Source organism: Ranitomeya imitator, chromosome 5 (assembly GCF_032444005.1).
Source record: "Ranitomeya imitator isolate aRanImi1 chromosome 5, aRanImi1.pri, whole genome shotgun sequence".
Lineage (NCBI taxonomy): Eukaryota > Metazoa > Chordata > Amphibia > Anura > Dendrobatidae > Ranitomeya > Ranitomeya imitator.
Window position 1 is genome coordinate 422984561 of NC_091286.1, and position 72089 is coordinate 423056649.

Genomic DNA, 72089 nt, shown 5'->3' on the forward strand with positions numbered 1-72089 from the left:
GTTGAGTCAATTGTAATCCATGTCAACTGGCTGCAGGTGTGATTTAGTTATTGCCAACACCTGTTAGGTGCCACAGGTAAGTTACAGGTGCTGTTAATTACAAAAATTAGAGAAGCATCACATGATTTTTCGAACAGTGCCAATAATTTTGTCCACCCCCTTTTTTATGTTTGGTGTGGAATTATATCCAATTTGGTTTTAGGACAATTATTTTTGTGTTTTTTCATTTAAGATAAATTAAATGAAGATAATAATACCAAATAATTTGTGTTTGCAATCATTTTCAGGAAGAAAATGAGTATTATCTGACAGAATTGCAGGGGTGTCAATACTTTTGGCCATGACTGTATGTATGTATGTGTGCATCTGTGTATATACAGTATGTGTGTGTATCTATGTGTATGTTTCTATCTGTGTGTGTGTATCTGTGTATGTACTGTATGTACGGTATATGTGTGTATGTATGGTATATTTGTATGGCTGTGTGTATGCATGTACAGTATATGTATGTACAGTATATGTGTGTATCTGTGTATGTGCGATAAATTTGTATATATATATATATATAGTATATATGTATGTATGTGCATGTATGTACAGTATATGTCTATGTATATGTGTGTACAGTATGTGTACACTATGTGTATTTAACTGTATGTGTGTATGTCTGGTATGAGTGTGAATGTACAGTATGTGTGTATGTACAGTACGTGAATGTGTATCTGAATGTATGTATGGTATATGTGTGTGTGTATGCATGTGTATATATATGTATATGTATGTACAGTATATGTATGTGTATTTGTGTGTATGTACGGTAAATGTACTGTATGTACGGTATGTGTATACTATATGTGTATATAACTGTCAGGGGTGGGCTGAGCCAGGTGGCAGGGAGGCAAATGCCCCCCAGGCCACTCACCCAGCAGCTGTGCAGGGCCGACCGCCTGATGGCCGCACACAGCAAACTGTGTGCGGCCGTGTCTGCTGTGCTGTTTGTACAGTACTGTGATGTGATGCGGCTGGCAGCATGGTTTCTGTCTAGATCAGAGATGATTTCTTGAGATAAAGATGTCACTGGAAGGGGCCGGGCCTCCTTCAGTCCAGTGAAGATCCAATAGCAGGAAGCTGTATTTTACCTAGGCTGCTGGAGAAGGAAGTGGGAAATGAAGGGCTCCACCATGGAGCCCTGTGAAAGGACTGAGGCGCTGCAAATGGGAATGAGTATGCAGGACTAAGTGTGAGGACTCTGAGGATGGATTTTGGTAAGGGGTTGATGCTACTTGAGTGGGCCTGCAAAGGGAAGATTATGATGAGGTGCTATGTGGGGAATGGGGGGAAGATGAGGGGCTTTGTGGGGAGAAAGGGGAGGGTGATGAGGGGTTGTGTGTGCTGAGAAGGGATGATTAGGGGCTGTGGGTAGAAGGGGGAATGACGAGGGGCTGTGGGGAGAAGGGGAATTGATGATGGGCTGTGGGGAGAAGGGGGAATGATGAGGAGCTGTGTGGGGAATATGGGGCGAGATGGGCTGTGAGGGGAATGGAGGGTGATGAGGGGCTGTGTGGGGAGAAGTTAGGATGATGAGGGGCTGTGTGGGGAATTGGGGGTGATGAGAGGCTGTGTGTGGAATGGGGGGTGATGAGGGGCTGTGTGAGGGGAAGCGATGATTAGGGGATGAGGGTCTGTGTGGGGAATTGGGGGATGATGAGAGGCTGTGTGGGTAATGGGGGGTGATGCGGGGCTGTGTGGGGAGAAGGGATGGTTAGGGGATGAGGGGCTGAGTGGGGAATTCGGGGATGATGAGGGGCTGTGTGTGGAATGGGGGGTGATGAGAGGCTGTGTGGGGAGAAAGGATGATGAACTGATGAATGGGGGATGATGAGGGGCTGTGTGGTGAATTGAGGGGTGATGAGGGGCTGTGGGGAATGGGGGATGATGAGGGGCTGTGTGGGGAATGGGAGGATGATGGGGGAATGGGGCTATTGAGGGGCTTTGGGGAATGGGGGGATGATGAGGGGCTGTGTGTGGAATGGGGGTGATGAGGTGCTGTGTGGGGAGAAAGGATGATGAACTGATGAATGGAGGGGATGATGAGGGGTTGTGTGGGGAATGGGGTGATGAGGGGCTGTGTGGGGAATTTGTGTGGAGAAGGGGGGATGATGAGGGGCTGTGTGAGGAATGGTGGGTGTGAGGACCTTCCTAATGTGTGTGTGTACATATATATATATAATATACACAGTGGGGAAAATAGTATTTAGTCAGCCACCAATTGTGTAAGATCCCCATTTAAAAAGATGAGAGAGCCCTGTAATTGACATCATAGGTAGATGACAACTATGAGAGTCAAAATGAGAAAACAAATCCAGAAAATCACCTTGTCTGATTTGGTAAGATTTATTTTGCAAATTATGGAAAATAAGTATTTGGTCATTTGCAAAAGTTCATCTCAATATTTTGCTATATATCATTTGTTGACAATGAGAGAGGTCAAACGTTTTCTGTTAGTATTCACAAGGTTGCCACACACTTGTTGGTATGTTGGCCCATTCCTCCATGTAGATCTCCTCTAGAGCAGTGATGTTTTGGGCCTGTCGCTGAGCAACAAGGACTTTCAACTCCCTCCAAAGGTTTTCTATGGGGTTTGGATCTGGAGACTGGCTAGGTCACTCCAGGACCTTCATATGCTTCTTATGAAGCCACTCCTTCATTGCCCTGGCGGTGTGCTTGGGATGATTATCATGCTGAAAGACCCATCCACATTTCATCTTCAATGCTCTTACTGATAGAAGGAGGTTTTCACTCAAAATCTCACGATACATGGTCCCATTCATTCTTTCATGTACATTGATCAGTCGTCCTGGTCCCTTTGCAGAGAAACAGCCCCAAAAGCATGATGTTGCCACCCCCAAGCTTCACAGTAGGTATGGTGTTCTTTGGATGCAACACAACATTCTGTCTCCTCCAAACACGACGGGTTTTGCTTCTACCAAACAGTTCTACTTTGTTTCATCAGACCATATGACATTCTGCCAATACTCTTCTGGATAATCCAAATGCTCTCTAGCAAACTTCAGACGGACATGGACATGTATTGGCTTAAGCAGTGGGACACGTCTGGCAATTGCAGGATCTGAGTCCCTGGCAGCGTAGTGTGTTACTGATGGTAGCCTTTGTTACGGTGGCCCCCTGTGTTGTTCAGGGATTTTTGCTCACCATTCTTTTGATTATTTTCACCCCACGGGGTGAGATCTTGCGTAGAGCCCCAGATCGAGGGAGATTATCAGTGGTCTTGTTTGTCTTCTATTTTCTTATTATTGCTCTCACTGTTGATTTCATCACACCATGCTGCTTGCCTATCGCAGATTCAGTCTTCCCAGCCTTTTGCAGGGCTACAATTTTGTTTCTGGTGTCCTTTAACAGCTCTTTGGTCTTCACCATAGTGGAGTTTGGAGTCAGGCTGTTTGAGGGTGTGCACAGGTGTCTTTTTATACTGATAACAAGTTCAAACAGGTGCCATTATTACAGGTAATGAGTGGAGGACAGAGGAGCCTCTCAAAGAAAAAGTTACAGGTCTGTGAGAGCCAGAAATCTTGCATGTATTTAGGTGACCATATACTTATTTTCCACCATAATTTGCTAAATAAATCTTGCCAAATCAGACAAGGTGATTTTCTGGATCTGTTTTCTTATTTTGACTCTCATAGTTGTGGTCTACCTATGATGTCAATTACAGGCCTCTCTCATATTTTTATGTGGCAGAACAGGCACAATTGGTGGCTGACTAAATCCTTTTTTCCCCACTGTATAATACATATAGGACACTGAGGACCTTCATACTATATATATATGGGACAGTGGGGACATCATATTTTATATAGGGGCTATGTAGCCATTTTACTATATAGGGAGCTCTGGGGTCCTCAGTATATTATAAAGAGCTTTGGTGACCATCCTATTGTGTATTGGGGGCTGTAGGACCATCATTCTGTATATACAGAGCTGTGTGGGTACTCAGAGGACATTATTTGTTATAAAAGGGGACATTATTAGTTTTGATAGGGGCACTCATGTTCCATTATTTATTTAATTTTGTTGGGAGGGGGTGCATTATTAATTTTAAATGGACATTCAAGGGTATTTGTTGCTGGAAGGGGGCACTGGGGATATTATATAGAATACAGGCCTTTGCACAGTAGGGGCATTAATACTTTCTATGGAGCACTTTCATTTTTGGGGGAGGGAGTAATCCTAATAATGGCACAATTTTTTAAATGTTTGGGTCAGTGTTCCACACCACAAGTGCACGCAGAGTGGGGAGTTTTTGTAGGTTGAAAATAGCTGGTGACGTCACTGAAAATGTGTTTTTGTTGTAATCTGTGCAGACAAGGTGTGGCTGGAGAAGTGGTAATGGAGGTCTGGGCCAGATGGAAAAGACTGGAAAAGTGAACGACCCGAAACAGAAAGAATGTCATGTGTAAGTTAAACTATACTGTAATCACGTGTATGTTCTGTGAGACTGGTATCTACCAATATAAGGTTACTGTAAGGTGGGAATATTGCTCTTTTCAGTAGTGTATTTATTTTTTTAATTTAGTAACAGCTTAATGTGTTTCGGTCATTATGTAGTAGAAGGTGTATGGTGGTGTCATTGGTCTTTGTATAGAGTGATTTGTTATGTAGAGGTAATGGTCATATTATTATTAGTGATGAGGGAGTATACTCGTTGCTCGAGATTTCCCGAGCACGCTTGTCCTCCGAGTATTTTGTAGTGCTCGGAGATTTAGTTTTCTTCGCCGCAGCTGAATGATTTACATCTGTTAGCCAGCATAAGTACATGTGGGGATTCCCTAGCAACCAGGCAACCCCCACATGTACTTATGCTGGCTAACAGATGTAAATCATTCAGCTGCGGCGAAGAAAACTAAATCTCCAAGCACTAAAAAATGCATGCACTTTGGGGCTTGGACCCCTGATCTTTTAGGACCCTAGCAATGTCCCTACCGTACTGTGTGTTTACATTTCCGTGTTTCTGGAGTTGTATGTTTGAAGGTAAGCTCAGTTATGGTACCATATCTAAGCAGTAAGCTGGGTTCTGGTACTGTACTGATGTAATCTAGATTCTGGTACCATATTTATGCCGTAAGCTTGGAATTGTTCCCATATCTATGTAGTAGACTTAGTAAGCTCTGTTCTGCTCCCTTATCTCTGTAGTATTCTCTGTTTTGCTCCCTTATCTCTGCAATAAGCTGTATTCTGCCCCCATATCTCTGTAGTAAGCTCGGTTCTGCTCCAATATCTCGGTAGTTACCTAGGTTTTGCTCTGTTATCTCTGTAGTAAGCTTGGTTCTGCTCCCTTATTGTTGTAGTAAGTTTGGTTCTGGTCTAATATCTCTGTAGTAAGGTCGGTTCTGATCCAATATCTCTGTAGTAAGGTCGGTTCTGATCCCATATCTCTGTAGTTACCTCGGTTCTGCTCTGATGTCTCTGTAGTAAGCTTAGTTCTGCTCCCTTTTTGCTGTAGTAAGTTTGGTTCTGGTCTGATATCTCTGTAGTAAGCTTGGTTCTGCTCCCATTTCTCTGTAGTAAGCTCGGTTCTGCTCCCATATATCTGTAGTAACCTCGATTCTGCTCCGTTATCTCTGTAGCAAGTTCGGTTCTGCTCCCATATTTTTGTAGTAAGCTCGGTTCTGCTCTCATATCTCTGTGGTAAGCTCAGTTCTGCTCCCTTATCTCTGTAGTATTCTGTGTTCTGCTCCCTTATCTCTGCAATAAGCTGTATTCTGCCCCCATATCTCTGTAGTAAGCTCGGTTCTGCTCCCATATCTCGGTAGTTACCTAGGTTTTGCTCCGTTATCTCTGTAGTAAGCGTGGTTCTGCTCCCTTATTGTTGTAGTAAGTTTTGTTCTTGTCTAATATCTCTGTAGTAAGCTTGGTTCTGCTCCCATATCTCTGTAGTAAGCTCGGTTCTGCTCCCATATCTCTGTAGTAAGGTCGGTTCTGATCCCATATCTCTGTAGTAACCTCGGTTCTGCTCCGATGTCTCTGTAGTAAGCTTAGTTCTGCTCCCTTTTTGTTGTAGTAAGTTTGGTTCTGGTCTGATATCTCTGTAGTAAGCTTGGTTCTGCTCCCATTTCTCTGTAGTAAGCTCGGTTCTGCTCCCATATATCTGTAGTAACCTCGATTCTGCTCCGTTATCTCTGTAGCAAGTTCGGTTCTGCTCCCATATTTTTGTAGTAAGCTCGGTTCTGCTCTCATATCTCTGTGGTAAGCTCAGTTCTGCTCCCATTACTCTGTAGTAAGCTCAGTTCTGCTCCATATCTCTGTAGCAAGCTCCGCTCTGCTCCCATATCTCTGTAGTAAGCTTGGTTCTGCTCCCATATCTCTGTAGTAAGCTCGGTTCTGCTCCCATATCTTTGTAGTAAGCTCGGCTCTGCTCCCATATCTCTGTAGTAAGCTCGGTTCTGCACCCATATCTCTGTAGTAAGCTCTGTTCTGCTTCCCTATCTCTCTAGTAAACTCGGTTCAGCTCCCTTATCTCTGTAGTAAGCTCTGTTCTGCTCTCATATCTTTGTAGTAAGCTGCTTTCAGTTCCTATATTTCTGTACTAAGCTCGGTTCTTCTCCCATATCTCTGTAGTAAGTTCCTTTCAGTTTCCATATCTCTGTAGTAAGCTCAGTTCTGCTCCCATATTTCTGTAGTAAGCTCCTTTCAGTTTCCATATCTCTCTAGTAAGCATGGTTCTGCTCCCATAGCTCTATAGTAAGCTCAGTTCTACTCCCTTATCTCTGTAGTAAGCTCGGTTCAGCTCCCATATCTTTGTAGTAAGCTCGGTCCTGCTCCCTTATCTCTGTAGTAAGCTCTGTTCTGCTCCCTTATCACTGTAGTAATCTTGATTCTGTTCCAACAACTCAGTAGTAAACTCTTTTCAGTTCCCTCATCTACGTAGTAATCTTGGTTTCATTCTTGTGTCTATGTAGTTAGCTCACTTCTGTTACAGTATCTATGTAGTTAGTAAGCTTGGTTCTGCTCCCATATCTATGCAGCAAGCTCTGTTCTGCTCCCATATCTATGTACCAGCCTGTCTTTAAAGCTTGTTAGTGTAAGGGGGTGAAGCACAATGAGAGTCTGGGCGCGGTTACCTTCTCGGCTCTGTGCCTGGAACCATTGAGCTGTGCTGCAGGTTCCCCAGGGGACAGACTTAGAGACTGGTACAGGAAGAAAGCCAGGCAGAGGGCGGGAAAGGCACGCAGGCAAGGGACAGAGCAGCGTGAGCAGAGATCAGAGCAGGGTGCAGCTGCGCTCCTGGAGAGGGAAAAATCGCCCGGTCAGAGAACAGATACAGAGAGATTGCCCAGACAGACTGCATCTTGTGAGTACCTGAAAGCGGATTCTGCTGTGACTGGTGAGGGGCGCTTTGAGACCCATGTAGAGACATCAGCCCATATAGAGACTGCGACCCCCTGATTCCTGGTACAGAGACTTAGCAGTGCAGAGCCCCTGATCTCCTAGTACAGAGACTTAGCAGTGCAGAGCCTCTGATTCCTGCTGTGCTGTAAAGGCTAAAGACTCCGAACTTGTGCATATCACGTTAACTCCCGAATCCCCAAGCAGCAGGCTCCTAGAGACTACTCAGCCCACGGACAACAGAGGAACGACAAGTGCCGTTCTTTCTCGGTGCCTACGTTGGAGAAGACGACCCTTCAAGCAAGTCCTCATCAGACTGATAAGTGTTCTTTTCTCAGGAAAATCCTGCTAAATTCTGTTACGCTGTTTGACTCCAATATTTTTGCATTTTAATACCAGTTATTTTCCATTGCTTCCTCCCTGCGAGGAGAACCTTATTACTGTTATTAAACCCCTCAACTGTTGGTCTGTCTGTTCCGTGGTGACATACTCAGTACCTGCATACTATTACATTCTCTCTGCTGCTTTAATGCAGCGGCCAGAGATAAGCAGGGCAGAGGTGGGCCACCACAATTCGAGGGCCACTGCTTTGTGATTGCCCCCCAGGCTGAAAAGTGCCAGCCAGCCCCTGATAATTGTGTATGTACGGTCTGTGTGTGTATGTATGGTATGTGTGTGTATTTATGTAGGTACGTGTATGTGTATCTGTATGTATGTACGGTATGTCTGTGAATGTACGGTATATACATGTGTGTTTGTACGGTATGTGTATGTATGATGGTATATGTATGTGTATCTGTGTGTATGTATGGTATATGTATGTGTTTGCATATACTGTATTTGCATGCGTATCTGTGTGTATGTACGGTGTATATATGTATGGTATGTGTGTGAATGTATGGTATATGCATTTGTGTGTATGGTATTTGTATGTATGATGGTATATGTATCTGTGTGTGTGTATGTATGGTATATGAGTAATTGCACGCCCACGCAATTTGGTGTAACCATGCAGCAGACTGACTTCGCAATGGGGTGTACCCACGCACCAGACTGGCGTATGTGCAGACTAATAGCAAACATAAATACCTGGTGTACCTCTCCTGCCACTCCTACCTTGTGTATGAAAAAGTTCTGTAGTTCGGGTAGAGCTATCCGATAGCGCTATCCATGAAGAAAGGGAATGGGTAGAGCTATCCCAGAGCCTTATTCCTAAAGGAAATGAACGGATAGAGCTATCCGATAGCGCTATTCCTTAATGTTCCTTAGCGTAAGCTATTTCACATGGTTGAGCACACTTGAGATCTGCCACAAGGCCCTGCCCATGCCCAATGTTTGGTCCGTAGACCGCAGCTAGGAGTTATAGAAAAGCAACAACCAACAGCACTCAGATGACTAGGATGCACGCTCCAAAGTCCATGGATCCAACCGGACCAATACTCACAAATGTAGAAAAGGAAGCAGCATCCATTCCAGGTGAAGGATATATCAAAAGAAGTCTTTATTCTGCCATCACATCATACTACGTTTCGGCCAAACATGGCCTTTGTCAAGTATACAACATAGTTCACATGGCCACCTTAAATAGTGTGGAGCCAAAACAAGCACCAATCACCAACAAGGGGAGGCCTTTATTTAATCATACAGAAAAATAAAAAAATACATAAATAACAACGCTAAATGTTAAAATACATATAATACATAAGTGCCGCATTGCATAAGAACTAGAAAATATATACAGAAACCAGGGAGTATTTAATTTTCAAAGACGTGCTCCAATCGTAGCATAGTTGTTTAGTTGTCATGGTAACTATCCACCAATAAGCCGTTCTGTCATCATTAGCAAACATCTCCTCCAATCCCCAGAGATCTTCTTGTCCATGCTTCAACCGATACCGGCCAATCACCCCAAGCCTAACATCATGTATCAACAACGCCATATCCGCCAGCCCGAGACCGCCAGAGCGAGCGCACAAGGCACATCATGTGCACGCGGTCACATGACCGCAGCACCGACGAGACCCAAAGCGCACGCGCCAGCAGTGCAGAGCCATACGTCACTCACAGCAGCGCTAGGTACACTATGCAACCACGTGAGTGACCGGGAGGAGCCAAGGCGGAACACCGCCCTGACACCACCCCCTGACAACCACAGGATGCAACGAACCCATGCCCGCATGGAGGACCCGGACCCAGCCAACTCCATGGCAACCAGCGTGTGTATAGATATATAAACACATCCTGTGCATAGCGATTTGGCACACAGGGGGAAAGAGAAGAAAAAGGCATATGCCAACACTTATATATATGGAAAAACAACTCCAATGGCTTTCAAATCTCCCTGGATGTCAAATCCCAAGTGCACTAAAAGAAAAAGAAAAACACAAAAAAACAAATATTACCACATAAAATCAACTATACAGAATCAGACGCCTCCTGTACAAAGAAGGATCAGGAAATACAAAGCTGCAGATTATATTCAATATCCAACCCTTTCGGTTGCAAAGTCTCCAATATAGAAATCCAGCTGCGTTCCTTTTGTTTTAATTGCTGTACCCTATTACCTCCCCTTCTCAGTATAGGGACCCCATCGATCACTCTAAATCTAAGTTGATTGACAGAGTGTCTGCATTCATCAAAATGTTTAGGGACTGGTAGTTCAAGTAGCTTGGTCCTAATGGTGCTCTTGTGTTTGCTTATACGAGCTCTGATCTCCATAGTAGTTTCCCCTACATACATAAGTCCACACGGACATACTATCAAATAAATAACGAAACTAGAAGAGCACGTATAGCATTCTTTAATCAAAAAAATTTTTCGGTCTGGGGGTGATAAAAACTGTCACCCTTTAACATATTACCACAACAGGCACAATTGAGACAAGGAAAGGTACCCATCCTAGGTGGACACAAGGTCCTCTGGAGGGCAACCTTCCTTGTACCCACATCCGATCTTACCAGTTTATCTTTCAAGTTCCATCCCCGCCTATAAGAAAGAATAGGACGTGAGCGAAAATCCTGAATTTGCGGCAAACCTCTGTTCAAAAAACCCCAATGCTTGTTCAAAATATTCGCAATTCCACTACTAGCTGGACAATACGTAGAAACAAAAGGGAAACGTTTCTCTTTAACCCTATTTTTTGGAGCTTGTAGCTCCCCATCTGTTAATTTGGTCACTCGGTTTTTTTGACCTATGACCTTCTTCCTAGGGTAACCTCTACAGATAAATTTATTGCACATTTCATCCAACCTAGCATTGCATACATCATCATCAGAAACAATCCGTCGTACTTGTAGAAACTGGCTCCAAGGAAGCAAATCCATCATCCTCCTTGGATGATAACTACCGTATTCCAAAAGACTATTTCTATCGGTCGCTTTTGTGAACAGATCAGTATATCATCAGTATATCATCCTTTTTATATTCCATGGTATCCAGGAATTGTATCCTGTCCATGTAATGTATAACAGTAAGTTTCAGCTGTGGATGTACATCATTCAATTCAGACAGGAAGTCAAAAAGATCAATCTGGGTTCCTTCCCATATACAGAAAATGTAATCGATGTAGCGCCACCAGGCTTGGACATGGCGCCAGTGGCTGGAACTGTACACAAATTGGTCCTCGAGTACCGCCATATAGATGTTAGCATAACACTTCGCAGCTAGGAGTTAGTCCTGCTTTTGTGTACAAAATTTTTTGGCTTTTACAATTGTTAAAAAGATTAATAAAAGACTTCTTTGTACATAAAGTTGACAGTAAACCATTTGTCAATGTTTACCTTGCTTCTGTGTCTCAAATATTTTGACCCTTGTTTGTTGACTTTTACATTCCTTGGAGAAAGCCACATATAACTATCCGTGTGAAAACACTGGGAGAGGCAAATACATTCCTGAAATATCCAAGGACTGTCCATGGGATTTATTGATGGTCATTAAAAAAGCCAACATGACAGGAAACTGACGCCATTGCATCTGGACTGGCAAGTTTTTATCTTTGGAAATCAGGTCAATTCTTGGAATAAGAACTGTCTGATCCTTTGCTTTTCCTCTTAAAGCAATGGCATGATTAATGCTTGCTTTTAAGCTTTTCACATACAGCCTTGTGCCATTACAAAGGCCATGCTTTCTGTTAAGATTACGCAGGAGCATAATTACAGCTCCTGGTTTCAGCTTCAGTTCATGAGGAGGCATCTCAGTGGGATTCAAAGAGTTAAGAAACTCTACAGGGTAATCTGTGAGAATCACACCCTCCTCTTCCTCAATTGTGGCGACAGAGCGATATGTTGAACTTGACTAAGAATTTTGGCGGTCAAGGCGTGAACGTCTTCATTCAATGGCGTAAGAATTGCTTTATTGGCAATTGCTTCTACCGTTGCATCAGCAATCTCAATTGTGTTGCCAAAAATAGCTGTAATTAAATCACCCTCTTCAATAAAAGAATTCAGGATTTCAATTGTGTCTTCTGGTATACATTTGAAAACTCTCCATTGCCAAGTTTCAGTAACCATGAGTTGTACTCAACTTTGTCCTGAGACGTTCTCATATTCTGTTGTAACTGGAACCGTGAATACTGATTCCAGGATTTTGAGTATTTAATGGTGAACTGTACAATTTGGGCTCTTTTTCCACCTTCTACTATTGGTAGGGTTTGACGAAAGTCACCACCGTTTATGAAAACTTTTCCACCAAATGGTCTTTTTTTTCCACATATGTCTTAGAACAAATTATCTACAGCGTTCATATTAAAACAAGGAGTCATTGTTACTTTGTCCCAAATAACGACAGATGACTCCCTAAGCTCCTTTGCTTGAAGTGAGGTTGGCTTAATTTTTGACACTGTGGTCTCATTTGTTGTAATTCCAAGGTCAAACTTGGAATGGTAGGTGCTACTGCTTTGTAGTAATGTAGCCACCAATCCAGTGTAGGCTACTGAGAAAATAGACTTCTTTTCTGCTTGTAGTGCAAGCAGTAGTACAAAAATGTCTTCCCACTGCCTTCTGGGCCGTCCAGAAAAAAACAGTGTAAGCTAGTGTCGTCTGGCTGTGATGCAGCATTGACTGCTTGCATAATTGCATCAAATGCTGATTTCTGAGCTTCATTAAGCATAGCTTTCAATTGCTCAGCCTCCTGCTTTATTACAGCATAATTCAGTTGGTCCAGTATTTCATCTAGAACATTTACTGGAGTAGACAATCTGTAGTCAGCACAGGACATTTTATTGCTTAAGAGCACTTCATTAATATCACAAGAGCCAGTTTCTCAGCAATTTCTGGAGTATACTGCCTGGTGTAATCCTCCATAAATTCGGTTCTACATTTTTGCCATAATGCCAATGGTTGAGCTGGTTCCCCATATACACAAATTATAGCAAATAATCTGCGAAGTTGGTAGGGCATTTGGAAAGTGATTGCATCCCTTATACCATCTTTCCATTGGGAATCGTCTTCCAAAAGATGATTGAAGATCAATGCACGCATTTTTATACGTGCCATGTATGACTCCATTGATAGTCCTAAAGTCAGCATAAGACTTTGCTCCTCTTATGTGATGTAAAAGGAGACATAGGTAATACAGCTCACAATCTGTTAAAGAGACTGTATACATTCGGGCAATTGTTTTCCCAAATTGAGCCCGTTGTTTTTTCCATCCTTCTTGTATAGCTTTTCTATCTCAGACATAGTGTTCAGGGATTTCACTGTTCAAATACTGACAGGCGGAAGCATCATCTCTGTTTACCTCAAAATAAGCCTGCAGAGTAGAGACTTTTGAGTCCAAAATAACCATATCCTCATTACCATCTTCGAAAAACACTTGCTGCATGTTTTCAAGGTGAACAGCATGTATGTGAAACATCATGCATTTTATTTATTCTGATTCTCCACATGCCCTCATAGGCGCTTATATACCGAGAATCTAGGTACATTGCTGGTTCATTCCAGTTTAATGTATCAAACTTTATATTGGCACAGTCATGTCCTTTGTAGACACTACATATTTGAAAATATATTTAACACTTTTTATTGAAGCACATATCTCAACATTGAAATGGCAATTGTACGTGAGTAATAAATAGGGGTTGTATGGAACTACGCATCTATTGTCAATTTCTCGCATTCCTCATCTGGTTTTCCTAGTATTGCGTCAACGGTACTGTGGGTAACCATCAACATTGGGGTTTATCTTTTTATTAAATTCCTTTGGGAATTTTTTGCGCATTGACCATTTGCAATACATATAGCGCCAGGTTGATCTTTGCCACATGGGCCATGAATCATGTGCTTCATCCCTGCCTCATGCAGTTTTGGATTTGCTGTCTGATTTGGGATTTCAGCAATGACCAATTTGTCAATTATTTCTTTGTCCCTCAGCTTATCTTCCTCTCCGAGGATTAAGAGCATGTGAGCATGTGGTAGTCCACGCTTTTGAAATTCTATTACATGCAAATAGGCAACTACACAGCCAAAAATGTGTTTTTCAAAATCTCGTTAAGCACGGCTTGGAGTTTGATTTTAAATACTCGTGCAACCAAATGTGGTCTGAACTCTGGCTTTATGCCATGGTTCTAAGTTTTCAGTAATTTCTTTCCACTTTGGGTTACAGGTCATCGTAACAAAAAGATCTGGCCTTCCAAATTTTTGGACAATTGTCATGACGTCATGGTAATTCTGCTGCATTAGCTCTTGGGTTTACAATGAAAGTGGACGGTAAAATTACTGGTGTCCCAGCTTTTAGCCCTTGGTGTAACGCGTAATATCTTTTGATTTTGTTTTATACATTCGATACTGTTGGATTCAATTTTGACGTAACTGTCAACAATAAATTGTTGCGTCAACTTCCCAGCATTTAAAAGAGGATTGAACTCATCACGAATGGCAAGCCTGTATGCATAGTACTGCAACAGGGTGATTTTTTCTTGTCGATCTTGATCCACTAGTATGGATGGTAGATGAATGTTACCAATTCTTTGATGTTGCACACTTAGGGCAATTGGAGTGGTCAAATTTATTGTCCATACACTGTCCCCATATGCGAATAGAAGTGGATATGTCATTGCATCACACTTTCTGTGAAAAAAGCTGACTTGAACAGTTTGGTTTTCACTTTTGAGGTGAACTCTGATGTTCCTATTAAATGGGGTTCACCCATTGCATTTTGATAAATTATAGCTACTTCATTGCACCTTGGTGCATTGTAGCTTCTCTGGTCATCGTTGTAGTAATTTATAATTGACATTGTTATTTCGAGTGGATCGTGATTTTCTAATTTAGCAATCCTCTCATCCTCTATTTCAAATTCCCTTGTCATTGTGAAGGCTCTTGCAAGTGGGTTGATTGCTTTCATTTTCTTTCCAAGAGATGATATCAGTGCTGAGAGGCACTTTTTATTTGCTTGACTTCTTGTACTTAATGCTTCTTCACTATCCAAGATATAAATCTGGGCAAACTTGGGAGTACTACACATAGCGAGATGCAATTGGGCAGGTCTGCGGTAAATTTGTCCATGAATTCGAAAACAGTATGGACCATGCCCAGGAGGTGGCACTACTTGTGCTCCCATTGATGCCAAAGCAAGTGAGCTATTGTATTGCCTTATATTAGCCATAAAGTTATTGGAGTGCTGATGCTCTCTTTTCATTAACTTAACTAATTGATCATCCATATGAATGGGACTTGATTGGGTGTGCTCTTTCGCAGCAGGAAGGGAATGTTTGGTCCTGTGCCATTTCATCTTTAAAATTGTTGGATTGTCAGAACTGACATCGAAATGTCAGTTCACCAGCATAGTGCTGTTCAATACGTGTCTCATCAATTTGATTGAGAAGTCCTCTAGCAGCAAATGTAATTTGCCGTCGTCGAGTGGCTCTTGCATTTTGGACACGTATTCTATCTTGTTCTCTTTTTTGTGAAATATGTGTATCACTTTGTGCATTGCGTGTTGTTCGCTGTCATGCAGCATTAGATACTCTACGTGATTCAGTTACTTCATTCATTTCCCTTGCTCTGGCCGCCCTCTGTCTGGCTGCATTAGCAGTTCTTCGACAATTTTGTTCGTCTTCTGTTTCATTGCTTCATTAAGATGCAGGTTACGCATCCGTGTGCGATTCGCCTCTCTACCTGCAGCAGCGCGCTCAATTTGATCCATCTTTGCAATGTAACTTCACACTTTTGCCTCAGTGTTGCCTGAGTGTTGCCTCACAATGTTGCCTCACAGTGTTGCCTCACAGGCTAACGTTCAAAAAAAGCTTATGCCTTAACTCGTCACTAGGGAGAGATACTTTCCTTAGCTCCTTAGGTATCCATGGTTACGCCCACGCAGTTAGCTGCTAATGGTAGTAACTATGGATACCTACGTTACTGTTCAGCTGTGAATGACTCATTGTGCACAGACACACGGACACGTCCAAATTAGGTATATTAATGTGTGTTTGCATATACTGCATTTGTATGTGTATCTGTGTGTATGTATCTACGGTATGTGTATGTATGCATGGTATGTGTGTGAATGTACGGTATATGCATGTGTGTATGTACAGTATGTATAACGGTATATGCAGAGGTGTCAAACTGCATTCCTCAAGGGCCGCAAAGAAGTCATGTTTTCAGGATTTCCTTGTACTGCACAGGTGATAATTTAATCACCTACACACATAATGATTACAGCACCTTGTGCAATGCTAAGGAAATCCTGAAAACATGACCTGTTTGCGGCCCTTGAGGAATGCAGTTTGACACCTCTGGTATATGTTTGTGTATCTGTGTGTGTATGGTTTGTGTGTTTGCATATACTGTATTTGTATGTTTATCTGTGTGTATGTATGTACGGTGTGTGTATGTATGTACGGTATGTGTATGTATGTATGGTATGCGTGTGAATGTACGGTATATGCATGTGTGTATGTACGGTATGTGTATGTATGATGGTATATGTATGTGTATGCATGATATACGTGTGCTTGCATATACTGTATTTGTATGTGTATCTGTGCGTCTGTACGGTGTATGTATGTACGGTATGTGTATCTGTGTATGTACAGTATATATATGTACTGTATATGTGTATATGTATGTACTGTATATGTAGAGCAGATACCAGACATATCGTGGTTATATAACATCACATAACCACGAGCAAGCACTTTGCACACTTGCTGTAATGTGCCAACTAGAGTGTCAGCCATGTCTGTAGTGTTCTATTCACTGACACAGTGGACACCAGTTGTCACTTGGCTGCAAGTCTGACTGCGCTGGAACCAGCACACACATGGACACGTCCAAATGAGGTATATTCATGTGCATGCATATACTGTATTTGTATGTGTATCTGTGTGTATGTATGTACAGTATGTGTATGTATGGTGTGTGTGAATGTACGGTATATGCATGTGCGTATGTCTGGTATGTGTATGTATAACGGTATATGTATGTGTATCTATGTGTATGTATGGAATATGTGTGTGTGATGCCGTTCTGTCTGTCTCTGGTTTTCGGCATGACAATGCATATGATTGCTTTAACCCTTTACTCTTTTCCCCCTAATTTGAGCTGGGATACTGCTGACTGTTACCTTAATGGAGCCTTCTCAGTTCCCTGCTCTGCTGCGCAGTCGTACATGGGCATTTAGGTATTTGCCCTGCTGCATACCTTCCTCATGTGCGGTCCCTGGTTGCTGCTGTGAAGCTGTCCGCGGGTTATGGGGTCATTTGCGGCTGGTGCATGACTTTCCACGTGGCTCAGTGCATGCAGTCTCAGCCAGGTGCCCTGAGCCTCAGATCCTGCACTGTGTCCTGTGTGTCTGTGTGTGCTTAGGGCATGCGCGGCCACACCTCCCCTGCTTTTATCAGGGTTAGGGTGTGTACTTCAAATGCTATCCCCAACCAATTGGTGAGGGGCAGCTCATATATAAAGCTCCCCTGCCCTATGGGCGGGGCCTGAGCTACACTCACAAAGCTCCTGAATTTTGCTGTGTGTGTTTATGTTCCTGGACCTCTCCTGTCTATGTTTTGGTACCAAAGTCCTTGCCTTGATTCCTGTTTTGTCCTGTTCTGGCGCCTGTCCTGGAGGCGGTATATTCAGGCCCGAATCCTTGATCCTTTACCTGTCCTGTACCTGAACCTGTCTGAACTGTCTGCTGTGATTATGTTCCTGGAATCCCTCTGCATCTGGAACCTCACTCCCAGTGACTTTGAGTCTCTTGAAATCGGTGTTTCTGCTGAGCATCTACTACTCTGTGCTCTGACTACCATGCGGTGTTAACCCCATCTGGCTCATGTCCAGTACGGCAGTGTCTGCACCATCACGCTTGAGTTCCTTCCTAGGGGCCATGCCCGGAGCCTGACGACCGCAGTCTGGAACCTGATGACCGCTGTCTGGAGTTTGGAGCCTGATGTCTCTGGTGGTGCCTGTAGGTTGTGTCGGATGTCTGGAACCGAATGACTCCTGTCTGATGTCTGCCGGTGACCCTGGGTCCAGATGTCCTGATATCCTGTCTGTTCCCTGGTGTCCTGATGTCCTCCCTGTGTCATATCCTGATGTACCTGATTTCCTGGGCTGCCACGCCAGTGTCCCAGCTGATGACCTGGGCTGCCACGCCAGTTTCCCAGATGTCTGTCCAATACGCCTGTGTCCTGATGCCCTGCCTGTGTCCTGATGTCCTGAGGTCTTTCCTGGGTCCAGATGTCCTGATGTCCTGTTTGTATCCTGATGTCTTGCCTGTACCCTGATGTGCTCATGTACCCTGATGTCCTTCCTGGGTCCTGATGTCCCGCCTATCTGTGTCTCGATGATCCGTTGGTGCCTTGGGGTCCACTGGGTGGTACCCTTCTGAGGTGTGGAATCAGGAGCCTGACATCGTCATGTTTTGTTTATGTACTGTGTGACTTTGCTTTAGTAAACTTTACTTTCTCTATACCTGAAGTATTGGTGAAATCATGTCCTACGTGTCTCTTTCCTTGTCCACATGCTCAGCTGCCACAGAACCCCGGTCGCTGCCCTCCCCTAGTTTGGGTAGGCTGGGTCCCCCTCTGCGGTTTAAAGGGTCCGTATTTTGTCCCTGGGGACGCACGCCCCACGCCTTCTGAGGTTGGTCGGCTTGGGGGCGTCTATGGGCTGGGCCGCATCTGCGGCTGCAGCTGACCGTGACAGTGTGTTTGCATATACTGTATTTGTATGTGTATCTGTGTGTATGTACGGTGTATGTATGTACGGTATGTGTGTGAATGTACGGTATATGCATGTGTGTATGTACGGTATGTGTATGTATGACGGTATATGTATGTGTATGTATGGTATATGTGTGTTTGCATATACTGTATTTGTATGTGTATCTGTGCATCTGTATGGTGTATGTATGTACGGTATGTGTATCTGTATATGTACAGTATATATACATGTACTGTATATGTGTATATTTATATATGGTATATGTAGAGCAGATACCAGACATATCGTGGTTATATAATATCACTTAACTACGAGGAGGCACTTTGCACACTTGCTGGAATGTGCCAACTAGAGTGTCAGCCATATCTGTAGTGTTCTATTCACTGACACAGTGGACACCAGTTGTCACTTGGCTGCACGTCTGACTGCACTGGAACCGAATATGATGCAGAACCGAATGCTAATGGATATATATCGATTTATTTAAAACATACACAGTGTGTGTATATATATATATATAATATAACGCTGGGAGTGTCACTCTGTCCGAAGCCTTTATAGACTGCGCAAGTGCAAGCGCCGGCGCAGTCTGGGCCTCACAGAGTGATGCTCCCAGGAGATCGCGGTATGCGTAAACACTGAACGCACACCGCGATCTCCAACAGAGAAGCAGAGACCGCCAGGAGGGTAAGTATGAGCTATATTCACCTGGCCCCGTTCCACCGCTGCGCGCCGCCATCTTCCCGGTCCTCGGCCTGTGACCTTCAGTTCAGAGGGCGCGATGACGCGCTTAATGCACGCCAGCGCCGCCCTCTGACTGACCAGTCACAGCCAGAGGACCGGGAAGATGGCGGCACGCAGCGGTGTAATGGGGCCAGGTGAATATAGTAAGTGCTGGGGGGCCTGAGCTGGCGGCGATACCGGCACCTGACCCCCACAGCGCGCCGGTGTCCCCGCCTGCTCAGGCCCCCCAGCACTCGGCGCCCAGCGACCATAGGTGAGTAGGGTATTTTTTTTTTTTATATATATATATCGCAGCAGCATACGGGGCATATACAATGGAGCATCTTATGGGGCCATAAACCATAATGGAGCATCTTATGGGGCCATAAACCATAATGGAGCAGTGTACGGGGGCATATAGTATGGAACATCTTATGGGGGCTATAAACCTTTATGGAACAGCGTACGGGGCAAACACTATGGAGCATCTTATGGGGGCCATAAACCATAATGGAGCAGTGTACGGGGGCATATACAATGGAGCATCTTATGGGGTCATAAACCATAATGGAGCAGTGTACGGGGGCATATACCATGGAGCATCTTATGGGTGCCATAAACCTTTATGGAACAGCGTACGGGGTATACATTATGGAGCATCTTATGGGGGCCATAAACCATAATGGAGCAGTGTACGGGGCATATACTATGGAGCATCTTATGGGGGCCATAAACCATAATGGAGCAGTGTACGGGGGCATATACCATGGAGCATCTTATGGGGGCCATAAACCTTTATGGAACAGCATACGGGGCATACACTATGGAGCATCTTATGGGGGCCATAAACCTTTATGGAGCAGTGTATGGGGGCATATACTATGGAGCATCTTATGGGGGTCATAAACCTTTATGGAGCAGTGTACGGAGGCATATACTATGGAGCATCTTATGGGGGCCATCAACCTTTATGGAGCAGTGTATGGGGCATATACTATGGAGCATTTTATGGGGGCCATAAACCTTTATGGAGCAGCGTATGGGGCATATGGATGGGAGCAGCAAATTAAAGAACGGTGGCGCAGGATGGGAGCAGCACATGACAGAACGGGGGCGCAGGATGGGAGCAGCACATGACAGAATAGGGCAGCACATGACAGAACGGGGGCGCAGGATGGGAGCAGCACATGTCAGAATGGGGGCGCAGGATGGGAGCAGCACATGACAGGATGGGGACGCAGGATGGGAGCAGCACATGACAGGATGGAGACCATATACCAATATAAATGCTCGCCACCCGGGCGTAGAACGGGTTCAATAGCTAGTATATATATATATATATACAGTACATATATATATATATATCAGTAAAAAAATATAAATGTGTATATTTTTTAGAGGTGTGGGAGCCCAAATAGAATTGCTATTTACGCCCCTGCGGTAATAATGAGGGCAATCTGACTTGTTTCTCAGAGCCCGAGGCTCCAGGGTCCCATTGCAATCATCATAAGCAGCATACTGGTCAGGGAGGGGGGCCCAGACACATTTCTTGAACAGGGGCCCCAAGCTATTAGTGTCTGCCCCTGCCCCAGCCAATGGCATGTCGCTAATAGCAGCACACCATACAGCTGCTATGGGGCCCATGAGTCAGGGGGGTCTACCCAGTGCCAGTGAAGCAGCAGCGGAGCAGCGGGTGACAGGAGGCAAGAGACGGCTGCTGTGGCTAAAGCCTGTGCCCACTGTTAAAGAGAAATTCATATTCACTGCTCATCACGCCCATAGTTCCTCCCATTCCTATAGGAGAGAGCCACCCGTACTTGCCTGCTAGAGAGCCAGCCGTGCCCGCCTGCCCGTGTCTCTGAAGTACTCGTACCTGCCTGCCAGAGAACCAGCTGTGCCCACCTGCTAGTGTCTCTGTGGTACCCGTCCGCCTGCCTGTGTCCCAGCCATGCCCGCTTGTCTGCCAGAGTGCCAGCCATGCCCGCTTGCCTATCTATGTTCCATTCCCTGGTGGGATCAGCAGCCACAGCCAGACACCACCCTGGAGTGGTACCTGGTAGCTTCCTGCCGCACAAGTCTGACCTCACCATCAGAGGCTCCAGCGAAGACCAAGGAAGCTACTTAGTTACGCCCCTTCCAGGGAAGTCTGATCTGTGGTCCAGTGGGGCCACACCCCCGCACGTCCACGCCAACCAGTCTGGTTGCGAGCGTGACAGTTTGCACAGGCCATGGTCCTTGCTGAGTGCCATGTGCCTTCGCTCTCGGAGCAAGATGAACTCTCTTGTTATCAGTATGGGTCTCCAAGGGAAATGTTTAGCCAGTCTGAAATCCAGTCCTTCACTGCTCCACGCACAATTGTCATCTCTAATGAGCTGTTTAATCGACTTCAAGCCTGCGCTCCTAATGATGAACCCGCCCCAGCAGATCCTCCATGCTACGATGGGGATCCAAAGCAATGTTGTGTGGTCTTGGAGTGGTGTTTGCATTATTTCAAGTGGCATGTTCCTTATTTCCCACAGACCGGGTTAAAGTAGGTTTCTTAATGACCTACCTAACAGTAGATGCTTTGATGGGGTCCCCTGCTTCCCAGAGGGGGTTGAGCCACATCACCTCGAATCTGTCGGCCTTCATGGTGGCCTTCTGTAAAGCCTTCGATAAGTCTAGTATTGCATCTCCTGAAATGTCTTCTCCTCCAAGCTCACAGAGATGGTCCAGATGAAAGAAACCTGTGGGTAAACCGTCACTTCCGTCCATGACCGTCCAAGACTCTCCTGTTCCACAACCTGCCGAAGCAGCCACCCGAGCAAGATCCAAGAGGTCTAATAAAAGGGGGCTGGCAAATCTGCAGCCTGAATCTGGTGCTGAGATTGAAATATAGTATCCCTGTGGTTGTAAAGAACATTCAGATGGACTCTGCCCTGTGAAGCCTGTACTCCAAAACGCTGGGCCAGTAGGAGAGGCTGCCCCTGGCGAGACTACTTCCTCTCCATCAAAGTTAATGACTGTTTCTCTGCCATCTGGGAGCTTTGGTGTGTTTAAGCCACCTGTCATACGGAGTCGGTGTATGGTTTCCATTCTACAGCTCCAGAACCCGGTGTGGGCGTTGTCTGATAATGGCCGAGCCCTGCTAACGAGCAGTCTAGTCCTGCAAGGACAACTACAGCTCCAAGTTGGAGCCTTATACACGAAGAAGTTTGTTTTCCGTATGCTGTCTGTTATGCCCATGGGTCATTCTGAGCCAAGGACTCTACCACCCACTCTGGTCAAGACTTCTAGTAAAGTGCTTTGTTTGAACTTACCCAGTCTTGAGATGTGTCTGGTTCCCATGCATCAAAGACAGTTAGCAGTGTCATCTTCTTCTTCAGCTGGTTTGCTAGTCGTTGAGTCAAGGTGTGCTGACGTCACGGAAGATGGGGAAGCAGTGATGATGTCGCCACACATCTCCAGCGAATATACCAGTAAACAGTTAGTCATCGAGTAAAGGTGTGCTGATGTCACCGAAGATGGGGAAACGGTGACTATGTCTCCACACATCTCCAACGACTATACCTGCAATCCATTCCTAGGAACATCCCCGCCATTTGGACAATTTCTTCTGGATAATGGGCAGAAGATGGTTCCTATGTGGATACCTTCAGCGTCTTTGTGGCCAGCTGGTGAAGATTTCAAAACAGAAGTTTGGTCACCTCAATTTTTCTCTGACCCGGTGAAGGTGTTCTCCACACTCATCTCTAATGACTTTTCCTGTGTTCAGTATCCAAGAACTTCTCTGCTATCTGTTGGGCAAAAGTTGAACCCCGTGGGTGGGTTTCCAGTTTCCAAGTGTCCAGCTGGTGAAGATTTCAAAACAGAAGTTTGTTCACCTCAATTTTTCTATGACCTGGTGGAGGTGTTGTTCTCCACATTCATCACCAATGACTTTTATTGTGTTCCGTACCTAAGAACATCTCTGCTACCTGTCGGACAAGAGTTGAACCTTATGAGAAGGTTTCCAGTTTCCATGTGTCTGGCTGGTGAAGATGTTAAGACAGCAGCATTCAAGTCCCTGTTACCTATGTACCTGGAGGAGGTGATCCAGCTCATTGTGGAAGCTAACACTGTTGAGCAGCAAGAGACTTTGTTTTCTGAGATTCCTTGTGACCCGCCTGCCTTATTTTACCCTGAAGATGTCATGTTGGCCTGGACTGTGTGTGGACCTATTCTTCTTCTGCAAATCATCCTGGCAAGCTTGAAGAAGAGGGGCCGTAAAGGGGGTACTGTAACACCTCTGCTGGCATCATTGCATGGCCTCCCATCCCCCACCTGCATTACACTCAAGCTCACTTACTTCTCTGGGCCTTGTTGAGACTTCCCTCTGCCGCCAGCTCCATGCTGTGTGCCTCATGTCTGCTGCTTGCTCTGTGCATGCTCTGTCTGTGTGCATAGGGGGGCGACGCTGGCAACTCCTGTGTCTTATTGAGACTGTGTGCACCTTGCTAAGGTGTTCCTGGCCAATTGCCATGAGGCTTCCTGTATTTAAGACATCTCTACCCATTGGTGGGGCTCTGTGCAATTTACTCCCTCAGTCAGTTCTTAGCTGCTGAGGTGCCAGGCCCTGTCTCTGTTACCCAGGGGGGCGTTGTACCCTGGTCTGTGTCCTGTGTTTGCCATCCAGTGGGGCCTCGTACCCTGGCCTATGTCTTCCACCCAGAGGGGCGTCGTACCCTGGCTTGTGTCCATGTCTCTGTGCCTTTTCTGTTCCTGACTTTGTCTTAGCCTAGTCCTGTTCCTGTGTCTGTTTATATCCCTGCCTTGGTTTCCTTTCCCTGCTGTGCGCACTCTGTGTCTTGCTTTGCTCTGCTTTTGGCTTTGCTCTCTGTGACATTGCTTTGCCCCTTGCTCTGCACTATGTGACCTTGCTCTGCTCTCTGTGGTTTTGCTCTGGACTCTGCACTCTGTGGCTTTGCTCTCACCTCTGCACTCTGTGTCTTGCTCTGCACTCAGCTCTGCACTCTGACTTTGTTCTGCTCTCAGCTCTGCACTCTGTGGCTTTGCTTTCAGCTCTGCTCTCTGTAGCTTTGCTCTGCACTCTGACCTTGCTCTGCACTCTGTGGCTTTGCTCTGCGGCTCCGCTCAGCTCTCACTCTGTGGCTCCACTCCTTGTGGTTCTACCTGGCTCAGCTCCTTGTAGTTCTACATCTCCTGCTCTTGGCTCCGCCTCCTGCGTTTCTGCACGTGGCTCCGCCTCCTGCTCGTGGCTCCGCTTCCTGCATTTCTGCAAGTGGCTCCGCCTCCTTCTCTTGGCTCCACCTCCTGCGCTTCAGCACGTGGCTCTGCCTCCTGCTCTTGGCTCCGCCTCCTGTATTTCTGCACTTGGCTCCGCCTCCTGCTCTTGGCTCCGCCTCCTGCATTTCTGCACTTGGCTCCTCCTCCTGGCTCCGTCTCCTGCGTCTCTGTTCTTGGCTCTAGCTCCTATGCTTTCGCTCTGCATCCACTTTTGCGGTCTTTCTCTACCTATTCATAAGTCCTCCTGTCTGAACAGGTTCTTACCTGTTTTACATACCAGCCTGCAGACCGGTCTCTAACAGTTCTTCCAGTCTACCAGCCTTGCCCGCCTGTCCTGCCAGAGAGCCACCCATACATGCATGCCAGAGAGCCAGCCGTGTATTGTTGATCACGCTCGTTTATTGGCCTGAAATCAGCACATGTAGCTACAACCAAAATGTTTCTGTGTGATCCGCAATATGTTAGTATTTGGAGCCCCATTTTAAACTTTTGCCTAGGGCCCCACTTAGCCTAAAACCGACCCTGCCTACAATATTTCTCCACACAGTATGATGCAAAGACAGCTCCTCTTACACAGTATAATGCTTGCTATTACCACCACACAAAATATGATGTCCCCATAGCCCTCCATATGCAATATGATAGCCCACAGTCCCATGACCCTGGTATTGTCGAGGTCATTGGAGATAAACCTAAGCCATTCCCCTTCCTCCCCTCTATAGGAACCACCCCTTAAGTAATACCCCAAATTGAGCACAGACACCATTTTCTTTGAAAATTCATGGCCACAGCAGCCTTTATTTAAACAAACTATCAAACAAACAAACAATAAAATATTGAAATATAAATAACAATTTAACAAAGTCGGGAGGAGTCCTTGAAGCTCCCAAAATCTGGTGATTACCAACAAATACAGTGAACATAAAATACCAACAATTACTCCCAGCCGCTACTCCACTGGGTCGGAAGCACCATACCCACAAGGGTTCTACTGTCGCCGAAACTCCCCTCCACATTTCACCAGATCCAAACCATGTTAAACTCCAAAAAGAGGAAACCATATGCCAATGGATCCCCCATGCCAATTTACCACCAACTTCAATCACTTCTCCAACCACCACAATGAGGGCCTTTGAACACCTCAAAGGCCGAAGACCCCACCAGACCAAAAAGCTATGGCCCTCTTGATACCTTCTTGCAAACCAAGTGCCAAAATGTCACTATCCACCGCGTGCAAATGAACTCCATCAGCCAACCAAAAATCATCCTGCCTTTTTTCTAATTCAAAATGCCTCACCGAAAGGCCCCTATTCCTTGAAACAAAAGAAGACACCACCCTTTTGACCTTTATTCTGGCTTTATTGATCTTCTCAGGCAACCTCATATTCTGCCAGCGTTTATGTTGCACGACTTCTGACCACACAATGGTAATTCCAGAATATAATAACCACAACCGTAGCAAATCATGTTTGATATCTTTCACCAACTCCCTGAATGGCTGAACCTCAAGTACGTTACCAACCACATGTAAAACCAAGATATCTGGAGCTCTGTCCAAATGGGCACTGCTATGTATTTCCTGCAAAACCCTGTTCCAGGCCATCCCCATAAAGCTGAGCCACCGGTTCACTGCTGTGTTCCTGGGAAAACCGAACTGTCTACCCTCCTTCCTCACATAAGCTCGCAAAGCTCCCTAGTGGACATAAAAATGGCCAAAGATCCACACAAGCAACGAAGAGGAACCTGAAAAACGAAACGCAAGGCTCTAGCACATCAAAACAAAACTTGAAAACGAAAACTTTCATCCACTAAACACTCCCACTAGCCCTTGAGGCCTAATGTAACTCCGATAACGTTTAGACCACCAACCCCCAATGCGCTGAACAGCTTCAGCCCCTATCCCACACAACGCTACCTCAGTTGCCACCCCAATACGGAAGGAGTGAGCCGCAAAGCGAGATTTGTGTAAACCAAACATTTGAACAGCCTTCCTAAATATCGCCGTAAACTGATACCTGGACAAGAAAGACCCATCTGCATGACATAAAAATGAACCCTCCAAACTGGGCTGAAATTCCCAAAACCGCTGTAAACACTTCACTGGACGCATACATACTCCTCTGTGGCCTACCTTCTAACACTCTCGCACCCCTCCAGTCCATCCTTAACTCTGCTGCCCGACTAATTAACCTCTCTCCTCGCTACACTCCTGCTTCACCTCTTTGCAAATCCCTTCACTGGCTCCCATTTTCCCAGCGTATCCTGTTTAAATTATTAACACTGACCTACAAAGCCATCCATAACCTTTCTCCTCCATATATTTCCACACTAATCTCTCAATATCTTCCCTCACATAATCTCCGGTCCTCCCAAGATCTCCTCTTCTCCTCCACGCTTATTCGCTCCTCACCCAATCGCCTCCAAGACTTCCCCCGAATATCACCCATCCTATGGTATTCAGTGCCCCAACACATCCGGTTATCCACTACTTTTAGATCCTTCAAAAGAAACCTGAAAACCCACCTCTTCAAGGAAGCTTACAGCCTGTAAAGACCACACGGCCACCTCAACACCATTGGAGCTACTGCAACCCTCGACCTATTGTCTCCTTCCTTACAATCCTGTAGAATGTAAGCCCGCAAGGGCAGGGTCCTCTTCCCTCTGTACCAGTCTGTCATTGTTAGTTTTGTTTACTGTAAGTGATATTTGTACTTTGATTTAACCCCTTCTTATGTACAGCACCATGGAATTAATGGTGCTATATAAATAAATATTAATAATAATAAACAAATTTTCAAATCTTCAACAGATCCCAACATGACCCGCCTACCCTTGCCCTCCTGGTCTGTCTTTGACCTCTGCAACCAAAACTCCACACTACCTGATGTAACCACAACATCTCTAGTCAAAAGCCCACCCATCATCCTTTTGCTTGGTGAAACCTGTTCTCCTACTCTCAAAGCCCCAATAAACATAGTAACATAGTTAGTAAGGCCGAAAAAAGACATTTGTCCATCCAGTTCAACCTATATTCCATCATAATAAATCCCCAGATCTACGTCCTTCTACAGAACCTAATAATTGTATGATACAATACTGTTCTGCTCCAGGAAGACATCCAGGCATCTCTTGAACCCCTCGACTGAGTTCGCCATCACCACCTCCTCAGGCAAGCAATTCCAGATTCTCACTGCCCTAACAGTAAAGAATCTTCTTCTATGTTGGTGGAAAAACCTTCTCTCCTCCAGACGCAAAGAACGCCCCCTTGTGCCCGTCACCTTCCTTGGTATAAACAGATCCTCAGCGAGATATTTGTATTGTCCTTTTATATACTTATACATGGTTATTAGATCGCCCCTCAGTCGTCTTTTTTCTAGACTAAATAATCCTAATTTCGCTAATCTATCTGGGTATTGTAGTTCTCCCATCCCCTTTATTAATTTTGTTGCCCTCCTTTGTACTCTCTCTAGTTCCATTATATCCTTCCTGAGCACCGGTGCCCAAAACTGGACACAGTACTCCATGTGCGGTCTAACTAGGGATTTGTACAGAGGCAATATAATGCTCTCATCATGTGTATCCAGACCTCTTTTAATGCACCCCATGATCCTGTTTGCCTTGGCAGCTGCTGCCTGGCACTGGCTGCTCCAGGTAAGTTTATCATTAACTAGGATCCCCAAGTCCTTCTCCCTGTCAGATTTACCCAGTGGTTTCCCGTTCAGTGTGTAATGGTGATATTGATTCCTTCTTCCCATGTGTATAACCTTACATTTATCATTGTTAAACCTCATCTGCCACCTTTCAGCCCAAGTTGAATAAAGGCAAGGAAAAAAGCCAACCTAAACAGACAAACCTTAAAATTCGACAAACATAATGATTCCAATACCCACCCCAACCTTTCCAACAAGTTGAAGGAAACAGGAAGTCTCCCGTCTCCTTGACTCTTACTTCTGAAAACCCCTTTCACCACCTGCCTCAGCAAAAAGGCCTTTGTCAAATCCTGCTGGCCCCGTAACTTAAAACCAAAGGCCAGAGCTGCCATAATGCACAAAACATTCGCTGATGACCAACCATACGCAGCCCCGCGACTCAACCATAAAAGCAAGATTCGCACCTGGTCATCCACTGCCAGCCTGATAGGGCTCGCTGCCAGCAAACCCTCCTGTCATGCCGTTCTGTCTGTATCTGGTGTCCGGTGTGATAATGCATATGTTTGCTTTAACCCTTTACTCTTTTCCCCCTAATTTGAGCTGGAATACTGTTGGCTGTTACCTGGATGGAGCCTTCTCAGTTCCCTGCTCTGCTGCGCAACCGTACATGGGTGGTTAGGTCTTTTCTATTGCTTGATTATCATATGTGGTCCCTGGTTGCTGCTGTGGAAGCTGTCCACGGGTTGTGAGGTCATTTGCAGCTGGTGCTTGACTTTCCACATGTCAGTGCGTGCAGTTACAGCCTGGTGCCCTGAGCCTCAGTTGCTGCACTGATTGTGCTGTAATGGTTTCTGTGTGTGCTAAAGGTGTGTGCAGCCACACCTTCCCTGCTTTTATCAGGGCTAGTGTGTACTTGAAATGCTGTCGCCAGCCAATTGCCGAGGGGCAGCTCTTATATACTGTAAAGTTCCCATGCCCTATGGGCGGGTCTGAGCTCACAAAGCTCCTGAACTTTGCTATGTGTGTTTGTGTTCCTGCACCTCTCCTGTCTATGTTTTTTTTACCAAAGTCCTTGCCTTGATTCCTGTTTTGTTCTGTTCTGGCGCCTGTTCTGGAGGTGGTATGTCCAGGCCCGAATCCTTAATCCTGTACCTGTCCTGTACCTGAGCCTGTCTGAACTGTGTCTGCTGTGATTATGTTCCTGGAATCGTTCTGCATCTGGAGCTTCACACCCAGTGACTTTGAGTCTCTTGTAACCAGTGTTTCTGAGTATCTACCCTGTGCTCTGGATACCATGTGGTGCTAGCTCCTGGTAGGCCCAGCAATCCTGCGGATCTAGCACCATCCCGCTTGAGTTCCTTCCTAGGTCCGATGCCCGGAGCCTGAAAACTGCAGTCTGGAACCTGATGACCGCTGTCTGGAGCTTGGAGCCTGATGACTGTGGTGGTGCCTGTAGGTCGTGTTGGATGTCCGGAACCGAATGACTCCTGGCTGATGTCTGCTGGTAACCCTTGGTCCAGATGTCCTGTCTGTAACCTGATGTCCTGCCTGCATCCTGATGACCTCATGTAGCCTGATATCCTGTCTGTACCCTGATGTCCTTTGTCCTATGTCTTGATGTAACTGATGACCTGGGCTGCCACGCCAGTGTCCCAGCTGATGACCTGGGCTGCCAGACCAGTGTCCCAGATGTCTATCCAGTATTCCTGTGTCCTGTTGCCCTGCCTGTGTCCTGATGTCCTGAGGTCTTTCCGGAGTCCAGATGTCCTGATGTCCTGTCTGTATCCTGATGTCTTGCCTGCGTCCTGATGTCCTCGTGTACCCTGATGTCCTGCCTGGGTCCTGATGTCCCACCTATGTGTGCCTCGGTGATCCGTTGGTGCCTTGGGGTCCACTGGGTGGTACCCTTCTGGAGGTGTGGAATCGGGAGCCTGACATCGTCATGTTTTGTTTATGTACTGTGTGACATTGCTTTAGTGAACTTTACTTTCTGTATACCTGAAGTTGTGTGGTGTAATCAAGTCCTACGTGTTTCCTTGTCCACATGCTCAGCTACCACAGAACCCCGGTCTCTGCCCTCCCCTAGTTCGGGTAGGCCCGGGTCCCCCTCTGCGGTATAAAGGTTCCATATTGCGTCCCCGGGAGACACGCCCCATGCCCTTGTGGTCGTTCTGCGTGGGGGCGTCTATGGGCTGGGTCGCATCAGTGGCTGAAGCTGACCGTGACACATGCTCAGGCCTCGGACTCAGCTGAGAATGCATGGATGGTAGGACTGTTTCCGAGACCCACTTAGCCAGCGGATGATATGGCTTGGATCCCAGCTGGTAGTGGACTAGATTGCTCAACCATGCGCTTGGTTAGCGGTGTGGATTTCTGGAGCAATGAACTCTGCTGCTTGTGAACAGGGACTTACCGCCTTTCCCAAGAAAAGTTTCTGTGTATTTTTTTGGGACTTGAGAAGAAAGGGTCTTTAAGAGGGGATAATGTCACGCCGTTCTGTATGTATCTGGTTTTTGGCGTGACAATGCATATGTTTGCTTTAATCCTTTACTCTTTTCGCCCTAATTTGAGCTGGGGTACTGTTGGCTGTTACCTGGATGGAGCCTTCTCAGTTCCCTGCTCCGCTGCACAGCCATACATGGGTGGTTAGGTCTTTTCTATTGCTTGACCATGCACTTGAGCGGTCCCTGGTTGCCGCTGTGGAAGCTGTCCATGGGTTGTGAGGTCATTTGCAGCTGATGCATGACTTTCCACGTGTGTCAGTACGTGCAGTCACAGCTTAGTGCCCTGAGCCTCAGTTCCTGCACTTATTGTGCTGTAATGGTTTCTGTGTGTGCTAAGGGTGTGCACAGCCAGACCTTCCCTGCTTTTATCCTGATGTAACTGATGACCTGGGCTGCCACGCCAGTGTCCCAGATGTATATCCAGTATTCCTGTGTCCTGATGCCCTGCCTGTGTCCTGATATCTTTCCTGAGTCCAGATGTCCTGATGTCCTGTCTGTATCCTGATGTCTTGCCTGCGTCCTGATGACCTCATGTACCCTGATGTCCTGTGTGTACCCTGATGTCCTGTGTCCTATGTCCTGATGTAACTGATGATCTGGGCTGCCACTCCAGTGTCCCAGCTGATAACCTGGGCTGCCACGCCAGTGTCCCAGATGTCTATCCAGTATTCCTGTGTCCTGATGCCCTGCCTGTGTCCTGATGTCTTTCCTGAGTCCAGATGTCCTGTTGTCCTGATGTCCTGTCTGTATCCTGATGTCTTGCCTGCGTCCTGATGTCCTCGTGTACCCTGATGTCCTGCCTGGGTCCTGATATGCCGCCTATATGTGCCTCAGTGATCCATTGGTGCCTTGGGGTCCACTGGGTGGTATCCTTCTGGAGGTGTGGAATCGGGAGCCTGACATTGTCATGTTTTGTTTATGTACTGTGTGACTTTGCTTTAGTAAACTTTACTTTCTCTATACCTCAAGTTGTGCGGTGTTAACAAGTCCTACGTGCCTCTTTCCTTGTCCACATGCTCAGCTGCCACAGAACCCCGGTCTCTGCCCTCCCTTAGTTTAGGTAGGCCCGGGTCCCCCTCTGCAGTATAAAGGGTCCGTATTGCATCCCCAGGGGATTCGCGTCCCACGCCTTCTGAGGTCAGTTGGCTTGGGGGCGTCTTTGGGCTGTGCTGCACCAGTAGCTGCAGCTGACCGTGACACCTCCCAAGTATACCATACCATCTGGTAAGCCTCCCAGGTCATGGGAGTCAACAAAGCCCTAATCAGTGATTCTGCGTCCAAGAGACCACATTCCAGAGCTCCTCCGGACACACCAGCCTCTCGACCTCCACCTCTGGAGCCAACAACCGAAACTGGTCCCACTGCAAATGAAAAAGAGAGTCAGCAATAGCATTCCAAACACCCGGAACAAGAGACGCCGTCACATGAGCATTCATAGCCAGACAAGTCAAGACTAGTGTTGAGCATTCCGATACTGCAAATATCGGGTATTGGCCGATATTCGCTGTATCGGGATTCTGATACTGAGTTCCGATATTTTTGCGATATCGGATACCGGAATCGGAAGTTCCCATAGTGCAATGATGCACTATAATGGAGTGTGGGCGATGCATGGGCGGAGACTGCGTGTGTGTGTGCGGGCAGGGCCTTACGTGACCGTGGGGGGTCTGTGCGTGCCTGCCGGGGCTCTGTGCAGCTTGCGGGGCTCTGTGCGGGCTTGCCAGGGCTCTGTGCAGCTTGCAGGGGCTCTGTGTGGGCTTGCCAAGGCTCTGTGTGGGCTTGCCAGGGCTCTGTGCAGCTTGCAGGGGCTCTGTGCGGGCTTTCTGGGGCTCTGTGCGGCTTGCGGAGGCTCAGTGCGGGCTTGCCGGGGCTCTGTGTGGCTTGCAGGGGCTCTGTGCGGGCTTGCCGGGGCTCTGTGTGGGCTTGCCGGGGCTCTGTGCGGCTTTTGGGGGCTCTGTGCGAGCTTGCCGGGGCTCTGTGCGGCTTGCGGGGGCTCTGTGCGGGCTTGCCGGGGCTCTGTACGGCTTGTGGGGGCTGTGTGCGGGCTTCCCGGGGTTCTATGCGGCTTCCGGGGGCTCTGTGCGGGCTTGCCGGAGCTCTGTGCGGGCTTGCCGGGGCTCTGTGCGGCTTGCGGGGGCTCCGTGCGGGCTAACTGGTGCTCTGTGCGGGCTTGCGGGGCTCTGTGTGGCTTGTGGGGGCTCTGTGCGGGCTTGCCGGGGCTCTGTGTGGCTTGCTGGGGCTCTGTGCGGGCTTGCCGGGGCTCGGTGCGGGCTTGCTGGGGCTCTGTGCGGGCTTGCCGGGGCTCGGTGCGGGCTTGCTGGGGCTCTGTGCGGCTTGTGGGGGCTCTCTGCGGGCTGCTGGGGGTCTGTGTAGGCATCGTCCGATGGGACTACAAGTCCCTGCAACAGTGACAGTGATTGACACATTAGCCAATGATGGGAGAATAGTAGTCCCATCATCCGGCTAATGTTCTGAATGTAATAAAAAAAAAAATACTACATACATACTACATACATACTACATACAATACATTCATACATTACATACAATACATACATACAGACATATACAGTACATTAAACATAGAGTTCATACTCACCATTACTTGTCACTTTGTTCCCCGAAGTCAGTGTCATCTGTAAAAAAGATTAAAATAACAAACAACCAATATACTCCCTGTCCGCAGAAATCCACGAGTGTCCCACGACGATCTCCCGTGGAGAACGGCAGCATCAGCTGTTGCGACCGCTCTCTAGGGGCTCCAGGAACACAATGACGGGAGGAAGGTATCCTCCGCACTGTATTCCTCCGCCACTGTAAAAAAAAAAAAGTAGTCCCTAGTCTCACTTTTGGCATCGCTGTATGAGAAATTTTCCCACGCAGCAATTGCCATAAAGTCAGAATTTGTCCTAAGGTAACCTCAGTGATGCACTGCAGGAGTCATTGTCTCCTGTCAGTGTGTCACTGAGGGTCCTATAGAGCAGTGACATCACCCGATGTCACTGTTCTATAGGGAAGATCGTCGTGGGACCCTCGTTATTAATTGGACTATGGCGGACAGGAAGTATACGGTTTATTATTTTACGTTTTTTGCAGGCGCTGAAGTATGGTAAGTATGGTTAAATGAAGAATATTAAAATACTTTTTTCCTAGTGTGTGTGTTTTATTAACCCTTTATTACTATTGGATTAATAATGGATAGGCGTCTGATTGACGCCTCTCCGTTATTAACCCGGCTTAACATCACCTTACAATAGCAAGGTGACATTAACCCCTTATTACCCCATATCCCACCGATACATGGGAGTGGGAAGAGAGGGGCTAAGAGGGGCTCTTACAGATGCGCCATTTCTGGGGCGGCTGCAGACTGGTATTTGTAGCCGGGGGGGGCAATATCCATGGAGCCTCTCTAGGCTATGAATATCAGCCTGCAGCTGCTTGCTTAGCCTTTCTGGCTATAAAATATTGGTGGGACCCCACGTCATTTTTTTGGGGGGTCCCCCTATTTTAATAGCCAGTAAAGGCTACGCAGACAGCTGCGGGCTGATATTCATAGCAGGCTACAAATATTGGCCCCCGGCCATCGGCTTTCCCCCTCTGCCGCCAAAAATTGCACGGGAGCCCATGCCATTTTTTTCTGTTTTTTTTTTAATTCAATGCTCATTAAGGCTATTTTCTCACTTGCGTTGGTAAAAGTCCATCGGAATGCGTCGGGCCGATGTACTGACGCATGTTGTGAAATTTGTGCACGACGTGGGCAGCGGATGCAGTTTTTCAACGCATCCGCTGCCCATTCTGAAGTCTGGGGAGGAGGGGGCGGAGTTTCGGCAGCGCATGCGCAGTAGAAAATGGCGGACGCAATGGACAAAAAAAGCTCACTTGAATGTTTTTTCGTGCCGACGGTCCGCCAAAACACGACGGATCCGTTGCATGACGGACGCGTCGTGTGGCCATCCGTCGTAATCCAGTGCTAATACAAGTCTATGGGTAAAAATCGCATCCTGCGAGCACATTTGCAGGATCCTTTTTTTCCCAAAATGATGGATTGCGACGGATTGATAAAAACGCATGTGTGAAGATAGCCTTAGAAACATCGGTCTTTCTATTATATATCTATGGATATATCTATCCATAGATATATTTATAGATAGATATATCTATAGACACATAGATGTATCTATCGATATATCTGACTGCTTTCACACATCAGGTTTTTGCCGTCAGGTATAATCCGGCGAGTTTGGAAAAAAATTGTAGTCCCATCGGACGATGCCTGCACAGACCCCCGATAGCCCGCAGAGAGCCCTGGCAAGCTCGCACAGAGCCCCTGCAAGCCACACAGAGCCCCGGCAAGCCCGCACAGAGCCCCCGCAAGCCGCACAGAGCCCCTGCAAGCCTGCACAGAGCCCCCGCAAGGCGCACAGAGCCCTGGCAAGCCCGCACAGAGCCCCAGCAAGCCTGCACAGAGCCCCGGCAAGCCCGCATAGAGCCCCGGCAGGCTGCACAGACCCCCGCAAGCCGCACAGAGCCCCGGCAAGCCCGCACAGAGCCCCGGCAAGCCCACACAGAGCCCCCGCAAGCCGCGCAGAGCCCTGGCAAGCCCGCACAGAGCCCCCGCAAGCCGCACAGAGCCCAAGCAAGCCCGCACAGAGCCCTGTCAAGCCTGCAAAGAGCCCTGGCAAGCCCACATAGAGCCCCGGCAAGCCCGCACAGAGCCCCCACAAGCCGCCCAGAGCCACCGCAAGCCGCACAGAGCCCCGGAAAGCCCGCACAGAGCCCCGGCAAGCCCGTACAAAGCCCCCGCAAGCCGCACAGAGCCCCGGCAAGCCCGCACAGAGTCCCAGCAAGCCCGCACAGAGCCCAGGCAGGCCGCACAAAGCCCCGAGACGCCCACACAGACCCCACCCACACACAGACACGCACAGTGTCCACCCACGCACCGCCCACACTCTTCCCCCCTCCGGAACAGGATGGAAAGGGCTTATTTACATTCCGATATTTGTGTCCCATTGACTTGCATTGGTATCGGGTATCGGTATTGGCGATATCCGATATTTTTTTTATATCGGCCAATCCAATCCGATACCCATACTTCTTGATATCGGAATGTATCGCTCAACACTAGTCAAGACCAACTGCTGAAGCACCCGAGCCACCGGGGTGACGATGTGGTGAGACCGTTAATTGCACATGCCACCCCCTTGTTGTCACCAATGAAATGCACCCGCCTATCCCGAAACTCCTGTTTCCACAGATGCACAGCAACTAGAATAGGAAAAACTTCCAACAGCGCAATATTTCAGACCAAACCCGAAGAAAACCAATCCTCAGGCCATTGTGTCGCACACCACTGACCCTTAAAATAAGCGCCAAAAACAATTCCTCCCACCGCATCCATGGACAAATCCAACGTTCCACTATCAGCCACTCCATTAGCAATGAACGGCCATTGTAGTGTTCCAAAAACGTGTCCCAAACTGCCAAATCCGCCCTGTGCTCCGCTGAAAGCCAGACAAAGTGGAGAGGGGCTCAAACTCCTGCGGTATCGCTGGCTAACCTCTGCGAAAAAACTCTCCCCATCGGCACAAACTGACATGCAAAATTAAACTTCTTTAACAGCGACTGAACATCCCGCAGGGAGAATTTTTTCAACTGACTCTCCCTAGACACCTCCCTCAATGCCACAGCATTCTCTTCAGGCAATCTGAATTCCCAATTGATTGTGTCAACAACAATGCCCAGAAAATGCAAGCATGTACTTGGACCTTCTGTTTTACCCGGAGCCAGTGGCACCCCAAAACACTCGGCCACCAACTCAATTGCTCTCAAAATCTTGAGGCAGCATGCCGACTCGGCCGGACCATCACACAAAAAAATCATCCAAATAATGAATGATACAATCAAAACCTGAAACATCCCGAACCACCCATTCCAAAAAAAGAACTGAACGTCTCAAAAAAGCACATGATAACAAACAGACCATAGGCAAACACCTATCAACAAAAAACCTCCCCTTCCAATAACAATCCAACAATTTAACACTGTCCAGATGAACCAGCAACAACAAAAAAATTCAGATTCAATATCTATCTTAGCCATGAGAGCCCTCTTGCCACACTTCCTAACCCAACTTGCTGCGTCATCAAAAGACGTGTAAACCACAGAACAGAGCTCTGGGTCAATCCCGTCGTTCACTGACATCCCCCGAGGATAAGACAAATGATGAATCAGCCAAAACTTATTCGGCTCCTTCTTAGGAACAACCCCCAGAGGAGAAACTACCAAATCCCCAAAAGAAGGATCAGTAAAGGGACCCGCCATATGACCCAAAGCAACCTCCTTGCCCAATTTCTCCAAAACCACATCCCCATACAGCACCGCTGACCGAAGATTCTTAAGATCGTGGAGAATATCAAAAAGAGGAGCAGGGATTACAAAACCTTCCTTAAATATAGAAAAAAGCAAGTATGCTTTGCCCCTGTCAGGATATCTATTTAGATAAGGGACCATTTTTTCCAGCTTCACCGTTGTCTCCCCCTTGAGTATTACCGCCCCCTATTTTGGGCTTAACATTCCTGAAACATGTGGCAGCTCCATGCGAGGAGCCACTGCAGTGAGAGCAGAGGTGTTTAAATTTGCAGTTGGCTCCAAACTTACACTGGCCGTCGTTAACCCCTTTCTGTTATCTGACGCACTATCCTGTCGAGGTGACCTGGGACTTAATTCCCAGGGAAGGGATAGTACGTCATAGGTGATCAGCCGTGCTCATGGTGGGATTACAGCTGATTATTACACGACCACTCCTGGCACATTAAAACTCGGAACACTGCGATCAAACATGATCACAGCATTCCGGTGGCATAGGGAAGCATCGCGCAGTGAGTGGGCTCCCTGAGTGCCTCCCTGAGACCCTCGGAACAACACGATGTGATCACATTGCTCCGAGCGTATCCTCCATCCTCCTCCCTGCAGGCCCCAGATCCAAGATGGCCACGTGGGTCCTTCCAAAGTCCTGCAGGGAGGTGGCTTGCAAGCGCCTACTGAGAGCAGGTGCCGACAAGCCTCCTGCGCTGCCTGTCAGATCGCTGATCTGACACAGTGCTTTGCAAAGTGTCAGATCAGTGATCTGACACTATACAATGATGTCCCACCCTGGGATAAAGTAAAAAAGTTAAAAAAAAATATTAACATGTATGAAAAAAAATAAAAATTCCTAAATAAAGAAAAAAAATATATATTGTTCCAATAAATACATTTATTTATGTAAATAAAAAAAACAATAAAAGTACACATATTTAGTATCGTAAATAAACATGGTACTACTGAAAATGTCATCTTTTCCCACAAAAAACGAGCCACAATACAATGTCATCAGAGAAAAAATTTAAAAGTTATAGCCCTCAGAATAAAGCGATGTAAAAATAATTATTTTTTCTATGATAGTTTTTATTGTATAAAAGCACCAAAACATAAAAAAATGATATAAATGAGGTATCGCTGTAATCGTACTGACCCAAAGAATAAAACTGCTTTATCAATTTTACCAAACGCGGGACGGTATAAACGCCCCCACCCCAAAAGACATTCATGAATTGCTGGTTTTTGTTCATTCTGCCTAACGAAAATTGGAATAAAGTACCAATAAAACGTCAAATTGTGATGCAAAAAACAAGACCTCACATGACATGTGGACCAAAATATGGAAAAATTATAGCTCTCAAAATATGGTAACGCAAAAACTATTTTTTGCAATAATAAGCATCTTTTAGTGTGTGACAGCTGCCAAATATAAAAACCGCTATAAACCCCCTTTATCACCGCCTTAGTTAGGGAAAAATAATAAAATTTTAAAAAAGGCATTTATTTCTATTTTCCCATTAGGGTTAGGGTTAGGTCTACAGTTAGGTTTAGGGCTAAAGTTAGGGTTAGGGTTGGGGCTAAAGTTAGGGTTTGGATTACATTTACGGTTGGGATTAGGGTTGGGATTAGGGTTAGGGGGTATGTCAGGGTTAGGGGTGTGGTTAGGGTTGGGATTAGGGGTGTGTTGGGGTTAGGGGTGTGTTGCAGTTAGTGGTGTGGTTAGGGTTGTGATTAGGGTTAGGGGTGTGTTCGGGATAGCGGTAGAGTTAGAATTGGGGGGTTTCCACTTTTTAGGCACATCAGGGGCTCTCCAAATGCGATATGGCTTCCTATCTCAATTCCAGTAAATTTATTTCTATTTTCCCATTAGGGTTAGGGTTAGGTCTACAGTTAGGTTTAGGGCTAAAGTTAGGGTTAGGGTTGGGGCTAAAGTTAGGGTTTGGATAACATTTACGGTTGGGATTAGGGTTGGGATTAGGGTTAGGGGGTATGTCAGGGTTAGGGGTGTGGTTAGGGTTGGGATTAGGGGTGTGTTGGGGTTAGGGGTGTGTTGGGGTTAGGGGTGTGTTGCAGTTAGTGGTGTGGTTAGGGTTGGGATTAGGTTTAGGGGTGTGTTCGGGTTAGCGGTAGAGTTAGAATTGGGGGGTTTCCACTTTTTAGGCACATCAGGGGCTCTCCAAATGCGATATGGCTTCCTATCTCAATTCCAGTAAATTTTTCATTGAAAATCAAACGGAGCTATTTCCCTTCCGAGCTCTGCCATGCGCCCAAACAGTGGTTTACTCCAACATATAGGGTATCAGCGTACTCAGGACAAATTGCACAACAACTTTTGGGGTCCAATTTCTTCTGATACGCTTGGGAAAATAAAGAATTGGGGCAAAAATATCATTTTTATGAAAAAATATGATTTTTTTATTTTTATGGCTCTACATTATAAACTTCTGTGAAGCACTTGGTGGGTCAAAGTGCTCACCACACATCTAGCTAAGTTCCTTAGGGGGTATACTTTCCAAAACGGTGTCACATGTGGGGGGTTTCTACTGTTTAGGCACATCAGGGGTTCTCCAAACGCGACATGGCGTCCTATCTCAATTCCAGCCAATTTTGCATTGGAAAGTCAAAACGCGCTCCTTCCCTTCCGAGCTCTGCTATGCGCCCAAACAGTGGCTCCCCCCCACATATGGGGTATCTGCATATTTTTGGGGGTCCAATTGCTCCTGTTACCTTTGGTAAAATAAAACAAATTGGATCTTAAATAAATTTTTAGTGAAAAAAAAGCTAAATGTTCATTTTTTTTAAATATTCCAAAAATTCCTGTGAAACACCTGAAGGGTTAATAAACTTCTTGAATGTGATTTTGAACATCTTGAGGGGTGCAGTTTTTAGAAAGGTTAAAGTCTGAAACTCCGGCACTCAAGACAAGAAATAATAAATTTTCAAGAAAATTCTTTATTGCAAGACACAACGTTGGTGGGAATCCACATGTGGTGGTTAATTTATAATGGTTGATATTAAACAGTGTATATGGTTCTCAACGTTTCGGCTTTTGAGCCTTTTTCAAGAGATAACTGTCTGCAACATACACAAAAATATGTAAGTAAAATGCAATTTCCATATACAGTATTCATACACAATGATAGATAAAAAACAATAAACAAAATACATGAAAACACTGTTACATTCCACAGCGAAACCCTTTGTGAACAATAGTTCTTCTCAAGATTAAAATGAGTCTTATATAGGATTCACCAACCTATATATCTCACTAATTAACAATGTGACCATAAAAAATAAAAATGAAAATGAATCTTGGATAACTAAATATTTTACTAAATATTTTACGGTATTTTACTGAATACTTTATGGTAATAACACCTAATGGTCACCTAATAATCAAGGGAAGCCCAAGACCATGAGAAATGAGAAGAATAAAGAGAAATATCATTAAAAAGAAGAAAATAGAACAAGTAGGGGCAGCCGCCCAGTGTGCAACCTCCAACTGGTATCATTAGTGAAGGCAGTGGCATCAATTCTTATACAAGCATAAAATCGCTGACATATTAGAAAAGCATGAGATCGCTGGCATATTAGGAAAAAATGATGAAATCGCTGACGTATTAGAAAAAAAGGATGAAATCGCTGACGTATTAGAAAAAAACATATTAGAAAAAACATGAAATCGCTGACATATAAGAAAAAATATATATGGGATCGCTGACTTATGAGAAAAAACATGAGATCGCTAGCACATAAGAAAAACACTGATATCCAGAAAAACAGGATATTCAAAAAACCGCTGCTAGAAGCAGCAAAAAATGCCACATTACTATCTGTGATAAAGTGCCGATATGTCAGTACCAAGTTATGAAACATAAGTCAAGATACATAATTATAAGAAATAAGAATAAGCCAAAGGTGTATTACTTATCAGTCTTGGTATATGGGTGGAACTCCCACTAGGAAAAATAAACAAAAAACATATCAAGAAACCCAGAATAACCCGAAACCAACTGAAAACCCATATCTTGCTAGAGACCAGCTGGAATATCCGCTCCAAGACATGATACCTTAAAGACAGGTGCCGCAAGCGCATCCGGTGTGGAGGTCCGGGAGGCAGTGACCATACAGCAGGGAGGTGAGCGGTATGTGACAGAACGGCTTTTTATCCGGTGCGATGAACACGCCGTGTTGAGTGTATCCGGGTCATCAAACTGACCTACGGGGTGGAGCATAAGTGAGCGAGGTGCAGTTCGGAAGGGCCGAGAGACGCCGGACAGAGCCGAAGTCGAAGACGCTACTGCGCATGCGTGGACCCAGCGGCGTTCTAGCTGGGATTCCCTCCTGTATGCTGCAAAGGAAAAAGAAAAAAGAGAAAATGGTAGCGTCTAAGTGGTAAACAGGTGGTGAACAGGTAACCGCTATTGGTACCTACATATGTCAGAGGTATATAAATAAAGAATGGGGTATATAAATAAAGAATAATAGAAAGGAGACAATGAGCCCCCTAATGAATATTAACATCAAACCATAAATAAAACCATAGGTGCAATCATAAATAAAGTAGTCAGCGCATAGTATAATGCCACATATAGTGCCTCAAGATAGATCCATACATTAACAAAAACAAAAAGACTAATCTTAGTAAATGAATACCAGAGAAACAGGGAGACAAAATTACAAGATTATATCCAATGTGCATGACTAATATGCAGAAAGGTAAGAGGAACAACTTCAAAAACAAGAAAACTAAGGTAATAAGAAACTAATATGTGACCTCATATTCCCTATTAAGTCCTAATGGGGTGAGGGTCTGGAGAGTATGAATCCAAAAGGATTCCCTCTCTTTGAGTTTCTTGATCCTGTCACCTCCTCTTCTAGCCAACGGAATGTGTTCCAAAACCTGATATCTCAATTGTGCAACTGTATGGTTATTTTGTGCAAAATGAGCTGGAACTGGTAACAACGTCTTACCACATCTTATCGTAGATTTGTGTTGTGAAATGCGGTCTCGGATATGCTGGGTGGTCTCTCCCACATATCTGAGACCGCATGGGCATTTAATGAGATATATAACAAAGGATGAATTGCAAGTAAAGTGACCTTTGATTGGGAACTTTTTACCTGAGCGGGGATGTGTAAAAGAATCTCCTTTTGTGATATTCGAACATTGATGACAACTCAAACAGGGAAAAGTCCCATTTCGAGGTGTGGAAAAAACTCTTTGGGATGTTTCTCTTACTGAGGAGCCCACATCTGCTCTTATTAGGCAGTCTCTAAGATTAGGACATCTTTTATTACTAATAATCGGTTTAACCAAAAATTCCTCAACCTGAGGATATGCTTTGCCTAACATGTCCCAATGTCGGGTCACACACGAATTAATAAGATAGTTAAATGGATGGTAAGTGCTCACAAACGCTATACGAGGTACATTGGGTTTTTCTCTAGTTCGTATTGTACGTTGTTGTGTGTCTAAAACATGGGTTGGATAACCTCTAGTCCGAAATTTCGAATCCATCTCATGATGTCTCATCCGACACACATCCGGTTTGGAGACTATTCTGTCTATTCGAGCGTGTTGAGATCTAGGTAGAGAAACTTTAATATGTTTTGGATGACAACTATCAAACTTTAACAGACTGTTACGATCTGTAGGTTTAACATATAGATCAGTCTCTAATGCTCTGTCATTATTGACACTAACTAAGGTATCCAGGAAATTCATAGATGACGTACTAGAAGAGATAGAAAAAGTAAGACCCTCAAGGCTGGAATTGAGGTCATGATAAAATGCTTGTAACGTTTCGGGGCCTCCTGTCCAAATTAGAAAGATATCATCAATATATCTCCGCCAATAACTGGCGAATGATATGAAACTTGGATGTGAGTAGACAAAAGTTTTTTCGAACTGGTCCATAAAGATGTTTGCATACGGGGGTGCCATGTTTGACCCCATAGCAGTGCCTCTCTCTTGAATAAAAAACTGATCCTCAAAAATGAAAAAATTATTAGTTAAAATAAGGGTAAGTAAATCCTTACAAAAACTTTTTTGTTGAGAAGAAAATTGAGTGTGTTCTTCAAGAAAGGACATCACCGCTTTGATGCCATCTTGATGACCAATACTGGTGTACAGACTGTTCACATCCATTGTTACTAGTAGACAGTCCTCGGGCAATGAACCCACGTTTTGAAGTGATTCCAAAAATTGTGATGTATCTTTCAAAAAGGATTTTATAAGGGGAACAAGGGGAGAAAGAATTTTCTCAAGTGTTATTGCGAGGGGAGACAATAAAGAATTAGTAGAGGCTACAATAGGACGTCCAGGAGGACGGGTGGAATGTTTATGAATTTTAGGGAGAGTATAAAACACTGGTAATACTGGATGTTGATTAAACAGATAATTTCCCAATTTTTCATCTATAGAGCCTGCATGCAAATGATGATCAATAAACTCTTTAATTACTCTCGCTATATCAAAAGTTGGATTGCTACTGACCGGTCGATAAGTCCCTATATCGCAGAGTTGTGTGCGTATTTCTTGCATGTAATAGTCACGGTCTAACACCACTATAGAACCCCCTTTGTCCGCCGGTTTTATTATCAATTGTCTGTTATTTTTCAAGGAGACTAGGGCTAAATGCTCATCTCTAGTTAAATTTTGTTTGACATGAATTTGTCCCTGTTCAATGGATTCAAGTACCCTCTTAACATCCTGCTTTACGAAATCTACATACGTTTCAACAGGGTGGTATATGCGTGGTGGTTGAAATGAACTACGTGCACGAAGTTTCAAATTGTCCAGTTTAAATATGGGTTCAGAGGAAGCACTTACTGCAGAAACTCTTTCCGGTATCCGGAAAAAATGCGCCTTCAATCTTACATTCCTAAAAAAACGGTGTAATTCTTGATCCACCAAAAAAGTATTGAATCGAGGAACCGGGCAAAAAGAAAGTCCCTTCTGTAAGACAGTCATTTGTGTGGGGGAAAGGCATTGAGATGAAATGTTATACACTATATTATTGATTTCCTCAATACCTGTGATCTGGTCGTCATCCGACGAGGTTCGAATCCGTGCCCGCTTCCCCCTCCGCGTTTTCCTCTGAATTGACGGTTTTGGCGTTGCTCTAAAAAAGAGGTGCGTGTTGTACCAAAGTCACTTTCGGAACTGGTGGAAAGTGGACTATAGTCCCGTCTCGTAAACCTCCGGTTCCTAGAGTAGTTGGAAGACTGCCACCGATATACTTGATTATTTTTATAGTCCTCCGTGTCACGTAAGAATTTGTTGCATTTCCTGCTCTGTAAATTGTCGCGTAGGTCTGAAATCGTTTTGTCTACTTTGTCTTTCAATGATTTGAAGTCTTCCGGTGAAGAGGTGCTCTTAAGTTGTTGCTCTGTTGACGAAATCTTTGTCTTAAGATCAGTGATTTCCTTCTGTAGAAAGTCAATAGTTAATACGATTAAATCCATTGAACATTTATTCAAAATTGCCTCGAATTTGCCACAAAACTCTGTATTGTCTTGAAAAAGAGTAGGTCTGAGAGGAACCCTAAGACCTCTAGGAATTCGTTGGACACGGTGATATTCCGCCAGAGTAATGCTATGTAAATCGAGTGCTGTAAACCTTTTCAAATCCTTCTCAAAGTCTCTGGTTCTTAATTCTTCTGTAGGAGTGTGTAAGAAAGTACCTGGTGTGGTTATCTGGGAAATAATAGATGTTGCTTCGTCTTGATTGTAGGATAACATGGAAAAAGCCATTGTAGATCAATTATTACAGGAGCTACCCTCTAAAGCAATACTAAGAATATCAACGATTAAGGGGGTGCTCACTGTTGTTAGGTGCCAGGAGAAAAATCCAATTCAATTAAAGTCTGAAACTCCGGCACTCAAGACAAGAAATAATAAATTTTCAAGAAAATTCTTTATTGCAAGACACAACGTTGGTGGGAATCCACATGTGGTGGTTAATTTATAATGGTTGATATTAAACAGTGTATATGGTTCTCAACGTTTCGGCTTTTGAGCCTTTTTCAAGAGATAACTGTCTGCAACATGCACAAAAATATGTAAGTAAAATGCAATTTCCATATACAGTATTCATACACAACGACAGATAAAAAACAATAAACAAAATACATGAAAACACTGTTACATTCCACAGCAAGATTAAAATGAGTCTTATATAGGATTCACCAACCTATATATCTCACTAATTAACAATGTGACCATAAAAAATAAAAATGAAAATGAATCTTGGATAACTAAATATTTTACTAAATATTTTACGGTATTTTACTGAATACTTTATGGTAATTCCACCTAATGGTCACCGAATAATCAAGGGAAGCCCAAGACCATGAGAAATGAGAAGAATAAAGAGAAATATCATTAAAAAGAAGAAAATAGAACAAGTAGGGGCAGCCGCCCAGTGTGCAACCTCCAACTGGTATCATTAGTGAAGGCAGTGGCATCAATTCTTATACAAGCATAAAATCGCTGACATATTAGAAAAGCATGAGATCGCTGGCATATTAGGAAAAAATGATGAAATCGCTGACGTATTAGAAAAAAAGGATGAAATCGCTGACGTAACAACAGTGAGCACCCCCTTAATCGTTGATATTCTTAGTATTGCTTTAGAGGGTAGCTCCTGTGATAATTGATCTACAATGGCTTTTTCCATGTTATCCTACAATCAAGACGAAGCAACATCTATTATTTCCCAGATAACCACACCAGGTACTTTCTTACACACTCCTACAGAAGAATTAAGAACCAGAGACTTTGAGAAGGATTTGAAAAGGTTTACAGCACTCGATTTACATAGCATTACTCTGGCGGAATATCACCGTGTCCAACGAATTCCTAGAGGTCTTAGGGTTCCTCTCAGACCTACTCTTATTCAAGACAATACAGAGTTTTTTGGCAAATTCGAGGCAATTTTGAATAAATGTTCAATGGATTTAATCGTATTAACTATTGACTTTCTACAGAAGGAAATCACTGATCTTAAGACAAAGATTTCGTCAACGGAGCAACAACTTAAGAGCACCTCTTCACCGGAAGACTTCAAATCATTGAAAGACAAAGTAGACAAAACGATTTTAGACCTACGCGACAATTTACAGAGCAGGAAATGCAACAAATTCTTACGTGACACGGAGGACTATAAAAATAATCAAGTATATCGGTGGCAGTCTTCCAACTACTCTAGGAACCGGAGGTTTACGAGACGGGACTATAGTCCACTTTCCACCAGTTCCGAAAGTGACTTTGGTACAACACGCACCTCTTTTTTAGAGCAACGCCAAAACCGTCAATTCAGAGGAAAACGCGGAGGGGGAAGCGGGCACGGATTCGAACCTCGTCGGATGACGACCAGATCACAGGTATTGAGGAAATCAATAATATAGTGTATAACATTTCATCTCAATGCCTTTCCCCCACACAAATTACTGTCTTACAGAAGGGACTTTCTTTTTGCCCGGTTCCTCGATTCAATACTTTTTTGGTGGATCAAGAATTACACCGTTTTTTTAGGAATGTAAGATTGAAGGCGCATTTTTCCCGGATACCGGAAAGAGTTTCTGCAGTAAGTGCTTCCTCTGAACCCATATTTAAACTGGACAATTTGAAACTTCGTGCACGTAGTTCATTTCAACCACCACGCATATACCACCCTGTTGAAACGTATGTAGATTTCGTAAAGCAGGATGTTAAGAGGGTACTTGAATCCATTGAACAGGGACAAATTCATGTCAAACAAAATTTAACTAGAGATGAGCATTTAGCCCTAGTCTCCTTGAAAAATAACAGACAATTGATAATAAAACCGGCGGACAAAGGGGGTTCTATAGTGGTGTTAGACCGTGACTATTACATGCAAGAAATACGCACACAACTCAGCGATATAGGGACTTATCGACCGGTCAGTAGCAATCCAACTTTTGATATAGCGAGAGTAATTAAAGAGTTTATTGATCATCATTTGCATGCAGGCTCTATAGATGAAAAATTGGGAAATTATCTGTTTAATCAACATCCAGTATTACCAGTGTTTTATACTCTCCCTAAAATTCATAAACACTCCACCCGTCCTCCTGGACGTCCTATTGTAGCCTCTACTAATTCTTTATTGTCTCCCCTCGCAATAACACTTGAGAAAATTCTTTCTCCCCTTGTTCCCCTTATAAAATCCTTTTTGAAAGATACATCACAATTTTTGGAATCACTTCAAAACGTGGGTTCATTGCCCGAGGACTGTCTACTAGTAACAATGGATGTGAACAGTCTGTACACCAGTATTGGTCATCAAGATGGCATCAAAGCGGTGATGTCCTTTCTTGAAGAACACACTCAATTTTCTTCTCAACAAAAAAGTTTTTGTAAGGATTTACTTACCCTTATTTTAACTAATAATTTTTTCATTTTTGAGGATGTTTTTTATTCAAAAGAGAGGCACTGTTATGGGGTCAAACATGGCCCCCCCCCGTATGCAAACATCTTTATGGACCAGTTCAAAAAAACTTTTGTCTACTCACATCCAAGTTTCATATCATTCGCCAGTTATTGGCGGAGATATATTGATGATATCTTTCTAATTTGGACAGGAGGCCCCGAAACGTTACAAGCATTTTATCATGACCTCAATTCCAGCCTTGAGGGTCTTACTTTTTCTATCTCTTCTAGTACGTCATCTATGAATTTCCTGGATACCTTAGTTAGTGTCAATAATGACAGAGCATTAGAGACTGATCTATATGTTAAACCTACAGATCGTAACAGTCTGTTAAAGTTTGATAGTTGTCATCCAAAACATATTAAAGTTTCTCTACCTAGATCTCAACACGCTCGAATAGACAGAATAGTCTCCAAACCGGATGTGTGTCGGATGAGACATCATGAGATGGATTCGAAATTTCGGACTAGAGGTTATCCAACCCATGTTTTAGACACACAACAACGTACAATACGAACTAGAGAAAAACCCAATGTACCTCGTATAGCGTTTGTGAGCACTTACCATCCATTTAACTATCTTATTAATTCGTGTGTGACCCGACATTGGGACATGTTAGGCAAAGCATATCCTCAGGTTGAGGAATTTTTGGTTAAACCGATTATTAGTAATAAAAGATGTCCTAATCTTAGAGACTGCCTAATAAGAGCAGATGTGGGCTCCTCAGTAAGAGAAACATCCCAAAGAGTTTTTTCCACACCTCGAAATGGGACTTTTCCCTGTTTGAGTTGTCATCAATGTTCGAATATCACAAAAGGAGATTCTTTTACACATCCCCGCTCAGGTAAAAAGTTCCCAATCAAAGGTCACTTTACTTGCAATTCATCCTTTGTTATATATCTCATTAAATGCCCATGCGGTCTCGGATATGTGGGAGAGACCACCCAGCATATCCGAGACCGCATTTCACAACACAAATCTACGATAAGATGTGGTAAGACGTTGTTACCAGTTCCAGCTCATTTTGCACAAAATAACCATACAGTTGCACAATTGAGATATCAGGTTTTGGAACACATTCCGTTGGCTAGAAGAGGAGGTGACAGGATCAAGAAACTCAAAGAGAGGGAATCCTTTTGGATTCATACTCTCCAGACCCTCACCCCATTAGGACTTAATAGGGAATATGAGGTCACATATTAGTTTCTTATTACCTTAGTTTTCTTGTTTTTGAAGTTGTTCCTCTTACCTTTCTGCATATTAGTCATGCACATTGGATATAATCTTGTAATTTTGTCTCCCTGTTTCTCTGGTGTCATTTACTAAGATTAGTCTTTTTGTTTTTGTTAATGTATGGATCTATCTTGAGGCACTATATGTGGCATTATACTATGCGCTGACTACTTTATTTATGATTGCACCTATGGTTTTATTTATGGTTTGATGTTAATATTCATTAGGGGGCTCATTGTCTCCTTTCTATTATTCTTTATTTATATACCCCATTCTTTATTTATATACCTCTGACATATGTAGGTACCAATAGCGGTTACCTGTTCACCACCTGTTTACCACTTAGACGCTACCATTTTCTCTTTTTTCTTTTTCCTTTGCAGCATACAGGAGGGAATCCCAGCTAGAACGCCGCTGGGTCCACGCATGCGCAGTAGCGTCTTCGACTTCGGCTCTGTCCGGCGTCTCTCGGCCCTTCCGAACTGCACCTCGCTCACTTATGCTCCACCCCGTAGGTCAGTTTGATGACCCGGATACACTCAACACGGCGTGTTCATCGCACCGGATAAAAAGCCGTTCTGTCACATACCGCTCACCTCCCTGCTGTATGGTCACTGCCTCCCGGACCTCCACACCGGATGCGCTTGCGGCACCTGTCTTTAAGGTATCATGTCTTGGAGCGGATATTCCAGCTGGTCTCTAGCAAGATATGGGTTTTCAGTTGGTTTCGGGTTATTCTGGGTTTCTTGATATGTTTTTTGTTTATTTTTCCTAGTGGGAGTTCCACCCATATACCAAGACTGATAAGTAATACACCTTTGGCTTATTCTTATTTCTTATAATTATGTATCTTGACTTATGTTTCATAACTTGGTACTGACATATCGGCACTTTATCACAGATAGTAATGTGGCATTTTTTGCTGCTTCTAGCAGCGGTTTTTTGAATATCCTGTTTTTCTGGATATCAGTGTTTTTCTTATGTGCTAGCGATCTCATGTTTTTTCTCATAAGTCAGCGATCCCATATATATTTTTTCTTATATGTCAGCGATTTCATGTTTTTTCTAATATGTTTTTTTCTAATACGTCAGCGATTTCATCCTTTTTTTTTCTAATACGTCAGCGATTTCATCATTTTTTCCTAATATGCCAGCGATCTCATGCTTTTCTAATATGTCAGCGATTTTATGCTTGTATAAGAATTGATGCCACTGCCTTCACTAATGATACCAGTTGGAGGTTGCACACTGGGCGGCTGCCCCTACTTGTTCTATTTTCTTCTTTTTAATGATATTTCTCTTTATTCTTCTCATTTCTCATGGTCTTGGGCTTCTCTTGATTATTAGGTGACCATTAGGTGGAATTACCATAAAGTATTAAGTAAAATACCGTAAAATATTTAGTAAAATATTTAGTTATCCAAGATTCATTTTCATTTTTATTTTTTATGGTCACATTGTTAATTAGTGAGATATATAGGTTGGTGAATCCTATATAAGACTCATTTTAATCTTGAGAAGAACTATTGTTCACAAAGGGTTTCGCTGTGGAATGTAACAGTGTTTTCATGTATTTTGTTTATTGTTTTTTATCTATCATTGTGTATGAATACTGTATATGGAAATTGCATTTTACTTACATATTTTTGTGTATGTTGCAGACAGTTATCTCTTGAAAAAGGCTCAAAGGCCGAAACGTTGAGAACCATATACACTGTTTAATATCAACCATTATAAATTAACCACCACATGTGGATTCCCACCAACGTTGTGTCTTGCAATAAAGAATTTTCTTGAAAATTTATTATTTCTTGTCTTGAGTGCCGGAGTTTCAGACTTTAATTGAATTGGATTTTTCTCCTGGCACCTAACAACAGTGAGCACCCCCTTAATCGTTGATATGTTTTTAGAAAGGTGTCACACTTGGGTATTTTCTATCATATAGACCCTTCAAAGTTACTTCAAATGTGATGTCGTCCCTAAAAAAAATGGCGTTGTAAAATTGAGAAATTGCTGGTCAATTTTAACCCTTATAACTCCCTAACAAAAAAATGTTGGTTCCAAAATTGTGCTGATGTAAAGCAGACATGTGAGAAATGTTACTTATTAAGTGTTTTGTGTGACATATCTCTGTGACTTAAGGGCATGAAAATTCAAATTTGGAAAATTGCTAAATTTTCAAAATTTTCACAAAATTTCAGTTTTTTCATAAATAAACACAAGTAATGTCAATTAAATTTTACCACTAACATAAAGTACAATATGTCACAAAAAAACATTGTCAGAATTACTGGGATCCATGCAAGTGTTCCAGAGTTATAACCTCATAAAGGGGCAGTGGTCAGAATTGTAAAAATTGGCCCGGTCATTAAAGGGAACCTGTCACCCCCCTAAATCGAAGATGAGCTAATCCCACCAGCATCAGGGGCTTATCTACATCATTCTGTAATGCTGTAGATAAGCCCCCGATGTATCCTGAAAGATGAGAAAAAGATTTTATATTATACTCACCTGGGGGGGGGGGGGGGCGGTCCGATCCTATGGGCGTCGTGGTCTGCTCCGGGGCCTCCCATCTTCATAGGATGAAGTCCTCTTCTTGTCTTCACGCTGCAGCTCCGGCGCAGGCTTACTTTTTCTGCCCTGTTGAGGGCAGAGCAAAGTACTGCAGCGCGCAGGCGCCGGGCCTCTCTGACCTTACCCGGCACCTGCGCACTGCAGTACTTTGCTCTCCCCTCAACAGGGCAGAAACAGTAAGCCTGCTCCGGAGCCGCAGCGTGAATACAAGAAGAGGACGTCATCGTAAGAAGATGGGAGGCCCCGAACCGGTCCGTGACGCCCATCGGACCGGACAGCAGCGGAACCGCCTCTGGGTAAGTATAATCTAACCTCTTTTTCTCATCTTTCAGGATTCATCGGGGGCTTATCTACAGCATTACAGAATGCTGTAGATAAGCCCCTGATGCCAGAGGGCTTAGCTCTTCTTCGATTTTGGGGGTGACAGGTTCCCTTTAACCTGCAAACCACCCTTGGGGGTTAAGGGGTTAAACTTCCAGCATAAGCCCAATTTTTGCCCACCTGACTGAACTGCCTGACCACCAGATCCTGATGTGCTGGGCTGATAACTGACTTGGCTGGTGCCCCCAACCCCCAGGAAAGGGGTGGCCAAACCAATATTGTGCCATGACCCTCAATCAGAGACCTATATCTTTTTGATCCCACCGAATCGCAGACTGAATGGCCCTCCTCTGCCGTTACTGCTCATCGTATTTGAGCCACACCTGCCCCCGATAAACCCTGTGGGCCTCACCAATGGAGTCCATGTAACAAAATAATTGCACAGCAATTCTCCAGTGCCTTTTCACCTATAACGCTTGGCAAAATGGCAAATGCTTGTAGCCAATTGACAAACATCTGATGGATCAGACGCCACCTGCGCTTCTCCTCCCCCTCCTTCTGACTGTCATCCTTTTTACCCTTATCCAAATTAAGTTTCTGGAAGAATGGGAAATGGGAAAAGAATGGGAAAAATCTCGACATACTCGTCCTTCCAAACTTTTACTCTGACCTCCCTTTTAAGGTGCGCCCCAATGGCCCTTCAAAACACATGAACACCCTGTCATCCAAATGAATTCTGCACTCCTTATTGTTAGGTGTCAGGTTCCAGCAGCTGCACAGGGGGAATCGCGAACCATGTCCGCTGCGGTCTCCCATTCTCCTCCAGCCTCAATGGAACCTGATCAGCAGAGACATTGATCCCAGTGTCTGGCTCAAGCTGATACTGTGCACTTGGCTACTGCTGTCTTTCCAGGCTCTGCCTTTGTAGCCAGCACTGATCAGCAGCTTTTCCCATACTGAGCATGCGCATGGGACAACCTCCCATTGGAGGTCGGGGGTCACATAATCAGGTCCTGTTGCGACTCCTATTGAAACTTCAGGAAGGTCCTGGAGCACTACTTCTATAAAAACTTTGCTTGGCCGCTCGGCCTTGCGCTAGTGTAAACCTGTTAACATATGTGTGTGGATGTATGCCTGTCAATGTATGATAGCTCCGAATCATTCCCCTTCCTAGAGTTGTTGACTGCTCACGAATGGTGGAGCTACCAAGCGCCTGACAGTGTGATCCCGCACAATTAACACAAGAGACCGTGTCTATTAGCAGCGACCGCCAGTGCGGCGCCCAGCGCAAATAGTGCGCTTTCCTGGTCCAAGTTAGGGTGGTTAGTGGCGTCCGCCAGAGCGGCGCTGCATGCACTCTTGTGCAGTAAATCTTTAGTTTAGTTTATTCCCTGACACCACCATAGCGGTGTCGAGCACAAGAGGTCTAGAGAGAGTCTTACCCTGAGTCTTGGGGCAGAGTTCTGTGACTCCTTGCTTGCACTCTCTGTGCGGTATCTCCGCCTTGTAATGCAGCAGGGTTCGCTACCTTCATACCAGGTGAAGTTAACTCGTGTGTGTCTTCTCTTAATACCGCCATACAGTCCATTATTACCGAGCAGCAGGTGTCTTTTCTGCACGGTGGACCCCGGATTGCGAACGCATCTTATATGGCCTCTAGTTAATATTTGGTGCATTCCGCCCGTCCTAACATTACACTAGCGCCAAGGTCTGGCTTGTAATGGCGGACAAACAGCTTCTAGACCGGTACATCCAGCAGCTGGAGGGTAGGTTGGCGGCTCTTGAGCATACAACCTCGGATGTAGATGTTACCGCAATCGCTGTTCAGGCTGCTAGCGTAGCTGCAGCCAGTTTGTCCACTGCTACCCCTGCTCTGACTTTATCCCATCTCCCGCTACCTGATAAGTTTACTGGTGACAGTAAGCTGTGTCGGGGATTCGTGAGTCAGTGTGCCATACACCTTGAGCTCCTGGCTGCACTTTTTCCTACGGAGCAGGTGAAGGTGGGATTTATAGTATCCCCGTTGTCCGGCAGGGCATTGGAGAGGGCAACGCCGCTGTGGGAGCATGATGATCATGTGGTGCAGAGTGCTCCAAGGTTCCTGGACTCTCTGAAACAGGTCTTTCTGGGACCTCGTATCACCCATAATTCGGCGCTCCAACTGTTGGTATTAACACATGGTTTGTCCATGGTCAGTCATTTTGCTGTCCACTTCCGGACTTTGGCATATGAGCTGGAGTGGCTGGATAAAGTCCTTATCCCGGTGGTTTGGAAAGGACTGGCTGACCATGTGAAGGATGCCTTGGCCACTAGAGAGATTCCAGCCACACTGGAGGAGCTAATAGCTATATCCACTCGCATTGACCTCTGTTTTCATGAGGGAGGGATTGGTGCGAACCCAGTGTAGGCAGAGTTTTCAGTTGGCACCTACCTTCGCCAAGCCTCTGGAGTCTCCTGCTCAGGCGTCTGAGCCCTATGAGGCCATGGAGGTTTCTCGAGCGGGTCCTAAGTCTCGAGCTGCTCCAACAATACCCATGATCTGTAATGTATGCCAGCAGTCAGGACATTTTACCAAGAAACGTCCACAGCAGCAGTCTAGTGACTGTAGCAGGAGGTTCAGTAGACACAGCAGCATTTTCCTCCAAATTGTCCTTCAAGGGGACAATTACTTTTGGCCCTTACACTTTTTCGGTTGAACTTTGTGTGGATTCCGGGGCGGAGGGAAATTTCATGTCCTCTGCCTTCGCCCAACGGCACACAATACCCCTGGTTATGATCGCCAAACCAGTAACCGTAAGAGTGGTGAATGGGTCAACACTTCCCTCATAGATTATACACCAGAATATACCATTTACGTTATCTATGTCTCCATCCCATCAGGAGATCATTTCCCTTCTTGTCATTCCTGAGGGAGTAGACGAGATTCTGCTAGGGATACCTTGGTTGCGTTACTACTCCCCACATATAGAGTAGTCCTCTGGGAGAATTCTGGGATGGAGTAAATCTTGTGAGGGCAGATGTCTGAGGGGGTTCGTTCAGGTTGCCTCTACGGAGGTACCTGCAGATCTTACCTCTCTCCGCAAACACTATTGGTCTTATGCGAATGTATTCTTCAAGAGAGCTGCGGAGACTCTTCCACCTCTCCTCCCCTATGACTGTCCTATTGATCCCTTGCCAGGGGCAGAGCCTCCCCGGGGGCGCAGCTATCCCCTGTCTCTCCCGGATATGGAGGCAATGTCACAATACATCCAGGAGAATCTAGCAAGAGGATTCATTAGGAAGTTAGTGTCACCTGCAGGAGCGGGGTTCTTCTTCGTACAAAAGAAGAACAGAGAATTGCGTCCATGCATTGACTACAGGGGTCTTAACGCCATTATCGTTAAGAATAAGTACCCTCTGCCCTTGATATCTGAGCTCTTTGATAGACTACGAGGGGCAAGGGTATTTACTAAGCTAGAACTGCTGGGTGCTTACCACCAGATTCTCATCTGTGAGGGGGACAAATGGAAGATGGCTTTCAATGCCAGAGATGGGCACTATGAATATCTGGTGATGCCCTTTGGGCTTTGTAATGCCCCAGCCGTCTTGCAAGACTTTGTAAATGATACCTTCCTGGATATGCTCTCCACCTCGGTGGTGGTCTATCTGGATGATATTGTCATCTACTCTCCAGATATAGATTTCCACCAGAGAGAGATGTTTGCAGAGTCTTCGACCTCCTACGGGCAAACTCCCTCTATGCCAAGTTGGAGAAGTGTGTGTTTGAGCAGGAGTCCTTGCCTTTCCTGGGCTATATCATCTCAGCCCGAGGATTAGCTATGGATCCTGCCAAGCTACAAGCGGTGATGGACTGGCAGGAACCTCATGCTCTCAAAGCGGTGCAGCACTTTATGGGGTTCAGTAATTATTATCGCCAGTTCATTCCCCACTTCTCAACTTTGGTAGCTCCCTTGCTAGCCCTCACCAAAAAGGGTGCAAATCCCAAATTGTGGTCGGAGGAGGTCTCCAAGGCCTATTTATCTGTTAAGTCCCATTTTGCTAGTGCTCCCATTTTGCATCATCGCAATGTAGATAAGCCCTTCATTATAGAGGTGGATGCCTCATCCATCGGTGCTGGAGCGGTCCTCTTTCAAAGGGACGCTCAGGGTCGGAAGCATCTTTGCTTCTTTTTCTCCAAGACCTTCACTCTGGCAGAGAGGGATTATTCCATCTGGGATAGGGAGTTGCTAGCAATGAAGTTGGCCTTTTCAGAGTGGAGAAACCCCCTGGAGGGGGCTCGCTTTCCCTTCCAAGTTTACACTGACCACAAGAATTTGGTGTATTTGCAAACAGCCCAGAGACTAAATTCTCGCCAGGCTAGATGGTCCCTATTCTTTTCCCGGTTCCACTTCACCCTTCATTTCCTATCTGGGGAGAAGAATATTCGTGCCAACGCTCTCTCCCGCTCTGTGGTGTCATCAGAGGAGGAGCCTCAGCTAATTGTCCCCTCTAAGAGTCTGAGAACTGTGGCTCCAGTTTTGCTAGAGTCTGTGCCCCCTGGCAAGACTTTCGTACCATCTAATTTGCTACCGGAGGTTCTCTCTTGGGTTCACTCGTCCAGGGTGGGTGGTTATTTTTGGATCAAAATGACATCAGAGCTTTTGGCGAGGACGTACTGGTGGGCGCATATTGCCTGTGACGTCGGAGACTATATTCGAGCGTGCGTCTCTTGCACCAAGAATAGGTCTCCTCGACAATGGCCTGCTGGGTTACCCTACCCCCTACCAGTGGCAAATAGGCCCTGGGAGATGGTTGGGATGGACTTTGTGGTAGGCTTACCCAAGTCTCGTGGCTGCACCATTATTTGGGTAGTTACCGATCATTTCTCCAAAATGGGGCATTTGGTGCCTCTCCCACAGTTACCTTCTGCACAGGCCTTGGCGGCGTTGTTTGTTAAACATGTTTTCTGCTTACACGGTATGCCTGACAAGATTGTCAGTGACCGGGGTCCCCAGTTTGCATCTCGGTTCTGGAGAGAGCTTTGTCACCTACTTAGCATTGAGCTGAATCTCTCTTCATCGTGCCATCCCGAGATGAACGGGTTGGTAGAGAGAGCCAACCAGACCCTAGTCACATACCTACGACATTTTGTTTTGGCCAGGCAGGATGACTGGGCATCCTTGCTACCATGGGCGGAGTTTGCCTTAAACAACGCCATAGCTGACTCCACTGGGCAGACCCCATTCCTTCTTAATTATGACCAGAATCTGCAGGTTCCTGGGCCCATGACTGTGTCTTCTGCCAATGCTAGGGTGGCAGACTGGGCAGTGGAAGCATGGGACATCTGGGACCACACACAGGATGCCACCTGGGCCACCAAGGAGAGAATGAGGGTCTCTGCCGATGCACATTGGTGCCCTGCCCGCAATACGAGTTGAGTCCACTAAGTTTGTGCCTCGCTACTTAGGGCCCTTCAAGGTTTTGGAACAGGTTAACCCTGTTGTCTACCGTCTGATTATTCCTCCACGCCTGGGTATCACCGACATGTTTCATGTGTCCCTCTTAAAGACCGTTTATATCTCCATGTTTTCCGAGTCATCTACCAGGACATTGGGTTCATCCATGGATGAGTATGAGGTGAATTCTATCTTGGGGTGCAAGGTGGTATGTGGCAAAAAGTACTATCTCATGGACTGGAAGGGTCACGGCCCAGAGGACAGAACCTGTGGAGCACATTTGGGCTCCACTGCTCATTGCAGCCTTTGAATGTTGCGAGGCCCAAGGAGGGGGGCCCTAGGATGGGGGGTAATGTTAGGTGTCGTGTTCCCGCCGCTGCACAGGTAGAATCTCGAACCATGTCCGCTACGGTCTCCCATTCTCCTCCAGCCGCAGTGGAGACGTTGATCCCAGCATCTGGCTCAAACTGATACTGTGCATTTGGTTACTGCTGCCTTTCCAGGCTCTGCCTTTGTAGCCAGCACTGATCAGCAACGAGCAGGCATTTCAGGGACTAAGTCCTGCTTTTCCCATACTGCGCATGCCCACAGGACGACCTCCCATTGGAGGTCGGGGGTCACATGCTCAGGTCCTGTTGCGACTCCTATTGGATTATCAGGAAGGTCCAGGAGCGCTACTACTATAAAAGGTTCACTTGGCCGCTCGGCCATGTGCTAGTGTAAACCTGTTAACATGTGTGTGTGGATGTATGTCTATCAATGTATGAAAGCTCCAAATCATTCCCCTTCCTAGAGTTGCTGACTGCTCGCGAATGGTGGAGCTGCCTAGTGCCTGACAGTGCTATCCCGAAAGAGTCTATTTGCAGCGACCGCCAGTGCGGCGCCCTGTGCAAATAGTGCGCTTTCCTGGCCCAAGTTAGGGTGGTTAGTGGCATCCGCCCGAGCGGCGCTGCATGCACTCTTGTGTGGTAAATCTTTAGTTTAGTTTATTCCCTGAGACCACAGTAGCAGACCCGTAGAAGCGCGGCAGCACGAAACGGCCGTTGTCCTTTCTGTCCACGTTCTCCCTGTTGTCACCTGCACATGTTCTAAATAAATGATTGGTGTTTTTCAGGACCGGTGAGTGCACTTCTGTTTTTTCTTAATTTTGGACTTATACATTACTGAAACAGTGCACCCAAGTGTCCTTTTACCAGGCATATACAGCACTGCAGCGGCAAGTAACTGTGGAGATTTGGGGTTTTCAAACAGTAGTGGTGCCGTGTTATCTTTTCTTCATTTTTCAAATCTTTAGTTTAGTTTATTCCCTGACACCACAGTAGCGGTGTTGAGCGCATGAGGTCTAGAGGGACTCTTACCCTGAGTCTTGGGGCAGAGTTCTGTGACTCCTTGCTTGCGCTCTCTGTGCAGTATCATGGCCTTGTAACACAATAGGGTTCGCTTCCTTCACACAGGGTGAAATTAACCCATGTGTGTTTTATAATACCGCCATATAATCCATCATTACCGAGCAGCAGTTGTCTTTTCGGCATGGTGGACCCCGGACTGCGAACGCATCTTATATTGCCTCTAATTAATACTTGGTGCGTTCTGCCAATCCTAACACTTATCGTTCTCTGTCTGTACCGACAATGACAAGGGATCTGCAAAACTATTCGGCATCTCCCCCGCCCCACATGGGCAAGCATAACCACTAACCCGCGGACCCACCAATGCCGCCAAATGCCCAGGTGTCATCACTAGGGTTGAGCGACTTTTACTTTTTTAGGGTCGAGTCGGGTTTTGCGAAACCCGACTATCTCAAAAGTCGAGTCGAGTGAAATCGGCCGATTATCGCATAAAGTCGGGGTAGGGGATTGACCGAAACACGAAACCCAATGCAAGTCAATGGGGGAGCATAGACGGCAGTGAGTGGAGGCCAGGAAAACACCTACATTGCCCATTTTAATGGCAAAAACATCCATTCTTGGTACTGAAGCTTGTCAATCTTAATTTACCTTATAATAATAGTTAGGCATTGGACATTGGGGGTCATTTGGCTAAAGTTGTTGGGGGTAGGGCTGGTTCAAGTATTTAGTGGGCCCAGGAAATGTGGACCACGTCACGGCAGTGGAGCAGGGATAGGTAAGTATTTCAACTTTGCAAGTGCTGTGATCCTGAGCAAGCAGCGGGGTCCCACTTGTTCGCATTGGCACTGGCACAGGGCCCCTCAAAGTATGGCGGTGTGTTTACACGGCGGGGGCGCCTCCCACCGGCAGCGACACTTTTGTGTACTATGAGGGGCCCTGTGCCAGTGACGTTGCCAACGAGTATCCCCCCCACCTGATGAAGGAACCCGCACTTTCATCTGCACCTTCCTCTTTGTCCCCGTGTAAGGTTGTATAGTATGCGGGAAGGGGAACCTCACTTTCAGCAGGGTCAGAATCTGGCTGTGTAGCATGCAAGGGGAATGTAGCGGTCTGGGTCAATGTACCAGCAGAGTCATCTAGCACTGGCTGGGCAATGGGCAGGATGAGGAGGAAACACAGATATAGTCCCAAATACAAAAGTAGGCTAAAAACAGTTCAAAATTGGTAACAGGACTAAACAGGCAGCATTGCTTTGTTCAGTGGAGGACAACTGTAATGAAAGGCTGACACAGTGATTAGGGTGGGGGTATTGGTATTGGGTACGTCCCCCTCCCTCCTTTTTAGGGAACGTCATTGGATGTACAGAATTATACGGTTACCCTAAAGTATGAATATGGGATGGAGTGGTCTGCTGATACTTTTTTGATAAATGAGATATTGGTGTTATTCTTACCCATTTGGCTGTGATATTTTCTATTATCCCTTTTCAAGGACTTTTTTGCCTGGTGGAAAATAGTAAATTTTTGTTTTTATGCTATGATTATTTTTTTGATTTTTTATATTTTTATTTGTGTATTTTTTTGATTTTTTATATTTTTTTCATTTGTGGTAGTGATATCTGGTACGTCTCTTCTAGGGAATATAGGGTTTATTTAGGGCTACTAGGCCAGTCGTCGAGGAGCGGGGGCGCCTACCGCAGAAACTTAGGGTGCCAACCTCCGCTGTCAGGTAGGGACCATGAATAGGGCACCTGACAGGGCAAGGTAGTTTGTATTCGGCTTTTATGAGCTGCATTTTTAAATACCTATGTTTCACAAATTGGAACAAACAGTTTTTAGCTTGAATTATTAAAAGTTATATTTTAAGGATCCTTGTTGTGTTTGGTTTTTTGGTTTCACAGTGATTAGGCCCAAATCAGTAAGTAGTCTAAATGCAGTTCAAAATTGGTAACAGTAGTAAACAGGCGGCACTGCTTTGTTCAGTGGAGGAGAACAGCAAGGAGCGGCAGACACCGTTAGTAGGCCCCAACCAAACTAGTAGCCCCACTGCAGTTGTTCCATTTAACAACTATTTAACAAGAGCCTGAAGATTGAAGCTCAGGAAAGGCAACCAGGAGAACATCTTGGAGCGGCAGACACTGTTAGTAGGCCCCAACCAAGCTAGTAACCCCACTGCAGTTTTAAAATTCCGATAGGCTGAAAACCTGATAATTGTAGGTCCTTTTTTTTAAGAGGACAGCTGTATTGAGTGGCGCAGCCAGACACTGCTAGTAGGCCTTACACCACAAAGTTGGCTCGATGCATGTTTAAAAAAGGTTACATGGGTACACGGTCAGCATTGGTGTGGTCAGTGGAGGACTATTGGAAGGAGGGACCGCAGACAGACTTAGTAGGCCTAAAATAAAAAAAGGTGGCTCTTTGCACTTTTAAATAGCATCCAGGGGTACACAGGCAGCATTGGTGTGGTCAGTGGAGGACTATTGGAAGGAGGGACCGCAGACAGACTTAGTAGGCCTAAAATAAAAAAAGGTGGCTCTATGCACTTTTAAATAGCATCCAGGGGTACACAGGCAGCATTGATGTGGTCAGTGGAGGACTATTGGAAGGAGGGACCGCAGACAGACTTAGTAGGTCTAAAATAAAAAAAAAGGTGGCTCTATGCACTTTTAAATAGGATCCAGGGGTACACGGTCAGCATTGGTGTGGTCAGTGAAGGACTATTGGAAGGAGGGAGTGCAGACAGACTTAGTAGACCTAAAATAAAAAAAAGGTGGCTCTATGCACTTTTAAATAGCATCCAGGGGTACACAGGCAGCATTGGTGTGGTCAGCGGAGGACTATTGGAAGGAGTGTCTGACACAGTTAGTACTCCAAAAGAATACATAGATGTTAATGTCTCGCAAAAAAACAAAACCCCAAAAAAAGGGTGGCATACTTAGGTACAGGGGTGGCCTCCTCTGCTGACTTTCAGACATTGTTATTTGGCGCAAAGTACAGTTAGGTCCATATATATTTGGACAGAGACAACATTTTTCTAATTTTGGTTATAGACATTACCATAATGAATTTTAAACAAAACAACTCAGATGCAGTTGAAGATCAGACTTTCAGCTTTCATTTGAGGGTATCCACATTAAAATTGGATGAAGGGTTTAGGAGTTTCAGCTCCTTAACATGTGCCACCCTGTTTTGAAAAGGACGAAAAGTAATTGGACATTTGACTCCAATGCTATTTCATGTACATGTGTGGGCAATCCTTTCGTTATGTCATTCTCAATTAAGCAGATAAAAGGCCTGGACTTGATTTGAGGTGTGGTGCTTGCATTTGGAAGGTTTTGCTGTGAAGTAAACATGTGGTCAAAGGAGCTCTCCATGTAGGTGAAACATAATAACATAGTAACATAGTAACATAGTTAGTAAGGCCGAAAAAAGACATTTGTCCATCCAGTTCAGCCTATATTCCGTCATAATAAATCCCCAGATCTACGTCCTTTTACAGAACCTAATAATTGTATGATACAATATTGTTCTGCTCCAGGAAGACATCCAGGCCTCTCTTGAACCCCTCGACTGAGTTCGCCATCACCACCTCCTCAGGCAAGCAATTCCAGATTCTCACTGCCCTAACAGTAAAGAATCCTCTTCTATGTTGGTGGAAAAACCTTCTCTCCTCCAGACGCAAAGAATGCCCCCTTGTGCCCGTCACCTTCCTTGGTATAAACAGATCCTCAGCGAGATATTTGTATTGTCCCCTTATATACTTATACATGGTTATTAGATCGCCCCTCAGTCGTCTTTTTTCTAGACTAAATAATCCTAATTTCGCTAATCTATCTGGGTATTGTAGTTCTCCCATCCCCTTTATTAATTTTGTTGCCCTCCTTTGTACTCTCTCTAGTTCCATTATATCCTTCCTGAGCACCGGTGCCCAAAACTGGACACAGTACTCCATGTGCGGTCTAACTAGGGATTTGTACAGAGGCAGTATAATGCTCTCATCATGTGTATCCAGACCTCTTTTAATGCACCCCATGATCCTGTTTGCCTTGGCAGCTGCTGCCTGGCACTGGCTGCTCCAGGTAAGTTTATCATTAACTAGGATCCCCAAGTCCTTCTCCCTGTCAGATTTACCCAGTGGTTTCCCGTTCAGTGTGTAATGGTGATATTGATTCCTTCTTCCCATGTGTATAACCTTACATTTATCATTGTTAAACCTCATCTGCCACCTTTCAGCCCAAGTTTCCAACTTATCCAGATCCATCTGTAGCAGAATACTATCTTCTCTTGTATTAACTGCTTTACATAGTTTTGTATCATCTGCAAATATCGATATTTTACTGTGTAAACCTTCTACCAGATCATTAATGAATATGTTGAAGAGAACAGGTCCCAATACTGACCCCTGCGGTACCCCACTGGTCACAGCGACCCAGTTAGAGACTATACCATTTATAACCACCCTCTGCTTTCTATCACTAAGCCAGTTACTAACCCATTTACACACATTTTCCCCCAGACCAAGCATTCTCATTTTGTGTACCAACCTCTTGTGCGGCACGGTATCAAACGCTTTGGAAAAATCGAGATATACCACGTCCAATGACTCACCGTGGTCCAGCCTATAGCTTACCTCTTCATAAAAATTGATTAGATTGGTTTGACAGGAGCGATTTCTCATAAACCCATGCTGATATGGAGTTAAACAGTTATTCTCATTGAGATAATCCAGATAATCCATTAAGCCATCCTTAAGCTGCGAAAACAGAAAAAACCATCCGAGAAATTGCTACAATATTAGGAGTGGCAAAATCTACAGTTTGGTACATCCTGAGAAAGAAAGCACTGGTGAACTCATCAATGCAAAAAGACCTGGGTGCCCACGGAAGACAACAGTGGTGGATGATCAGAGAATAATCTCCATGGTGAAGAGGAACCCCTTCACAACAGCCAACCAAGTGAACAACACTCTCCAGGAGGAAGGCGTATCAATATCCAAATCCACCATAAAGAGAAGACTGCATGAAAGTAAATACAGAGGGTTCATTGCACGGTGCAAGCCACTCAAAAGCATCAAGAATAAAAAGGCTAGACTGGACTTTGCTAAAAAAAACATCTAAAAAAGCCAGCACAGTTCTGGAAGAACATTCTTTGGACAGATGAAACCAAGCTCAACCTCTACCAGAATGATGGAAAGAGAAAAGTATGGCGAAGTCGTGGTACAGCTCATGATCCAAAGCATACCACATCATCTGTAAAACATGGCAGAGGCAGTGTGATGGCTTGGGCATGCATGGCTGCCAGTGGCACTGGGTCACTAGTGATTATTGATGATGTGACACAGGACAGAAGCAGCCAAATGAATTCTGATGTATTCATAGCTGCCATACTGTGTGCTCAGGTCCAGCCAAATGCAGCCAAACTGATTGTCTATATGTGGTATGAAACGACGACCAATGACCCAAAACATAATGCCAAAGCAACCCAGGAGTTTATTAAAGCAAAGAAGTGGAATATTATTGAATGGCCATGTCAGTCACCTAATCTCAACCCAATTGAGCATGCATTTCACTTGTTAAAGACTAAACTTCAGACAGAAAGGCCCACAAACAAACAGCAACTGAAAACCACCACAGTGAAGGCCTGGCAGAGCATCAAAAAGGAGGAAACACAGCGTCTGGTGATGTCCATGAGTTCAAGACTTCAGGCAGTCATTGCCAAAAAAGGGTTTTCAACCAAGTACTAAAAATGAACATTTTATTTAAAATTATTGAATCTGTCCAATTACTTTTGGTCCCTTTAAAAACAGGGTGGTACATATTAAAGAGCTGGAACTCCAAAACCCTTCATCCAATTTTAATGTGGATGCCCTCAAATGAAAGTTGAAAGTCTGAACTTCAACTGCATCTGAATTGTTTTGTTTAAAATTCATTGTGGCAATGTCTATAACCAAAATTAGAAAAATGTTGTCTCTGTCCAAAAACATATGGACATAACTGTATTTACTGGTGTAAATGTAGGACAGGGCCACTAAATATTTTAAGTAGCATCATACATGTCAACAAATTGGTATTGTCAGTGCCAGGCATTGAAGAATTTCACCGCATAGACTAAACAGCGGTGGAGCAGTGACAGATAATTTTGCAAGTGGTAGTGCACAGTTTGAGCTGGGGAGTGGGGGGCACTCTCTCGTGCCCGGCGGTACTGGCCAAAGGCCCCTCATGTTACAACAGTTTGTCTGACGTTGGGTGCGTGCCACCACCGCCAGAGACACTTGATTGTACTATGAGGGACCCGGTGCCAGTGCGTCAACCAAAAGTGGGCACACCCACCTCGTCAGAAAAAAAAGGCACTCTCACAGGTGCTTTCACCAAGTGGCGAGACCACGGCCCCGTGGGGGGAATCAGCCCATTTAGGGAGGTGTAAACGTGTTGTATGCTGGACATACAGCAGCTGCAAATGGAGAAATTGGAACACTCAGTAAGACCAGTCCAAAGCAAGATCTTTTCAAAGGAAAGCTAGGTGTAAGCCGGGAAAGGTGGGGCAAAATAATTAGAAATCCGTGAGTGGTTCATTTTAATGAAGGTTAGATCATCAACATTTTGGGTAGCCAGACGAGTCCTTTTTTCGGTCAGTATTGAACCAGCAGCACTGAATACTCTTTCTGATAGCACACAAGCTGCTGACCAAGCGAGCTCCTGCAATGCATATTCGGACAATTCAGGCCAGGTGTCTATTTTGGATGCCCAGTAATCAAATGGGAGTGACGGGTGAGGGAGAACATCGATAGGGGAGGAAAAATAGTTAGCAACCATACCGGACAAATGTTGTCTCCTGTCACTTTGAATTGATGCTGCAGTACCTGTCCTGTCTGTGGTCATTGCGAAATCCCTCCATAACCTGGTCAGAAAAACCCTCTGTCCAACGCCACTTCTGATTTGTGTACCTCTAACACCTCTGCCCTGTTGCCCCCTGCAGCTCGTGTGAGAACCATCACCGGCGCTGTGTGCTTGGAATGCCTGAATCAAACGGTCAACAAGAGTTGCTTGTTTGGTTGCCAATATTTGTTCAAGGTTCTCATGTGGCATGATATTTTGCAGTTTCCCTTTATAGCGTGGATCTAGGAGGCAGGCCAACCAGTAATCGTCATCTGTCATCATTTTTATAATGCGGGGGTCCCTTTTCAGGATACACAAGGCATAATCTGCCATGTGGGCCAATGTTCCAGTTGTCAATTAACTGCTTGTGCTCGGTTGAGGAGCACTTTCGGGCAAATCAACGTCACTTGCCTCCCTCAAAAACCCTGAACCTGGCCTTGCAACGCCACCAGTTTCTATTGCCCCCTGAGAAGCTTCCTCATCCAAAAAATACTCGTCCCCATCATCCTCCTCGTCCTCCTCCTCTTCGCCCACCACCTCGTCCAGTAGACTTCCCTGACCAGACAATGGCTGACTGTCATCATGGCTTCTCTCGTCCTCGGGTGCAGATGCCTGCTCCTTTATGTGCGTCAAACTTTGCATCTGCAGACGCATTAGGGGGATGCTCATACTTATTATGGCGTTGTCTGCAATAACCAGCCTTGTGCATTCCTCAAAACACTGAAGGACTTGACAGTGGTCTTGTAGCTTCGACCGCTGCACACCTGACAACTCCATGTCTGCCATTCAACTGCCTGCCCGTGTATGTGTATCTTCCCACAAATACATAACAGCACGCCTCTGTTCGAGCAGTCTCTGAAGCATGTGCAGTGTGGAGTTCCACCTTGTTGCAACGTCGATGATTAGGCGATGCTGGGGAAGGTTCAAAGATCGCTGATGGTTCTGCATATGGCTTGAGTGTACGGGCGAACGGCGGATGTGCGAGCAAAGTCTGCGCACCTTCAGGAGCAGGTCGGGTAACCCCGGATAACTTTTCAGGAAGCACTGCACCACCAGGTTTAAGGTGTGAGCCAGGCAAGGAATGTGTTTCAGTTGTGAAAGGGCTATGGCAGCCATAAAATTCCTTCCATTATCACTCACTACCTTGCCTGCCTCAAGATGTACACTGCCCAGCCATGACTGAGTATCTTGCTGCAAGAACTCGGACAGAACTTTCGCGGTGTGTCTGTTGTCGCCCAAACATTTAATTGCCAATACAGCCTGCTGACGCTTGCCACTAGCTGTTCCATAATGGGACACCTCGTGTGCAACAGTGGCAGCTGCGGATGGAGTGGTCGTGCGACTTCGGTCTGTGGACGAGCTGTCGCTTCTGCTGGAGGACGAGGAGGAGGAGGATGGGGGGCCAACGCCTACAGCCAACTGTTTCCTAGACCGTGGGCTAGGCAGAACTGTCCCAATATTGCTGTCCCCTGTGGACCCGGCATCCACCACATCAACCCAGTGTGCAGTGATGGACACGTAACGCCCCTGGCCATGCCTACTGGTCCATGCATCTGTTGTCAGGTGCACCTTTCTACTCACAAATTGCCTGAGTGCATGGGCAATGCGGTCTTTTACGTGCTGGTGGAGGGCTGGGATGGCTTTTCGCGAAAAGAAGTGTCAACTGAGTAGCTCGTAGCATGGTACAGCATAGTCCATCAGGGCTTTGAAAGCTTCGCATTCAACTAACCGGTAGGGCATCATCTCTAACGAGATTAGTCTACCAATGTGGGCATTCAAACCCTGTGTACGCGCATGAGAGGATGAGTACTTCCTTTTCCTAACGAGAGTCTCTTGTAGGGTGAGCTGGACTGGAGAGCTGCATATGTTGGTACTAGCGGGGGTGCCGGTGGACATGGCAGACTGAGAGAGGGTTGATGATGGTATTCTTTCTGTTGGCCTACATACAGTGTTTCCTACCAAGAACCTGGTGATTCCTTGACTGCGTTGGCCTTGCGACAAAACCTCCACATTTGCTGCAGGTGGTGTGGTAAACGTTGGGCTTACAGTGAGGGAAGGGATGTAGCGTTGCTGAATAGCTTCATTGTGAGAGGGTGCAACAACGTTAAGGGACGTTTGGTAGTTAGTCCAGGATTGCAAGTGCATGGTGTTTAAATGTCAACGCATGCAACTTGTATTTAGACTTTTAACATTCTGACCTCTGCTGAAGGTTCTTGAGCATTTCTTACAGATGACATTGCACTGATCATTTGGATGTTTGCTAAAAAAATGCCAGACTGCACACTTTCTACTATTGGATACCTTTTCAGGCGTTGCACACTGAGCTACTTTAACCGGATGGCCACGCTGTCCTACAACTGGCTTTGGTTTAGCCACACGTTTTTGGCCAGATACGGGCCTGCCAGATGGAAGCTGTTGTGATGTTGATGCCTGCTGCGGCTCCTCCTCCTCCGCTTCAGAGCTACAGCCGGCTGCACCCTGTTCCCCCAATGGCTGCCAATCGGGGTCAAGAACTGCGTCATCTATGACCTCCTCTTCTATGTCCTGTGCACTTTCCTCTGTGTCACCGTGTAAGCCGGTGCTATAGCGTTCATGACGGGGCTCCATAGTCTCATCTGGGTCAGATTCTGGATCCGTACACTGCGAGGTAATGTTGTGATCTGAGTCAAAGGAACAGCATAAGAATCTGGCTGTGGCTGTGCATCTGTGCACTCCATGTCCGATTCATCATGTAATGGGCATGACCTGTTAACAATTTCCCTTTCTAACTCAGGAACGGTATGTGTAAAGAGCTCCATGGAGTAACCCGTTGTGTCGCCTGACGCATCCTTCTCAGTTGTTCTGGGTGAAGAACGCAAGGAAGCGATTTGTCCCTGACCGAGAACATCCACTGACGACACGCTGCTTTTACATTTTGCAGTTTCCGAAGAGGAGGCAAAAGAGCTAGAGGCAGAGTCAGCAAGGAAAGCCAAAACTTGTTCCTGCTGCTTTGGCTTTAAAAGCGGTTTTTCTACTCCCAGAAAAGGGAGCATTCGAGGCCTTGTGTTGCCAGACGATGACGGTGGGTGAACAACTCGAGACTTAGGTGCTATATTGCTTTTCCCACAAGCACCTGATGCTCCACCACCACTACCATCATTACCATCTGGCAATGACCGCCCACGGCCACGACCTCTTCCACCAGACTTCCTCATTCTTGGAAATATGTAACCAAACTTACAAACGTTATTTGGTATTGTAAAACCTGTTACAAGGTGGACGCAAAATTGTTGTGAATTTAAATCTCCCTTTATAGGTGTGTCAGAGTGCAGGGAAAATCAGGCCCACTGTATTACAGTACACAGTTTCAGTGGCACACAGTGGCTGACAGATATGCAACTAACAGGACTGACGCAGATGCACAGTTTTGCCAGTATTAATCTCCCCTTCTTTTTTTGGGGGGGGGGATGGGAGACTAGTGAATCAATCTGGCCCACAGTTTTACAGTAGTGTTTCAGTGGCTGACAGATATGCCACTAACAGGACTGACGCAGATGCACAGATTTGCCAATATTAATCTCCCCTTTTTTAGGGGGATGGGAGACTAGTGAATCAATCTGGCCCACAGTTTTACAGTAGTGTTTCAGTGGCTGACATATATGCCACTAACAGGATTGACGCAGATGCACAGATTTGCCAATATTAATCTCCCCTTTTTTGGAGGGATGGGAGACTAGTGAATCAATCTGGCCCACAGTTTTAACAGTAGTGTTTCAGTGGCAGACAGTGGCTGACAGATATGCCACTAACAGGACTGACGCAGATGCACAGATTTGACAATATTAAACTCCCCTTCTTTTTTGGGGGGATAGGAGACTAGTGAATCAATCTGGCCCACAGTTTTACAGTAGTGTTCCAGTGGCTGACAGATATGCCACTAACAGGACTGACGCAGATGCACAGATTTGCCAATATTAATCTCCCCTTCTTTTTTTGGGGGGTGGGAGATTAATGAATCAATCTGGCCCACAGTTCTACAGTAGTGTTTCAGTGGCTGACAGATATGCCACTAACAGGACTGACGCAGATGCACAGATTTGCCAATATTAATCTCCCCTTATTTTTTGGGGGGATGGGAGACTAGTGAATCAATCTGGCCCACAGTTTTACAGTTATTTTTCAGTGGCAGACAGTGGTTGACAGATATGCCATTAACAGGACTGACGCAGGTGCACAGATTTGCCAATATTAATCTCCCCTTCTTTTTTTTGGGGGGTGGGAGATTAGTGAATCAATCTGGCCCACAGTTCTACAGTAGTGTTTCAGTGGCTGACAGATATGCCACTAACAGGACTGACGCAGATGCACAGATTTGCCAATATTAATCTCCCCTTCTTTTCTTTGGGATGGGAGACTAGTGAATCAGTCTGGCCCACAGTTTTACAGAAGTGTTTCAGTGGCAGACAGTGGCTGACAGATATGCCATTAACAGGACTGACGCAGATGCACAGATTTGCCAATATTAATCTTCCCTTCTTTTTTTGGGGGGGTGGGAGACTAGTGAATCAATCTGGCCCACAGTTTTACAGTAGTGTTTCAGTGGCTGATAGATATGCCACTAACAGGACTGACGCAGATGCACAGATTTGCCAATATTAATCTCCCCTTTTTTGGGGGGGTGGGAGACTAGTGAATCAATCTGGCCCACAGTTTTACAGTAGTGTTTCAGTGGCTGACAGATATGTCACTAACAGGACTGACGCAGATGCACAGATTTGTCAATATTAATCTCCCCTTCTCTTTTTGGGGATGGGAGACTAGTGAATCAATCTGGCCCACAGTTTTACAGTAGTGTTTCAGTGGCAGACAGTGGCTGACAGATATGCCACTAACAGGACTGACGCAGATGCACAGATTTGCCAATATTAATCTCCCCTTCTTTTTTGTGGGGATGGGAGACTGTTATGATCCGGTGGCCTAGGAGCAGCATGTGACGTACTCTGGAGAAGGTGGTACCTGTACTGACCGCAGACCCTGAACTTAGCACCGCAACTAGAAGTAGCCGTGGGATGTACCTAACACTCCCTAGACACCTCGACACAGCCTAAGGACTAACTTCCCCTAAAGATAGAAACAGGAAAACTATCTTGCCTCAGAGAAAATCCCCAAAGGATAGACAGCCCCCCACAAATATTGACTGTGAGAGGAGAGGGAAATGACATACGCAGACTGAAATCAGGATTTAGCAAAGGAGGCCTTTCTAGCTAAAAAGAAAGAATAGGACAGAGTACTATGCGGTCAGTATTAAAACACTAGAAAATATCCACCACAGAAAGTACAAATCTCCACATCTGACTAAAGACATGGAGGGTATATCTGCATCTCCAGAGATACAGCTTGCCTGCAAAAAAATCCTTACACAGACAAAGCTGGACAAGACAAAACATGAAAATGCACAGAACTATAATGCCCACAGCATGTGGACAGCAAAAACAAAGCCAGAACTTATCTTTGATGAAAAGAACAGCAAAACAGGAGAGACCAGTCAGGGATGTGAATCCTCCAAAAACAATGGACAACTGGCACTGACTAAGGGATCAAGCAAGGCTAAATAGCCCAGTCCAAATTGCAATAAGTGGACACACCTGATAAATGCTGCGATCCAAAGACAGCAGCACTACCACTCATAACCACCGGAGGGAGCCCAAGAGCAGAATTCACAACAGGAGACTAGTGAATCAATCTGGCCCACAGTTTTACAGTAGTGTTTCAGTGGCAGACAGTGGCTGACAGATATGCCACTAACAGGACTGACACAGATGCACAGATTTGTCAATATTTATCTCCCCTTCTTTTTTTGGGGGGATGGGAGACTAGTGAATCAATCTGACCCACAGTTTTACAGTAGTGTTTCAGTGGCTGACAGATATGCTACTAACAGGACTGACGCAGATGCACAGATTTGTCAATATTAATCTCCCCTTCTTTTTTGGGGGGAATGGGAGACTAGTGAATCAATCTGGCCCACAGTTTACAGTAGTGTTTCAGTGGCTGACAGATATGCCACTAACAGGACTGACGCAGATGCACAGATTTGCCAATATTAATCTCCCCTTTTTTGGGGGGATGGGAGACTAGTGAATCAATCTGGCCCACAGTTTTACAGTAGTGTTTCAGTGGCTGACAGATATGCCACTAACAGGACTGACGCAGATGCACAGATTTGCAAATATTAATCTCCCCTTGATTTTTTTTGGGATGGGAGACTAATGAATCAATCTGCCCACAGTTTTACAGTAGTGTTTCAGTGGCAGACAGTGGCTGACAGATATGCCACTAACAGGACTGACGCAGATGCACAGATTTGCCAATATTAATCTCCCCTTCTTTTTTGGGGGGGATGGAAGACTAGTGAATCAATCTGGCCCACAGTTTTACAGTAGTGTTTCAGTGGCTGACAGATATGCCACTAACAGGACTGACGCAGATGCACAGATTTGCCAATATTAATCTCCCCTTTTTTGGGGGGATGGGAGACTAGTGAATCAATCTGGCCTACAGTTTTACAGTAGTGTTTCAGTGGCTGACAGATATGCCACTAACAGGACTGACGCAGATGCACAGATTTGCCAATATTAATCTCCCCTTCTTTTTTTGGGGGGATGGAAGACTAGTGAATCAATCTGGCCCACAGTTTTACAGTAGTGTTTCAGTGGCTGACAGATATGCCACTAACAGGACTGACGCAGATGCACAGATTTGCCAATATTAATCTCCCCTTTTTTGGGGGGATGGGAGAC